The 72,089-nt window shown below is 43.8% G+C and overlaps 1 protein-coding gene across 2 annotated transcripts; it reads right to left on the reverse strand.

Annotated features, from left to right (window-relative positions):
* Positions 1-3,308: 3,308 nt before the first annotated feature.
* On the reverse strand, positions 3,309-27,486 carry RUBCNL (rubicon like autophagy enhancer). Of its 2 annotated transcripts, XM_021697907.1 has the most exons (13): positions 26,959-27,486; positions 23,377-23,459; positions 22,685-22,895; positions 19,315-19,416; positions 18,778-18,838; positions 18,195-18,327; positions 16,888-17,033; positions 15,263-15,327; positions 8,998-9,236; positions 7,975-8,036; positions 5,294-5,447; positions 4,667-4,757; positions 3,352-3,464 (listed from the first exon to the last, which is right to left on the reverse strand). In XM_021697907.1, exons 1-13 carry the CDS (start codon positions 27,461-27,463, stop codon positions 3,352-3,354), a joined length of 1,965 nt encoding a protein of 654 aa, XP_021553582.1. In that variant the 5' UTR covers positions 27,464-27,486. The 2 variants fall into 2 exon arrangements, with proteins under 2 accessions (XP_021553583.1, XP_021553582.1); XM_021697908.1 differs by lacking the exon at positions 5,294-5,447 and having other exon boundaries at positions 3,309-3,464.
* Positions 27,487-72,089: the final 44,603 nt, after the last annotated feature.

Here is a 72,089-nt window from a genome sequence, read left to right on the forward strand (position 1 = left end):
GCTTGCCTGCAGTACCCCGTGTTCCTTGGCTTTTGGACACATGGCCCCAGGGTCTGTCTCCTTCACATGGCATTCTCCCTGTGATTTCTGTGTCTGTGTCTCTGTCCGAATTTCCCTTTCCTTATAAGAACACCAGTCATTATATCAGGATCCATCCCAACCCAGTATGACCTCATCGTAATTACATCGTCAAAGACCTATTTCCAAATAAGGTCACATTCACAGGTACCTAGAGTGAGAACTTCAACATTTTTTTTTTTTTTGGCAGAGGGATACAATTCAACCCACAATAGTAGGTATTGTTCTAATCTGCATACTAAACAGAGACACAGAGTAACTTACTCAGAGATACACAGAAAATAGGTGGTACGACTCAGTTTTTAATTTGTCTAGACCTAAGTATTACCACTTGATAATTGCTTGTACCAGGCCCTCTGCTGGGTGCTTCATTTTCATGTCTAATCTTCATTTCAACTGCATATATTTATTATCCCCCATTTTATAAAGAGAGGCATGGAGCGTTTAAGTAGCTTGCCCAGAGTCACACGAATACGAAGTGGCAGATCTGGGAATGCATCCAATAATTCTCTCCCAGGTCAACCCACCAGCACATCTCCGAGAGGCCTCACCCGTCCTCGCTCCACGTCCCCCGGTATAACTCCCTACTGCAGCTGAGAATCGTGACTGCAAGGGACATGTTGCTGGAATGTCCCAAGTGAACAGTGTAAAGGCAAAACTGATCATTGGGACCACAGCACTGCAGCTTGATACCTCACAGCAGGTACGAGTCTGATGGGAAAGACCAAGTCCTCATCTTCCTTCTGGCAGCCAGGGATGAGCTGCCCGGAAAAACCAGGAGAGTGAGTGAGTCCCGTTAAAGAGCAATCTATGTCATAACCAATCACTTCCCCACAGGGCGCTGCACATATGCTGGGGCCACTTCTGGGTTCTAAGGGGCGCCTCACTGGGAAGAAGCATCCACGACCACAGCGCGGAGGGACCACGTCTCGGCCAAACCCATTGAGTGGCTGTTTATATTGCCTCATTCTTCCTCAAAATAAAAAATCAAAAGCATCACCTTCTTCACCTCCTCCCGGCGGTGGTGCTCTCTTCCCTCCTCAACACCAGCGAGGAGGCTCACACGTGCACGTGCCAGTGCCTCGCAAACACGGCAGCCTGCACATGGCAGAAGCCGCAGGAACTTCTTCAAAGCAGCACGGGAGAATGAGTGAGAAAGCCCTCAGCCCAATGCCGCTAGCTAAGGTCTGACCAGCACTTACAAGCCAGGATTGGTTTTGCTTGTATTATCTCAAAAAGATAGCACATGGGTAGGGGCGAGGAACGTGGGCTTTGGAGGCAGGCGGACTCAGATGCCCACGCCAGCTCTCCTGGGCACGACCTGTGGGAACTTAGGTAATTTCTCTTCTCTTAGCCTGTTGTCTTACTTGTGAAATGAAGATGTTGACATAAATTCATAGAGATGTTATAAGGAATATTAACATACCACTCTGACTCTTGATTCCTAAGAAGGACTATAAGCTACGGGTAAGAATAAAACACTCCTTTAAATTTGATCTTATTTATCTTATCCCATGTACCTAAATTTCTATTTAAAAGAGACCTGGCGGGCGCCTGGGTGGCTCAGTTGGTTAAGCGACTGCCTTTGGCTCAGATCATGATCCTGGAGTCCCGGGATCGAGTCCCGCATCGGGCTCCCGGCTCGGCAGGGAGTCTGCTTCTCCCTCTCCCACTCCCCGTTTGTGTTCCCTCTCTCGCTGTGTCTTTCTCTGTCAAATAAATATAAATAAATAAATAAATAAATAAATAAATAAATAAATAAATAAAAGAGACCTGGCTTAGGGGCACCTGGGTGGCTCAGTTGGTGAAGCATCTGCCTTCGGCTCAGGTCATGATCCCGGGGTCCTGGGACCGAGCCCCGTATCGGGCTCCCTGCTCGGCGGAGAGCCTGCTTCTCCCTCTCCCTCTGCCGCTCCCCCTGCTTGTGGTCTCTCTTTCACTCTCAAATAAATAAAATCTTAAAAAAGAGAGAGAGACCTGGCTTAAACAGTGAATGGGAGCACAGCTCTGGATGCATCCAGGATGTGAAAACAAGTAACAGGATGAGAAGATACCAGATTGGTAGGAGACACTCATTTCTTTCATGTGCTCAATATTATCCCACTGAATAACACAGACACACACACACACACACACACACGACTGGATGGGGTTAGGGGAGAACGAGTACCACTCTATTGCCTACCCCTACTGTTTGAGAAGTTCATTTGGAATAGGATTAGTTAGGGCATGTGAGTCCCGGGGGATATGACCCCCAAGCTCCAGACTGAAGATGTGCCCGGAAGGGACCCAGGCCCAGGACCCTTCTCAAGTAGAAGACACTATATAGGAGGTAGGAGAAAATAAACCAGACTCACATGTCTCAAGAAAGCATATAAATAAAAGAAATCTTAGGATAAATAAATTCATAACGGTTTAGTGATTTACCTTACCTTTTTAATCGATGTCTATGATTTTATTGTTATTACTAAAATCACATTGTTCATTAACAGTAGTTTCTCACAATTTAAGTCTGTAAATACCTTATATTCAGTTTTATATCAATGAGACGAAATCCTAAAGGGCAGGGATGACGTTCTACTCAGCGGTGCCTCCCTTGACTTAGTGTGCGGAAGAGAGATGGCAAATGCAGGGTGGATTTGTGTACCTCTAAGAGAGCTACAGAGAGTCAACAGCTTCAACCAGCAGCTCCAGGCACCGCTAAGCAACTCAAGCTCCTCTTGAAATCGATGCACCTGCAGAAGTAATGTGTACTCTCTATACCAACCCTGGAATAAGGAAAATCCGTAATACGGACACAATTACGAAATGGCATTTAAGTCGGAAAAAAAAACCGGGAGGAAACGGATCGATGGTTGCATTTTTGTTCATTGAAAGTACCAATCCGTTTCACAAAAACAAGCTTTATAGAAAGACGAACGGAGTAATTTGTCTTGTCAGTTACAATTCATACAAAAATAGGTTCCAATATTAGCTACATACAACTGCTCAAATACGATTTAAGAAGTATCAAAAAAAAAAAAACTCTTTAAAAAAATACAGTAGCAGCAAAAACACTGAACATTTGTAAACAAAACCACCAGTAACAAACCTATGCTTAATAACAAAAAAACGTGCATTCTTTTTAAAACATTAAATATTTATAATAAAAAACAATATTGGCCATTTTTTCTTAACATACAATACTCAACATCTGAAACAATATGATCAATAATAGACACGAATCGGTGTTATAAGGCATGTTGAACAGTCTTTTCCACGACACTCAGGGCATCATGTTGCTGCAGAAGGTAAACTCTGCAAAAGTCTTCTCCTAGCTGTGATCCGCACACACCGGGGGCACTCGGAGGACTGGAAGCACTGCTTGTGAAAGCAAGCTCTGCACCCTATGAGTAGGAGGACAGCCATCAGCGAGCGGCCTATCTCGTCTTCTCACATATGTACAGATGCTCATCCCCACCCTGGGGATAGAGGTGGTCTGAATCCAGAAACCAGTTGTACAACAGGAAATGAGGAAGGTTGTGGAAACCGCGGGATTCTGAAGTCCCCGGTATGTCATGAACACGAGGCTGAGAGAGTCTGATGCAGTGGATGCTGCCGTATACCCCCCCCCCCCACATCCCACTCTCAGGAGGCGGCCCTAACTGGAAATGGCCCTAACTGGAGAGACCTGCCTCCCACCCTCCCTCCCTCAAGGTCATCTCCCCTTGCTGGCACTGGCCTACATCCGGTGACTGATCAACATGGGGTTTAAAGGTCTGGCTGGCCCCTATCCCCAGTATGTGACAACGCGAAAGGCCATCCTGCTTCGGAGTGCCCTGTGGGATGTGCTGAGCCTTTGTTGCTACCACACCACGGTTCACCTTCTCCCTCTGCCAAGTCCTGCTGACTTCACACCCCCCACAGGTGTGGAGCCTGCGAACACGCCCCAGGAGTTTTCTGCATGCACATCCGTGCCCCGGAGCCTCTCCTGCGATCCTGCCTAAGGGGCTCAGGGAGACAGTGCTGGTGTGGTCTAAGGGGAAGAATGGCTCTTATCAAGGGTAAAGGCAGAAATGCACGGTCAGATCTCTCCCACGAAACAGTTTAGAGATCATGGGATTTCCTCAATCATGAATACATACAGTCAAACAAGGTCTGAAAATCTCTGCTGTGAAGAGCCACATAGTAAATGCGTTAGGTCTTTCGGGGTACATGGTTTCCGTGACAACGACTCAAACTGCCCTTGGAGTGCGACAGGTGCCAGAGACAGCACCTCGGCCTTAGGCTTGACCATGGTCCTATTCTAAAACTGGGGCAGTGGCTGTGGCCTGTCCTGGTGGGAAAGAACGGGGGCACAGGCAAAAGGCGGACCACTCTTGCCTCCAAACACTATATGGGGAGACGTCGCCCTTCATCCGCGCCCCACCCAAATACTCCTCCCCATGCACCCAAAACTCCACGAGCTCCTATCCAACATGCAAGCACGCACCAGCATCATTATACTTTAAACAACGTTGCGCTTAAATGATTAAGTTGCCAGTAAGCTAATTTTGTGCTTCAGTTATTAAGCTATTATCAAGCTGATGTTACGAAGTTCTTAAGATACCTGCACATCTTCTACATGTCTCGGTCTGAAAGGGGAAGATGACGGCTGTACTCTGGCAGAATTCACAAATGAAGCCCTTCCCTTGACACAGCTGCAAGAGAAGGGCCCAAAAAGTTAAAATCCTCCTTGGCAACGTTACTTTGGATGGAGAAGCCAAGTCACTACTTTTACAGAACTTTATAAACTTCTGTTTTTAAGTGTCCGGAACCCCAGCCTCTAGAAGGAATGGGATGCTATATCACACTATAGTAGGGTAAACGAATGCGAACGATGTGTGTGCATCTGCTTTGCCTGGAGAGATTTCACAGCCCTGGATCCCAAGTCCACACGGCTGTCCTTGGCACGTCAGGGCAGATGGGAGTCAGGCAAGGCCCCGAGCAGGGCTTGGCACTGACACTAAGAAGTCACTTGGCCCAGGCTTGCTTCCCGGCCCTGCCACTTGACAGCCCGACGATCTTGGCGGTTACCGAATAGCTCTGAACCTCATTTCTCTCATCTGGAAATAGTGTTCCCCGCACCTCCCTCCCGGTTGGTGGGGGTTAAATGAGGTCAAGTGCAGAACACTCATCCCAGGTCCTGATGGGTAAGGGACAGCTCAGGGACACACCGATCCCGGGTGCACCTTACCTCACAGCTGGCCACATGTGCGAGGGAAGCTTTTAGAATGTCCTTGAGCAAGGGCACCAGCAGCCTTTTCTTGACCCTGACCAGATCCTCCAGGGAGAACAGGTGGAGCTCATCAGTCAAGTGCCTCGGCACCTGCTCAAACTCCTTTAGCTCGCTGCCAGGGAGGAAACAAAGAGCAATTCAGACAGCCACCCACGCAGAGGCCACGACACAAGAAGGCTGAGCAGCCAGTGGTTTTCTCTGGTGCTCACACTTAATTTTTTTTGAACTCAATTAAAAAAAAAAAAAACCCCAAGAGCAAGTTGACCTGACTCACCGTCTGACATTTTGCAAGTCTGTTTGGAAGCCAGGAACTTAAAATTCCATAAAAGCGGATTTCAAAAAGCTGAACCAGCAGAAAAACCTATCTCTTGCAGTCTGCCCATGTAGATACTGAGCAAAAGACAACTGCACATTGATTTTTCAAGTCTTGGAAACATGTACTGAGATTAAAAAAAAAAAAAAAAGACTATCTTATTCATTCCAGCTCAATTTCAAGTCCATTCGCATGCTGACTATTGTCCAGCCAACAAGAGAAGCACTGCTCGTAGGCAGGTGCGTGACTCCCCCATCCAGGAGACCAGCACTGAGCACAAGACCCAGGCATCCAACTGTGAGGTGATCGTAGCCACCTGTGTGTCCCAAGGACATTCACATACTGATTGTAACTGTCTCCAACCCCTACTGATCTCCCCCCGAATTCCCTAAATCAGTTAGTGGCATCACCATGCACGCATGCCCAAGCCAGCTACTGCCTACACTGGACTTGACATTCCAGTCATGCCAAACTGGCCTGAGATGCTTGCTCACACTGCATCTTCTGCTGGGGGATCCCTGACACTTCTTCTTCAGTCCGACTAACTCTTCAAGCTCAGCCTTTTTCTCCAAGAAGCTCTGTGACCCACAGAGGGGCCCCGCCCAGCCCTTAGGACCTAAATGTTGCCTCTTCTGTGTCCTCAGGGCCCCGGGCATCTGTGTCTAACACACAGTCCGGCAGTGATGGGTGTGTGCTTTCCCCCCGGATGTAACATGAGTCCTGTGGATTGTTTATCTGAAGCACAGAATGGATACTCAAGAAATTTTTGTAGACAGTAATTGTGGGGAATGTTATATGCTACAGACAAGAAAACTGACAGCCTGAGAAGTAATTAACCTGTCACACCACCGCCATGAGGTAGAGCTTAAGGCCAGATAACTACAGGAGACATGCTCCTCCCCAAGAAATTTAATTCAAAAGCAGTATATTATCATTAAATAAAGATCAGAAACTGAAAGAAGCTTTAAAACAAAACAATTTTTTAAAAAACTATGATCCTATTGTAACAGATAATCTTAAGCCCTTGAGTAACCTCTTTTTTCACTTAAAAAATTCTATTTCTGTCATTGAATTCATGCCTATATCTTTAGGCCATGGTTTCCCGAAATTCCACCTCTAGAAGTTTACCCAAAGGACATATTATGGATGTGCCCAGAGACTCACCTAAAGCCTAGTTTTTTAAATAACAAATGGTATTAAAAAGCTAAGTATCTATTAGATATTAAAATCTATTAGGTTTAATATCTATAGAGATATTAAAATCTATTTTAATATAAAGACATTAAAAATCTACCAGTAAGAGAACAATACTGACATTAACACCACATCATACTGTAGAATACTATACAGCCATGACAGCTGGACACACCTCTCTATCAGGGATTTTGATACACTGATACACTCGTGCTCATAGCAGCACTATTCACAACAGCTAAAAGGTGAAAGCAACCCAAGATGGCTGAATGGGTAGACGAAATGTGGTAGATACATACAATGGAATATTTTTCAGTCCCGAAAAAGGAAGGAAATTCTGACACATGCCACAACATGGGTGAACTTCCAGGACATTATGTTGAGTGCAATGAGCCAGTCACAAAAGGACAGACACTATATGACTGCGCTTATATGAGGTACCTAGAGGAGTCAGTTCGTAGAGACAGTAAGGAGAATGGTGGTTGCGGGGGAAGAGGGAGTTACTGCTAAATGGATATAGAATTCCAGTTTTGCAAGATAAAGAAGTTCTGTGGATGGATGGTGGTGACAGTTTGCACACGAATTTGAATGTACTTAATGTGACTGAATTGTGCACTTCAAATGGTTGAGATGGTATATATTTTTTTTTTTTTAAAGATTTTATTTTTATTTATTTGAGAGAGAGAGAATGAGAGACAGAGAGCATAAGAGGGAGGAGGGTCAGAGGGAGAAGCAGACTCCCTGCTGAGCAGGGAGCCCGATGCAGGACTCGATCCCGGGACTCCAGGATCATGACCTGAGCCGAAGGCAGTCGCTTAACCAACTGAGCCACCCAGGCGCCCCAAGATGGTATATTTTGTTATGTGTATTTTATCACAATTTAAAATAACAACAACAATAATAATAATGGCCACTGGCTAGAGTTATTTCATCCTTGTTTTGGCCGATTCTTCTAACACGTTAAGTTCTCTGCTTGTGAGCCAGGAGGTTTAGTAACCTTAACGACAGGGTCTGCATCACCAAGGAGAGGCCCGAGGGAGTTGCTGTGCTAAGGGGCCCTGTGGACTGGAGGAGGTGGGACCAGGTGGCACCCTGCCCCTCAGGCCGGGCCTGGCCCAGCCAACCCCAGTACCTTTCAGCAAACCTGCAGGTCTTCAACATCTTCTTGATATGAAAAAGCTGCTCCCGGGTTTCCTAATGTGAGAAACCAAACGGGGGAAAAGTTAATGTGATCAACGGCACAGAAAACGTATAAATCAAATTTAAATGTTATTTCTAACTTTGAAATGCTACAACTCTGTAAGACAAGCCTTTGAAGTAAACAGTCTATATAGCAGGGGTTCCTGACTGAGTCCAGGAGGGACCCAAGTTGAGTGGAGCCTGAAGCTTACACAACCACTGGAGGCCTTCTTTGAGGAAAACACAAAACTATGTATAAAAGATGGAGATCCTGCCCTTTGTGGCAACATGGATGAAACTGGAGGGCATTGTGCCGAGCGAAATAAGACAGACACAGAAAGAAAAAAGCTGCCTGGTCTCCCTTACACGTGGAATCCTAAAAAAGTCAAATACACAGAAGCAAAGAGTTGAACAGAGCTCTCCAGGGATGGGGAAGTGGGGCAAATGGGGAGATGCTGGTCAAAGGGAACAAAGGTGCAGTTATGTAGGATGAGTAAGTCTAGAGATCTAATATATGGTATGATGACTAGAGTTAATAATACTGTATTGAGGACTGGAAATTTGCTAAGAGAGTACATTTCAGGTGCTCCCACCACACACACACACACACACACACACGCACCCGTAACTGCGAGGAGCTGGATATGTTAATTATCTTGACCAGTAATTATTTCACTTGTATTTGAATATCAAATTACCATGCTCTACACCTTAAACATAAACGAGTTTATTTTAAAACTACTAATAAATAAATTTCAAAAGCTAGGTATAAATGCAAAACTATGCGTAAATAGGAAATTTGGTACGGGGTCTTGGAAGGGGGGCCGTGAAGCTAAAGCTCCAGCGGCTGGCGGTAAATCCGCCCCGTGGAGGGTCCGCCTGGGTGCCCCCGGAGACCCAGAATGTGCGAGGCGCATTGGCGGCCAGGGCCCTTGGCGCCACCGGCCCCGCCTCCCCCGCGGAGGCAGCTGCTCACCCTCGCTCTGTCCAGTTCCTTGGCCTTGGCGTACAGGCCGGGGCCAACGCTCAGCAAATTGAAAACGGGCTGGTGCCACAGGCTGTCCAGCAGCCGTCTGGAGAAATGGCTGACGTAGTATTTCCTGAAGTCCCACGTGGTCAGGATCCGGGCAGGGATGCAGGTCTCCTCGTACGTGTGGCAGCAATCACAGAAATACTTCCCCAGGTAGGCGCAGTACCGCAGGCGCTTCACAAACTCTGCAAGAGCACAAGGGCTGGGGGGGGGGGGGGGGGGGGGGGGGGAGGGGTCGGGAGGGGAGCAAGGCTGGGGCAGGGACTGGAGGCCGTCTATTATGGCCACTCCCGAGTGTTGCTGTCCAAAAACAGGTGTCAGAAAAAAGAGAAACCGCCGCCCTCCCCCCACCCCCGCCCGGCACCAGTACTCCTGAATTTGGAAGACGGGCATTGTAAACTGCGGTGTAGCCAAAAGAACATGAGATTTAGAGTCTAGCAATCGGGTAGGCGCCACCCTCTGCCTCTGGTTGGCAGGCAGCCTGAGCGCTGGTGGGAATCTCCTCAGGCTAACTAGCCTGAGGCCATAAAAAGCAGCTCAGAACTAGATTCTGGTATATCACATGGACCGAAAGTGCTTGGTAAATTGTCAAGCACGCCAGGTACGCTCTTAGGGAGTAGCACCCCAAAGACTTCCTGGATAAATCCATGGGAAACACATTACAGAAATGCACCAAGGATGGGAATAGGCGAGACGTGGAAACATGGAATGCCGATGACCAGGAATGATGTGAAAAACCATCTCGACAACAAAGACGTGCGTGTTGAAAGAGTGAACTCCTTGGTTTTGCATCAAACTCTCACAAAGGTAGAGGACCCAGAGCAGGCGAGGTGCAGAGGGGCGGACACTCACTCTCAGGGCTGACAGGAGGGGACTTTCTCGGAGGACATTTCCATGATATACTTTAACTCTTCAGTGTGTAGTGGGAATCCTACTTCTGTGACACCAGACAGAAATGCTAACATGCACACACGGAGATACAGAGAGGTGTTCATACAGCACATTTATAGTGGGAGCGGGGGACAGCAATCTAAAGATACATTAAGAAGCAACTGGCTAGACAAGTATGGTGTACTCAACAATGAAATGACAGAGAACCGATGAATTTCATGGATGAGTGTGGGCAGTGGACATCCAGTTCCAGATAGGTATACTGCGATCTTGATTTTGCTTTTAAAAATACACATACACAGTCCAAGAGATCCTCACTAAAAAGCCAGTAGTGAATACTTCTAAAGCGCGGGAGAAAGGATTTTCGTTCTTTTGCATTTTTTAATTTGCTAAAATGAGCATGCATTGCTTTCAGAAATATATCTAACAAAATATATTGACAAGCAAAAGGTATAGGGACAAAGGCAACAAATCCCTGGGTACCCACCACCAAGTTTAAGAAAAAGACAGCAATTCAGTTAAGTGTCCCCTGTGTCCCTCCCTCAACATCTGAGTCTAAGACGAGCGAGGATGATATTTATCATTCACCCTTTGACTCACGGGTTTCTTTGTAATGAAAATACCATAAGGTATAATACAAATATTAGACGATACATGCTGCAAAGATGAAATGAATTGCTGGGTGGGAAAGCAGCTACCAAAGTACCTGGGACACTGCAGATTCTAAATCTAGTTTCCTCATACCAGCTTCCAGAACAAACAAGGCCACTTATATCTTAATGAAAGGAGATGTTACTTGAATAACGTGAGCTTTCAGTGAGTTAAGTACATTGCTAGTCCTATATGCTTCTGCGCATATGTTTACCAAAAAAATAAAATAAAATAAAACCAATCAATCAATCAATCAATCAATCAACAGGGCCTGAGTGACTGCAAGAGCAATCCTTTACTGAGCACTTACTTTGTGTCATGCTCTGGTTAAAAGTCTCTCACCTACGCTGTGTCATTCTCTGGGGCTATTACTTCCCTGATTTCACTGATGAGAGCAGAGACAGGGAATAATAATCGGCTTATGCCAGAGACACACAGGGAGCAGGCCAGTAGGATTCCCACCCACGTCTGGCCTGAAGCTCCAGCTTGTGGCCATCATAGCCCCCTCATCCTCTGCCGCATTCGACGGAGGGCAAGGGCGAGGAGCTAATGCCTTTGCGCTTGCCCAAATTATCCCTCAGACCCCGGTAGCACCCATTGATTCTTATTATTTACAATAGTTTATGTTTTATAAAGTTGTCATGAACACCAAATTCGTGAAGACTGAAGTATGCTCCTGAGGGAAATACAGGTTTAGGCTTCTGTGAGCCTGTGGTAACAACATTTTCACCAACTGGTCAGTATATAACCTTGTTTCATGTGTGTTTTCTGCTTAAAGACACTGTATTTAATATATTTTGTTATAATTTATTTTTAACAACCTTATATATATTACCAATAATATACCAACAATAATAATCTTATATATACATTACCAACAATATATTATTTTGTTATATTTAGTTATATCATTGAATTCAGGGCCGACAGAACTATCTATAACTCATGCCTGAATGAAGCTTATCTCATGCATGTATATTTTCCATAAAGCAAATCATAACCTTCTCGTGCTTAGGAGCACTTCAGTACTACATGTGGGGGATATTTTAAACAGCTAAATCGCCAACAAAAAATGCAAAACTGTAAAAAAAAAAAAAAGGCATTCAATAAACCATGAGAAGGCCTTATTTAAAGTGTGAGAAATAAAACAAGGCAGAGCATTGCCTTCTGCAGGAAACGTGTGCATCAGGCAACTCAAATTTCAGGCAACTCAAATTTTTGGTGCTTTGTGCATAATTGGGCATGACTATGAAAACACCATGAGTAATGATTTTGTGGTCACCAATAAATTTTATCGAATAGATGAATCTGCAAATATGGAATCATAAATAACCAGGTTCAACTATAAGTACACACAACTAGGGTTGACGAATTATTGTTAAGAACTTGTTAAGTGCTTAATGTCTGAGTTCTTAAATTTCAGATCTTGAGAAGTCAGTTGTATGTGTCTATTTCCCACCCTGGATTAAGATTTCTGATTTGGCAGATAATGAGTATTTTTTTGCTTGTGACAGGGCCTTGATACATTTTTATAAAATGGGCAGAAAGGAAGGTATGCTCTGGCCCTTGCACTCTACATTTCTGATCAAACTTAGCAAGATGGGAAGACAGACGGGGCCAATAAATTTTCCTGATGTAATTCATCTTTCCCTAAAATCTACAATCTTAACATTTCAATATCCAGTCACTCATTCATCAAATTTCATTGACTATCTACTAAATACTACACTATCAATACAGAATAAATTATGTCTCTCTCTTTCGGTTTCTTGAGTCCTTTAATTAAAACAGAGCCAAACGACGCATCCTAAACCAGCTGTTCTAGACCAGGGGTGATTTTTTTTTCTCCCTAAGAATATTTGGAAATATCTGGAGATATTTCCAGTTGTCATAATTGGGGAGCCACCAGGGGCATCTGATGATGCTACTGAATGTCCTAGAATGTACAGGACAGCCGTACAACAAAGTCAAGTAGTACTGAAATTGAGAAGCCCTGCTCTAAAACCACAGCTATTTCTCACTGGAGGAGAAGTCAATGTCACAGAAAAAAAAAAAAATAGGAAGGACAAATTCTAGAACAGTGCTGTCCAACAGAACTTTCTGGGAGGATGGAAATGTTCTAAGCCCGTACCATCCAATGTGGTAGCTACGAGCTCCATGTGGCTACTGAGCACTTGAAATGTCGCTAGTGTGCCTGAGGAACTGGATTTTTAACTTTAATTAATTTAAATTAAATCTTAAATAGCCACATGAGCTAGTGGCTACCATGTTGGATTGTGCAGGTATAGAATAAAGATGGCTAAAGAGAAATAATAACTAAATGCAGTGTATGAAACTTGGTTAGAACCTGGGTGGAAAAATTAGCTATAAACGACATCATGAGAAAAACAAACGAATATGGACTAGTATGAGAGAATATTTAGAGAATTGTTATTAATTTCCTTTGGTGTGCTAACTGTTCATCATCCTTATTTTTAGAACACGCTGAAGTATTAAAGGGTAAACTGTCATGTTGTCTGCTTACTTTTCAAATGGTTCAACATGCGTGAGACTGGAGGGAACAAAGGAGACCTGACAACTACGTGCCATGTGCAATTCTGGATTGGACCTGGGAGCAGATCAAGGTCATGCGTGAAATCTGAATAAGTCTGTGGCTGAGTGAATAGGATTGTACCAATGCAAAGTTCTCGGTTGTAGTAATTATACTCTGATGATTATAAGATGTTAACAGGAGGGAAAGCTGGATGAAGGGAATACAGAATATCTCTGTACCATTTTTGCAACTCCTCTGTAAGTCCAAAAATACCTTAAAATAAAAAGTCAAGGGGCACCTGGGTGGCTCAGTCGGGTAAGCGTCTGCCTTCAGCTCATGTCATGATCTCAGGGTTCTGAGATCGAGCCCCAAGTCAGGCTCCCTGCTCGGCAGGGAGTCTGCTTCTCCCTCTCCCTCTCCTTCTCTCTCTACCCCTCACCCTGCTTGTGCTTGCTCTCTCTCTCTCAAATAAAATCTTTTTTTAAAAATGAAAGAAATAAAAAGTCAAAATATATCCTAAGAACTATATAGGAAGTTCATAGGAAAAGTCCAAAATTATCTCCGCGGCTGATAACGCATCTACCATCTGTGCCCTGGGCAACTGTGAGCATGCTTTCTTCTCTCCTTATTACTCTCTGGTCACACAGGACTTCTCTGCAATCACTGCAGGCCCTTTGCTCAGGGCCCTACCTCCGCAACACACACGCACATGCTTCTGGGGATAATCACTTCCCTACAGAACTTCTCCCTCCCAGCCCCCCAAGCCCCGATTCAGTTCCCATGCGGTAAATCCCACAGCACTCTTGACTTTCTCTTTCATTGCAAGTATCATCCTTGCTGTTCACTTGGCTGATGACTCTGCCTTCCTGTAAGCAAGCTCCATGAGGGAAGGATCATGTTTATGCCACCAGGGAAGGCATACATCTCCGTAGTTGAACAAACTTAGGGAGATCATTTCAAAGTTGGTGGAATCACAGTCACGTGTTCATAGTTTCTGACTCATGCACTCAATCATGCACTCGATACTGAGGAACCAGGATACAGTGGTTAACCAAACAGACATGGTCCCCACCGGACTAGCTGGGAGGATGAGTCCTGTAACTGAAACCAGTTACAACTATGATGAATGGCGGGCACTGTCATTCAATATGATAGAAGGAATCCCAGACAGATTGCTGTTTTCTGTATTTCCTTCCTGAGGTGGAGGTCCTCAAAGTCTTTTTCCTTCCAAGACTTCCTATCAAAGGCCAAGAGAACCCTTTCCAGCAAAGCTCCTCTTCCCAGCCTTCTATAGGTCAGACCTGTGGATGCCCTCATAAGCAGAACAAGTGATTCAGAGTCTTCAGTGGGCAATTTGCATTTCTGACTGGAAGAAGCCTGATTTTCTAGTCCCCAGCTGGCCTAGGAATGATTCCTCTAGGCCACCTCCTCAAACCCTCTCAGAGGAGTTTGGCTAGCTCCTTGATAAGCCATTCAAGCATGGAACAAGTCTCTTTTGAGGAAACTGTGCACCAGGTGCTCTTGAAAGAGCAGGGGATAGAGCAATGAATAAAACAGACAACATGTCTGTCCTCATGGAACTTTGAATCTAGACAGGGACACAGACCAATGATAAGAAAAATTAGGAGAATCTAAAACAGTATTTTAGAAAGATAAGTGCTAGAATGAAAAATAAGGAAGGGTAAAGTGTACACGTGTATGTTTGTGGCCAGGAGTGTGGCAAGGTGGACATTTTCAATAGGGCAGCCAGGCAAAACCTTGTAAATTCTGAGTGAAGATGTGCAGGAAGTAAGGGAACCAGCCATAGGGATGTCATTCTAGGGAGAGAAAAGCAGAAATGCAAATCCCTAAGTCAGGAGTGAGCCTGCCTCCTTCAAGGACCAGAAGGGAGGCCATGTGGCTGGAGCTGAGTGCCCAATGGGGAGAGAACTAGGAGATGGTCCAAGAGGTAACAGACCAGCCATGTAGCCTTATACATAGGTCACGATGGCCTCTTCCTGAAAGAGAGGGCAGTATTGTGAAGTTCTTGTAACAACTTCATCAAAGGCATCGTTCACAAAAACAGTGCACTCTCCAACTTTGCTATTCTTCCCCCGTCACAGCATACTCAACAGGTAATCAACTGCTCATACTTACTAGGTTCTACTGGAGTTCCACAACCAGCACACAAAAAATTCTGGGCTGCTACCACGAGTTCCCTCCTGAGTACAGAAAATGATCACAGTTACAGTTCAGAAGTAGCCAATGGAGCATTTTTCACTGACTGGAAAAGAAACTGACATCATGGTGCTTTTCTTGGCTCGGGGCCTTAATTTTGTCATTTTTCATTTGGGAAAAAAACAGCATTCTTCAATAGAGTTTTCTAGTTGAGATTTCTGGATCTTTTATTTTATTATTTATTTTTATTTATTTATTTGTTTGTTTGTTTATTTTGAGATCTCTGGGCCTTTTAAAAACCCCTGCTATCACCAAAACCGAAGTCAGTATCATGAATAACTATTCCACCATGGGATCTTTAGAGACTGCTCACTGTGCATGCACAGGACCCCCACCAGAGAAAACTGGAAACACACAACGCATGGGAGAAAGTTCAGGGAAATGAAACACCAAGAGGTGATGTGCCCGGGAAGTTCACAAATGGATCCAAAGAAACTAGGATGAGTAAGAGATCATGTAAGACCTAAGTATCAAACATATTTGGTGAGCGATAGTCTACTGAAGTGTCTTCTATTGAACTGTTGACACCACAATTTCATATGTGATTTGGAAATACGAAGGAAATTGCAAAATTTTATTACAACTTAGGGTCAGCAAAAATGACCAACGTAAAACTGTGTGGACCCCTATCTGTCTCCCTTAGAGAGGATATAGGGAAATTCTCGAGAAAAGATAGCCTTGGCTAAGGAGAGTGACCCCACCCCAAGTCTGGAAAAGGAGCTCTTCTGCCCAAGCACCGCAGAGACCTTCTTGTCATTCTCTCAAAAGAAAAACACAAGACAGAGCCTATAGGGCACTTACATGGGGCAAAGGCAAGAACCTTTGCCAGTCCCTTCTTTATGCTGCAGTTTGGGAACACACTAAATATAAGCCAAGAGGAATGTAGAAATTGTAGTTGGTTAAAATGTCCCCTTGTAATGTCATATACTCTCAGAAACAAATTAAACTTCTACCTTAAATTATTATATATTTTATTTATACATATACATTTATAAAAATGAGTTTCTTTCTTTTTTTCTTTTGCATCCTCTTTTGTCGTTTTGTCTTTCAGGATTTTGTTACTTCTGAGAGAACAAAGGTATTTTTATTTGCATCCTGTTGCATTTTTTAACTATTAGGAGCCCTCCTCAGGATTAGAGTTTCCCTTTTAAAAAAAATTATCCATTGATTTTTCTTTCACATTGTACTGGTGAATAGAGTGGTCTTTTAAAATTATTGTATATGATTTTTAAGGTTCAATATTAGCCACTTAAAAAAAATCCCCTTTAAACCTACTTAATTTTCAATTGCTATGTAATGTACATAATTAAGGAAATAGTTAAATTCTCAACTTGTCAAACTTACAGAGCCCCCCAAAACCCATGATAAACAGGGAGCTAAGAAGCTAACTCAGAAAAATATGCCCAACTTTCCTTATTCCTAAAACAAATTTTCCTTCATCCCTCGGTGTGTAATTTTCTTCCCTTCACCTACTTCCACAAAGAGGTGGGACCCAACACACCTTATTACCTGGACTGGAGGCCCACACAACAACCCAGACTTACTTGAGTGGTGGATGAACATTAAATATGATTTGAAATCTGGGGGGCTCCCAGTCTTCAGCCCCTCTGATCTTCGACTTAAGGGTAATTTCCTGAACGACATCCACACTGGATTCAAAGTCTTTTTGGACCCGCTCTTCATTCACTACCTGCATAACACAGAAGAGGATTGCAGAGCAACCTAAACAAGCATATTTCAGGAACTGAAAGAAAAAGAACATTCAAATGTGTTTCCAGCATTAAAATTTGCCATGAAAAATTAAAACTGCTTTCAACTGAACGAAAGGAGCCCTCCCTGTATCTAAAGCCATCTGCAGAAGACTTGCTTGAAACACCATCCAGCTGAAATCACTTTTCTTAGTATTTTGGGGAGTTCATTTGTTTCTAGACTTCAGATTACTGTAAGTAGTAGGTCATTGTGACCGGAATGCTTTTATTCACAGCAGAAGCCTTACTGTTCTTAGTCCATAGGTTGCCAGATGCTGCCCACCAGAACCCCCAGCTGTTGTCAGACTTCCCCCAAAACTGCTCTTTTAAGATCATTCCCCTGCTTAAAAATGTCCAGTGGCTTCCCTCTGACCCATTCAACTTTCCTGTTTGCATTTAACATGCAAACTCCTCAAAGTAGCATTCTATGTCCTCCACAATGTGACCACATCCTTCAAACCTAATTTCCCAGGAAGCTCAACACGGATACACAAAAACACACGTTATCAACCACACCAAGCCACCCTGCTCAATAAACATACCACACACCACCACCACCGCCCCGCCCCCATCACTTTTACTCCTGCTGCCCTTTGCCAAGCTCCCCTTCCATGTGTTTCTACCTGCTACCGTTTTCAAGTTCTGAGATCTCCAATTGGCCTTCCCAAGTCCCCTGATAAAATTAAACACCCCTTCTCTGCACTTGCAGAGTGCTTTATTCCTACCCCTAGGTTAGCTTTGCCGCGAAGTTCTCTCCCCGCAGTGGGATGTGCGCTGTCAGAGGGCGGTGTGTCTACAAGGGACCAGGATGGGCATGACTCCTGCTCTTCCACTGACCAGCCCTGCCGAGAGGCTGGAACTAACACTTTAAAGTAAACATAACGACAGCATCTACTTAAGAGGATACTGATGATGAAAATGTGAAATGCTGGATTCCCTGGCGCATAATCAACACTCAATAAATGTCAGATTCATCCTTCATTTCATGTCTCCCCCAACACCCAGTGACCATACAAAGAAATGCATAAATGTCTGAAGTGAACAGCAGGAAAGATGAGAGTTTAGGAACTTTCAATTCAAGGCCAACTCATTTTGATACTTACTATCGAGCCAGCAGCATTTAGAGAATCTGCCAGTTGATGATTAACATCTGACAACATCCAGCGCTTCTGGAATACTCGGTACAACTCTTTGGCTATTAGCTCGGCAGAACTGAAGTCTGGCTCATAAATGACACTGAAAGGTAAGAGATGCAAAAAATGGAAAACTACATTCGTGAGGAGTATGTTATGAGTCTTCATGTTTTCAATCATCCTTCCCACTCCAAAAATTCAGAAGAGGTGTCACATGAGGGAGCATGCACCACCCACCCACTGGCTGTCTTACTCAACACAGCCCCTTTTATTTATGGAGGGTACCAAGACTGGGAAATGTGGTAAAAAGAGCACTGGATTTGGAGCCCGAAGACCTGAGTTCAAGTCCTATCTCTGCTCATTTAACAGCATTATGTCCTGAGGCACATTTAGTCTGAGCCTCAGTTTCCACATTTATAAAAATGGGGTTAAAAACCACCCAGACTGATTAAATTAGAATGTATACAAAGGCCTTTAAACAATATATATATATATATATATTGGAGGTGATGGCCCAGGGGTCTAGGGGCAGGTGGACACGGAGGAGAGATACCTCTTAGAGGAGCTGCAGGAACATCCACAGGTTTCTGTGATACTGCTAAACTCACCAAGTTCTGCAAGTAAATCAAAGAAAAGATATTAAAGTATTTCAGTCTGTTTTACTAACTCACACTCAATTCTATAAGAACACAAAAATAAATCCCTGCATCTCAGAAAGGACTAGTTCTTCAGCATCTCCATACTTCAGGTTCTTTGGGTTTCTATTACAAGACTACAGCTAATGACCAAAGATGGGATTTCAAAATACACTCACCTGAAATTCCACCAAAATTTAATTGAGAGGCCAAACAGATCTCAGACTATAATGAGTATCTGCTTTTGCATTCAATTCTACAAGTGAGATGAGAGATTGATTATGAAGACATTTGGAATAAGAATATCTTTTTTTTTTTTTTTAATCTGACATAATCTGATCTTGGGAGAAGTTTCTTTGAAAGCCATTATAACGTGGTACCGCATGGGATGCATGTCAATATGTGTGTGGGGGAGGGGAAATACGAGCCATCGCTGGTGAGTTTCCAAATCTTACCTATGATAACAAAGTCATCGAAGTCACATTTACAGGCTTCTTTCAGCACATCACAGTAAGTGGGTGTCCCAGCCACGGGGCTGCCCTGTAGCACTGCACAACCTAGAAAAGGAAATGAAGGGGGTTTCACCAACAAGAAGAAAAAGAAAACCTGTCACAGCCAACTAATTAGAAACCGGGAAATAAAATGGGCCAAGAGTTTACATTCAAAGAGTTTAAAAATCCAGCTTTAACAATTAAAAAATGCAGGGAGCTATTTTTGTGTTGTTCTTCCATTCACTGTGATTAAGTGAAACAGACGGATGAGGATCTGTGATGATGAGGGGGTTCATAAGAGTAAGCTGCCTACTTTTATGTGTGTTCGAAATTTTCCGTAATACAAAGTTTTAAAAAAATGAAAGAGGGTGAAAATCAGCTTCACAGTGAGTCAAAGAGTAGAGGTGACATAAACATTGTACTGGGTTAAAGGTGTCCCCCCAAAATTCATATCCACCCAGAACCTGTGAATGTGACCTTATTTGGAATTAGGGTCTTGAGGAATTAGATATGATTGTTAAGCTTAGGTTATACAGGTTCAGGGTGAGCCCTAATCCAATATGACTGGTTATATTATAAAGAGGGAAATTTGGACACAGACACTGACATCCAGAGAAGGCCACGTGAAGACAGAGGCAGAGACAGGAGTGATGCGTCTACAAGCCAAGAAACACCAGGGACCGGCGGTAACCACCAGAAGCCATGGAACAGGTTCTCCCGCAGAGCCTCCAGAAAGAACCAACCCTTCCAACAACTTCATTGTTGACTTCTGGCCTCCACAACTGAGAGAAAATACATTTTCTGTTGTTTTCAGCCACCCAGTTTGTGGTGTTTTGTTACAGCAACCTAAGGAAACTACTACAAATATATCCATGTTTTTCTATCCTGAAAGCTAGCCTGGGGAATTATCCTAAGAATGTCATTAAAAAGAAAAAAAAAAAAAAGGTGAAAAAGGCAGGCTTTGATCAGAAGGAGCTAGTTGCAGTCCATTTAAAATATTAAAATACTGAAAGCTACCTACATGCCAAATAATAGTAAATTGATATTGCAAATCATGTTATTAACTCCAGAAATACCATCACGGAAAAATGTGAAAACTGTAGCAACTTGGCAAACTGGATATGAAATACTGTTAATATAATGTAATCATATTATTAATTAATACGAGTATGTAATCACAATAAAACTGTACTCAAGGTCATGCAGAGGTTACATGAAATCGCTTCACAGGGAACTGGCCAGGATTTAAAACTGCACTGCCTGGGTGGTGCAGTCAGTTAAGCATCTGACTCGACCCTTGGTTTCAGCTCAGGTCATGATCTCAGGTCCTGGGATCAAGCCCTGCATCCAGCTCCGGGTGCTCAGTGCGGGGTCTGCTTGGGATTCTCTCTCCCTCTCCTTCTGCCCCTCCTGCTCATCCACAAGTGCTCTCTCTCTCTAAGATAAATAAATAAATCTTAAAAAAAAAATGTAAAAAACCCCAACAACACTGCCCCATCCTAGCTGGGTGACTGTGGACAATCAACTTCTCAGCTTTGGTTTCCTCCTGGGTATGATAGGGCAACCTCACCCACCTCTGTATTTCCCCGCCCTCTTTTGACCACGATCCACAATAACATACATTCGCATTGCAACTCAGTACAAACACAAAAATATATTTCACTGATTCAAAAAAAAAAGTTCCAGGAAGCACGGCTCCCTCTAAGTGAGTTGAATGCTGATACTTTCTATTCTTTTTGTTTGTTTGTTTTTAAAAGCTCTCAAGACCAACCTGTAACTTAAAGTATGCTGACCTACCTCAAAGGAGTAATATCCACCACGAGAAATGTCACAAGAGAGATATGTGATTAAAAAATGCGTATTTTTATTGGGGTGGTAGAAATATTTTAAAATTTCATTTAACATATTTATATTCATATTAAAAATATTCAGGGGCACCTGGGTGGCTCAGTCAGTTAAGCGTCTGCCTTCAGCTCAGGTCATGATCCTGGGGTCCTGGGATGGAGTCCTGCATGTCACCAGGCTCCCTGCTCAGCGGGGAGTCTGCTTCTCCTTCTGCCATGCTCCCCCTGCTCATGCTCACTCTTTCTCTCTCAAATAAAATCTTTAAAAAAAATTTCCGCTAGACATGAGCTTCCACTCAGCCATTCAACAAATATCTCTAAAATACTATTTCTGGCAAGGCTTATGCTGAAGGCAAATTCAAATGAGACAAATGCTTATCCATCAAAGAGTTTAAAACCTCGTAAGGGAGCTGAGACACAGACACACATAGCCATGAGAAGACACAACTGCATGCCATGGGCCTTAAGAAGGCAAGCCCCCATGCTGCACAACTCCAGGAGGGAGTGACGCATGCACGCAGACAATCATAGAGCATTCTGGAGCACAACTTAGGCTTCATTCCACATGAATGGTGCCCTGGCCCTGTGATGCAACCTGGGAGCATGTCACAGTGCTGGTGGAGGGGGACTGCTTGCAAAGAATGAGAAGAATCAAGGAACTGATGTGAAGTTCCTGGGGACCCAGCATTCCAGGGAGCCTAGCCAAAGCAAAGGGTGGGAGGCAGAGGCTTGGGAGAAATGTCTGTGGGCAAGTTTACCAGGCTCGTGTAACTAAAGCCCACGGTACAACATAGATCAGGAGATGCCTGTTGGGAAGCTGTATCCCACAAGGCTAAAAATCCCAGAATCAAATATGGAGCAATCTCAGCAGGCCATTTTAGAGGAGTAGAAGTTGTTCTAGGAAGACAGATGCGTGTGGGATCGATGAGGGGAAGAGGCTGCAAGTAAAGAGAAAATTAAAGCAGCACATGTATCTTGAGGACCTAAAGGCACTTCTTACAGAATGACTGGCCGGAGGCTAGTGTGATGGTCCAGGTCAAAGGTGGATAGGGAATGGATGGAGGGGATGTGTCATTATTACTCAGAAGTCAGGGATGACTTGTTCACTAGGAATGGGGCCAAAAAACAGACACAAAAAAAAGAAAGACTCAAAGATAAAGCACAGAAATGGGATACTGAAATAGGAATCATTTCTTTTCTCCCCACTGGTGGCCTCAGGGGGATGATGATCCAATCACATTCCCTCGCTCCCCTGGCCATGGCTGGCTGACCAGTTGGGGACACCCAATCAAAGCAGGGCCCCTCATGCGCTCTTCCCTGGGAAAGTGGACCCAGGGTCCTGCAAGACGGGGTTGAGCTGTGCAGCAGGTTATTCAGGAAGTTTTAGAAAGTTTTAGACAAAGGATTTGAAGATCTACTTTGGGATGTGATAGGAAAAGAGATGTAAGTGGAGAACACAGCATAAAGTTTCTCTGATTTGCCCCACTTGCCTTCATAGCCACTGTCAGAAGAATTGGAAGACCCAGATTCTTGCTTTACATTGGTATAAAAGGTGACTTCAGAGTCAGCGTGGTCATTCCCGAGTGCCCCACTGGCTTCTTCCACACCCCAGTGCTCTGTGTGCTGTTGACTCAGGATGGTGCACTTAATTTTCTCCATTGCTGCTATAATCATATCTGCAACATAGAAGTGGGCGTTTTCCTGCAGGAAAAAAAAAGTACCTGTTAAAATACTCACAAGCATAGTCGACTGTTTTTCATTGAGGGTGTACTGGATTGAAAAATCAAGAAGCTGTATTTAAGTGGAGTTAATCCATAGAAATATAAATGTTTACTTAAACTGAGTGCTCACAGGTCATTATATGAAGTATAGCCCATATCTCCCAGACACATAAAATTTACTCCACTGCGACCAACAGACACCCCAAGTTGAATTTCTCGTGATATGGACCCCGGGTTGGTGGTGGCCCAGGGGTAGACATCAGGCATCAGTCATGGAAAACTTCCCAGCCGCGCACAGGCACTGACTCAGAGCCCTCAGTGCTCCTGCCAGAGGCTGAAATGCAACCACCTATCCGCCAGGCTTCATCAAGTGAAGTTTCCAGATTTAAATCACAACAGCACCATCCAAGGAATCAACATTCTCTGTGGTTTTAAAAAAAGAAAAAAGAAGCTGTGTTCACCTTTTCGACATCGACTGGGAGTAGAAATACCTCTGGAGAGAAGGAATTCAAAAAAGTGGTTCTTCCACTGACTTGAACAGCACCTGCCAATGCAGCAAGTTATTAAAAACGGAGAAAAAAAAGTTCAAAGATTCCCTAAGAAAACAAAACAATGCTAGGAAGTGGCTTTTAAATATTGTAGGGTGTTTGTTTGTTTTTGAATCAGCACAATTCTAGAATAAATTAGGATGCCAGAAGAAGACAGATCCTTCTGGTGTTAGGCTTTGCAGACATTGCGTTAATGGGGGTCATTTCTACAAAAACCTATTGGAGCAACTTGGGAGGAATCCTCAGAGAAGGGATGGGAGAGCCAATGGAATGGAGGAGACCGATGAGGTGAAGAGGGTAGAAGGAGAAGAGGATCATGGAAACTACCTAAAGGAGATGGAGAAGCATGAGAAAGAATAGTCTAGAAGCAGGGCCATAAGAATTATGGGATCTCTTCTCCCATGCACTGCAACCGACCCAAAATTTCTTCTTTTTTTAAAAAATTTTTTAGGGGCGCCTGGGTGGCTCAGTTGGTTAAGCGACTGCCTTCGGCTCAGGTCATGATCCTGGAGTCTCGGGATCGAGTCCCGCATCGGACTCCCTGCTCAGCGGGGGGTCTGCTTCTCCCTCTGACCCTCCTCCCTCTCATGCTCTCTGTCTCCCATTCTCTCTCTCAAATAAATAAATAAAATCTTTAAAAAAAATAAAAAAAAAAAATAAAAAATAAAAAAAAAAAATTTTTTAAAAAGATTTTTTTTTTTATTTGAGAGAAAGAATGAGAGAGAGAGAGAGAGAGAGAGAGAGAGCATGGGGGGGAGGGTCAGAGGGAGAAGCAGACTCCCCGCTGAGCAAGGAGCCCGATGAGGGACTCTATCCCAGGACCCCAGGATCATGACCTGAGCCGAAGGCAGACGCTTAACCGACTGAGCCACCCAGGCACCCCCCAAAACTTCTTGTTTACAGAACTAAACCTGTCTGAAAAAGGCCAGCATTGCTTCTCTAAAATGGTCTTCCTGCCGACAAAAACTAGAAGAAACTGCAGAGGGTAGATTCAGCTGACTCATCCATGCTGCCCCCCGCCCCGCCCCGCCCAAAACCACTCCATTACTGGCAGCGAACACCATCAAAACAAAAGGACTCTGGTCATGTGATTTCTTCTTGCAGCATTTAAGGCAAAACATTTCCGTGAGAGCCCCAAGAGCTGAGTTGTTCAAATTAGACCAAAATGCTACAGATGGTTTCAGGATCATACAGCTCTCAGGGTGACGAAGAGCGATGCAAGCAGGATCGCCCAATCCCTTGCCTCTTCTTCAAGGAAGTGACTGTTCCATGAAGAACCTTGAATCTCTGAGCTTCAGAAGCCATCAGGCGCGGGCAAACTTTTTCTGAACAGGACTGGGAAGTAAATACTGTAGGATCTGAGGGCCGTCTGTTGCAACTACGCAGTTCTGCCACTGGGGTGAGGGAGGTGCTGTGAGCAACATGCACAGCGCTGTATTTGTAACATCAGGAGGCCAGCCGGAGTTGGCCCACAGGTCATAGTTTTTGGACCCCGAGTATAGACGAAAAGGGACAGAGAAGAGTCAAACTGTGGATTCCAGTTCTAGCTCTCTCTACACCAGCTGGCTGGGCCTCTGCATTGAAATGTCCTCATCCTTCACACTGGGATAGGGAGCTATTAGGAGATTGAAGGAGACCAGGAATGTGAGTGTGCTCTATAAATGAGTAAGTCCTCTGCAAGCAAAAGGGATCTGTGGATTTGTTTCTTGGGGCCTCAGGAAATGTTTCTAGGCTGGGGGAGTGGGTGGGTGGCTCTTCCTCTACCATATTATCTAGAAAAGGAATACCATGCTGCTGTCATTGGGACGAAGCAGTCACAGGAAAAATCCCTTGTCTTAGAGGCAAATGCCTATTCTCTGCAATGCTGTCCCTCAGCAAAGAAAGACCAGATCGCTGGGGACTTCTTTTTTTAATCCCATGGGCTGCATCCTCCTACCAAGTTTAAGATGGAGTAGTTTTTAAAGGAGGAACTTAGAGAAATTGCTGGGGGTTATTGGCTTAGGACAAAAGGGCCTGGGGTACCTGTTTTCTTTCTGGGAGAAAGACAAAGCTACAGGATAATTTTAAATTGCAGAACCACTTGCTGTAGAGTGTGTCATTTTGCTCAAATTTGGTTCTTATTTCAAAACTAGCCCATTTTAAGATTGTCCAAAATCTGCTATTCTTTTTTTTTTTTTTTAAGATTTTTACTTATTTATTTGACACAGAGAGATACACAGCGAGAGAGGGAACACAAGCAGGGGGAGTGGGAGAGGGAGAAGCAGGCTTCCCGCAGAGCAGGGAGCCCGATGTGGGGCTCGATCCCAGGACCCTGGGATCATGACCTGAGCTGAAGGCAGACGCTTAACAACTGAGCCACCCAGCCGCCCCTGGTGAACTGTTTTTTTTTAAGATTTTATTTCTTCGTTAGAGAGAGAGAGCACAAGCAGGGCGAGAGGGAGAGGGAGCTGAGCTGGGAGCCCGATGTGGGGCTCGATTCCAGGACCCTGGGATCATGACCTGAGCCAAAGGCAGACACTTAACCACTGAGCCACCCAGGAGCCCCCAAAATCTGCTATTCTTAAGCTATGAATAATATGTTAAAGATTGTCATCATCTTCGACTTTTCAAAAGTTTTTCCCATAGAACAAATAAACCCCATAATTTAGGGAAGAGGGAGGACTGGTTGTTGCTAGTAAGAAATAAATAAATACCTACATACAGACACACACACAGACAGGCAGGCAGCTTTCAAACTGTTTTGAAAGAAAAGAACTTCATTGATTATCTGAACTAGGGTTCTAAGAGAAATATAAATTAACACAGTGAATATAACATAATGAATATTTTTTAAAAAATTAGAATGTCACAAATTGTAACAGTAACAGATAACTTACTGACTCTTGAGCGGCATTTTGCATGCATTATCTTATTTTAGGAATTCCAGGTTTTTAAGAATATGTGCATTACTTCATAGCAATGGGAGCCCTGGCTTTAATAAAAAAAAAAAAAAAAAGGTTTTGTATAGTCTTTGGGGGAATTGTGATTACTATTTTTAAATCTTACTATTTTCTAGTCACACGCCGTTCAGGGAGAGGTGAGGTGAGTTTATCTCCTAGGAAAGTACTTGTGTAAAATGGAGCCCACTCTGTCTGGAAACACTTTCTCCCACCACACTGAATTGAGAGCGCCCCCAATCCTCTCTCTTGCAGGCAACTTCATGAGCTGGAAGCTCCTGAAGGCACACACCAGCTCAAAGATGGCATTGATTATCAGCTGAGCTGAGCAAAGATGGCACCTCCTTGCAATCGAAGAACGGAAATACCTGATTTTACCCAGTGTGACCATCCGGGTAGCTGGGCCGGGGACAATAATAGTAAATGAGCTAATGCACCGGCCTCTGATCAAAGTGGAAAGCCATGACTTTTTTCTCATGAGGAAGCCAGTAAGACAGGCTGTAGACCAAGGCCAGCATGGGAACAGACGGGAATGAGGTAAATTCCCGACGGGAGTTACCTTCATTGGTGGAAGCTGTCAGCTGGGAAGGCTGCAGCAAAGCATGGTCAGCTTCAGGATCAGGAAAGGAGCTTGTGAACAGAGACATCTGAGGAGAGTGTCCTAGGAGCACTGCCTGCTCTTCTGTGGAGGTAAAAGAGAGGTCGCCGCTCTTGTCACCTGAGCCCTGGGCAGAGTCTGCAGGATCCTTCGACAGTGATGTCTCCACCGTGGAGTCCCCAAGAGACAATGGTGAGGGGCCGAGGGGAGAGGCGGTGTTCCCTCCAAAGTGGCTCCCACTGTACCCCCTTGTCGGCCCCCGAGGGGGCAAATCCTGCAGTTGTTGCTGCTCACACTGGGGGTTAATCCAGGAAGCTTTGTGCCTCATGAACCTGACGTCTGAGTGGCAAGGGGACTGGTCAGTGTCCAGGAGGCTGGGAGAACCATCAATGTCGCCAGGGTCATTGCCGTCCCTTTCCCAAGAGTCCACGGGAGAATCCTGCCGGCCTGTAGACTGTGACACCATCTTCCCAGGCTCAGGGTGGTGTGAGTTCCACTGTGCTACTGGATTAGGGCCTTGAACTCACCAGGAGGCCAGCCGGGGGCCAGCCAGCTTATCTGCAATGAGCAAAAATCATTCAAGATAAATAAGAACGCAGTCATATTTTTAACTCCAAAGTCTTTTGAGGAGAAGAAACAAAAAATAAGTAAGTTTGTACTTCACCCTGTACAATACAGTAAATTCCACTTGGATTTACAAGAAATAACTAAACAAACAGATCAATCAATCGATCAATCAATCAGCAATACAACTAGCAGCAGACACAGGAGGCATGACTTTGGGACAGGAAAGGGTTTTCAAGGCATAAAGATAACTGAAGATTGCTTTTTTTAAGGATAAAGTCATATATGCATACTGTTGATAAAACAAATTAAAGTGTAAGGCAGCGGTGCATTATTCCAGTAAAATTAAATGTCAAACCCCAAATGGGAATACCATTGGGAAGTAAAGACACATTTTCGCAGTTTCTTAGTTTCTTGTTCCTATTTAGTCCGTGTTTGTATTTCAACAAAGTAGACAAGTGGTATGTGAAATTGAGGACAACCACTAGCACTAAAAACTTTGTTTCATGTAATTTAGATTATAATACTGAATTATAATAGGTATAGAAATCTGTGATTAGCTTATAATATCTAAAAAACACACGGTGAATCTAGGGTTTATCTTTTCTTTTTTCTTTTTTTTTTTTAGACAGAAAGAGAGAAGGAGAGGGGACACAGGGAGAGAGAGAATCTTAAACAGACTCCATTCCCAGTGTGGAGCCCGATACAGGGCTTGATCTCACAACCCTGGGATCATGACCTGAGCCGAAATCAAGAGTCGGCTGCCTAATCGACTGAGCCACCCAGGCATCTGTTCCAGTTTGCTCACATTTAAGCTCAGTGTTTGGCTCTAGTAAATAAGTCACGATTAAAATGTCGAGAGCTACTCCAAAGAGAAGCACTCTGGTCACCATAATCACAGGCCCAGCGTGTGTCCGACTGCTCCCACTGTCCTTCACCCTGTGAGGCTCAAGGCAACCTTCAACAGCAAAAGTGAGGTCAGCAAGGGGAAGGCCTAGAGATGGAAGCAGTCGGCTTAGGTGAGCTTAGCTTAAAGAAATGGTGAAGAACAGAGGTACAAGGTGGTGAGCTGAGACTCTGGAGTCAGTTTCAGTGTTTTAAATACTAGTGTTATGTATACAGATGGCTCCCACCTGGATCCCTGCTCCTGACCTCCCCTGGGACCACAGACTAGCATATCTTACTGCCTTTCTGACCTTCATCCAAGGGACATCGCAAACTAACACATCCAAACAGACCCTAATTTCCCTCAAATCTGCTCCTCCCTGGTTTTCCCATCCCAGGAAACATACCTCCCAGTTGCTGAAACCCAAAATCTAGAAGTGATCTCTGATCCTATCTTTCTGTAGCTCTCCATCTTTAATCCATTAGCAAGTTCATATCCATAGCTACCGCCCTCATCTAAGTTGCCATCTTCTCCCATCCATCTTCTCCTTCCATCTGCCCAGTGGGTCTCCCTGCTTCTACTCTTGACAACTTATAATCCAGAGGTACGCAAAGATCTTTTATAAGCCTACATCAGATGTCAGTCCCCTAATCACCCACCCACCCCCAACCCATCGAATCTGGAATAAAATCCAAAATCCTTACCTTGTCCTTAAGGCATGACATGAGAGTGCAGACCACGGTCACTTATCTCTGTCCACCCCCGATAAGTCCCGATCACACAGCAAACTCTTACGTCCCACGGGCTCTTGCCCACCCTAATGGTGCTCCGCCTGGACCGCTCTTCCCCCAACTGATTGTACGTCTGGCTCCTTTCTGCCTTGTTGCATGCTTTGGTTTATAAATTACTTCCTCAAAGAAGTCTTTCCTAACTACCTCTCTTAAAGTAGTTCCCCAGTTACTCACTAACACATCACCTTGCTTAATTTTCATTATAGTCGCCTCACTTCCTGATATATTTTTACCTCTTCACTATCATTCCCCTCCACCCCCTCCCTATAAGTCCATGAGAGCAGGGACCTTGTCTGTTCTCAGCCAGATGCAGAGCCGCCTATGGGGGCTCAACAAACTTATGGACTGAATGAGCAAATCCAACAAAATGGAAATAGTGTCATGAGCTAGAGAGAAGATTTCTGTGATAGATACACCTGTTCTGTTACTCTGGCAGAATTATTCATACAGGGATAGAAGTGAATCCATGTTTCCTAAAGATAGGACATTTTTCTCACCCAACACTTACAAATAGACCAAAGGAAGGTACATGGGAAAACTGTACCACAATTCCTTGGGTTTTCTTGATTTGGGGGCCTTTCTTTCTAGGTCAAACCTTTTGAAGTGACACATACACATAGATAAGATACACATAATACTGCACAGTACTGCATAAGCTCCAAATCGCTGCCCACCAAGTATCACGGGCTATGGTGGCGACTGCCAGAATTCATCTGAAGTGCTTTGTCTTCCTTCTCCAAACCTCACATCCACCTGGTGCCCCGATTTCTCGTCGCCCATCTTCTCCTCTCCAATAATTTTGGGTGTCATCATTACAAATGGGAACCACGACTGTGTTTTTATGGAATGCCCAAAACACAGAAGCCTAGAGTGAGTGAAGCACACACATGGGCCCAAACCCGCCAATCCCACCTCATGCCCAGAAATGACACTGGTAACCACTTTATCCCTTCTAACCTCTTCCTATGAGTTAACATACATATGTCAGATCAGAAGAGGGGACCCATACACATGGGCTCATACTGGACAGAATCTATAATGAACCTTCTTTTTCTCTCAACAAGGTCTTGAGGGTGCTTATCACTCTTCACTATCTTACCGTTTTCTATAGTATAAATGTATCAAAATTTACTTAGCCAGACTCCTATTGACGGAAATTTATTTTCAGTTTTTCACTATTATAAAACATACAGCAATGAACATCTTTGTGTTGCTTTTTGTTGATTTTCTCCCACTAGATCTCTTCTCTTACAAGTTCCAATTTTAGTTCTGAGTCCGTAGTTCCTGATAACGTCAGTATTTCTAAGAGAATGAAGCTTTGAGTCATGTTTTATGTTCAATTCCCTACACGTCATAGCTGTTCTTGTGTGGGGGAGGTAAGTATAGATGTGAAATCACATAAAAATGCACAGCCTCTAACCAATGGTAAGTAGCAGCGATCCCTGTGTTTTTTAGTTCAAAAAGAATGATGTTGTTTATAAGCCTTCCAGATATGGAATTGACTTAACTGCACTGAACAAAACAGACTTTCTTCTCAAAAGTAATTTCAGAAGCAGGTGCTTGCTCCATTTCCTTCTAGAAAGATGTTCTTGTTTCACACAAATAAACAGCAGGCGTTGGCTTTTCTGGGTTATACAATGAGAACATGTTAGAGCTGGAATAGGCCCGTAGAGATTCAAAGCCATGTCTAAGGACCCAGCTGAGTAGTGGCAGAGAGAGGATGATGAGGAGGGTTGGACAGTCATTAAGGAGCATGAGTTTCTCTGAGAGGGAGGCTCTCAGGGGAGAGTAATGATTCAAAACAAAGTCCAGGCCCTGGTCCCCAAGGTCAACATCTCCATTGCTTGATCTTTGGGGCAACAGATAATTCATGAGATACCATCATATCATTGCATTGCTCATTGTCACCTTGCTTGTAGTTTGTTAATTATTCGACTAAACAAATATTTACTGAGCATCTACTACTTGACTGGTATGGCTTTTGTTCTGGAAGCACCGGAGTAAAATAAGCTCCATGATTCCTCCAGTAGTTTATGTTCTGGTAGAGGGGACATGGTGACTAACCTTACACATTCATACATTTCAGTGCTGATAAGCAGGAGGTAATATGGGCCTAAGTGATGGCTGGCGTCTTCCCAAAATGTTCCCGACTATCATAAATGGGGAATCAAAGAGGCTTAGATACAAAGATAAAATCAATTTCCAAAAACATTTTAAAGGAAGAGAAATCAAATTGCAAAGCTTACCATCATTTCTATTGAGATTTTCCTATTGAGGGTGAGCACGGGCCAGATTACTGGTTAACATATACGCAGGAGCAACGGTCCTAGACAAAAGAGAGACTCCTGGACCACCCCCCCCAACCAAGTCATTCTGGATGGGTCTCTGGCCCTCAAAGTCAGTGGTTCTGTCGAGAAGGACTGCATCACGAGGGCAACCTCAGAGCCAGAGTATTGTGGACAACTCAGTTGGGCATGAGCCACCATGACCTCTATAGTGACCTCACAAAAGTCTTTCAGACCATAACCGGCCAGCACTTTGATGGCAGAAGAGCAGCTTTTAGCTGCTAAGACCCCTAACAATCTTATGAATAGGCACAAGCAGGTCAGATTTAGGGTTTTAGATTTTCTCTGCCCCAGCACGAACTACTGACAGAATACATTACTGGGAGCATTAAAGACTCATCTTAAATGTTACCTTCTCAGCAATGGCTCCATGGTCCCCCCATATAAGTCATGGCAACTGCCTCAGCCAGGAATTCCTCTCCCCCACCCACCTCTAGTTTTCTTCTTACTCCTTAGCACGAATCCCCATCTTATTTAATCTCAAAGATTAACATCCTCTAGAATGTAAAATCTCTGAGGGTAACTTCTTAAAAAAATTCTACCTGGACATGATTTTGTTCCCAGAACGTAGAACAGGGGCACATAATAGGTGCTCAGCAAATACATCCTTCAAGTGTGAATAAAATGAATGAAAGAATGAACGAACAAACAGTACCTAAGTATGGCTCTGTTGGTTATTTCTGTTTCCCAAGAAAGAAAGTCTAGAATAGATGTCACCCTTTAGAAGAAACTGGAGATCACGACCTAAAATTTCTGTCAACCACTTCCTTAGAATAAAGGAAGTTAGAGAATAGAAATCACAAATAAGAGTTGAAGTGAAAGATAAAATTCATTTATGCCGATTTTCGGGTGGCTTCCTGAGCGTGCTCAATAATAAACAAATGCAAGTGAACAGACAGAGTGTCAGCTATTTGGGGTTAACGCAGTTCCCCAGTCCTCTTCCCATCTTTCCGTATCTACTTCCCTTCAAGCTTTGACTTTAAACAGACTCACATCCCCAAAGGATGGCGACAGACTCACACGATCATTTGTCAAAGAGAAACCATTAAGACGCCCAATCAAGTGACTCCACAGCTTCTGCAAAGCGTCCAGGAATCAGAGTAAACCGCCATTTTCATACAGCTGCAATTTCACCACAACACATGCTGAACTCTGTGTTCTGGCACGAGAAGCACCAGGAAGGAAACAATGCATTGCGCGGACTCCTCTCCAACCAACTTGACCTTTGAAATGACCCTTAATTTTGAAGGTCTGCTGTCAAAAGAACCCAGAGGAAGGACAGAAAGCAATTATGACAAATGGGTGTGGTGAGAAGGGGAAGACCCAACAAAGGCAAAGACCAAGGAACATAGATATTTTGCCTAAGAAAATTGCAAGGTTGCCCAAGATACACAGATGACTAACTTCCTGTGGTCACTGCGTATATCACACTTACCACTCTCATTCTACATGATGATAACATGAAATATTTCAGGTTTTAGTATGCTGATCTGGGAACTGAAATAAAGAATGTTACGGGACTTGTCCAAAGCCTCAGCATGAATAACTATCGGAAGTAGAACAAAAAACAAGTCTGACACCTGATCCAAAGCTCCTTCCACTGATATTTATGTGTGCCATAAATATTAGGATAATTGCAATTTCATTGGCAAAGTAATTTTAAGAATTTTCCCATGAGAGCTGTCACAAAACAAAGGATTAAAAACCACACTACTATATTTGATTCCATGTTTTTAGAACACCATGCTCGGAATTTTATGATTATACCTATTTATAAAAAAACAAACAAAATCATTGTACATACATCTCCAGTATGGGACTATTTATTTATAAACCTTATATGTGCACAGCTATTCTAATATATTGTGTAACTTAAAAATTCATGAAAATAGCACTCTGTTCTTCCTTTCCAATAAATCATCTTGTATCCTAAAGGTACATACCACCACTCAAATAAGTAAAACCTTCTCTATATAAAAACAATAATGAATAAAAAATTACATATCCATGAATATTAGACAACTGAATAAGACTTACAAAAATATTAATACAAACATTTACGCAAGGTAAGGGTAGGTACCTACCCTTGAATGATGGCGAGGTTCCCATGTTTGAGTAAAATAAAATGGGGATCCATGTCAGAAAACAGTCTGGCAGTTCCTCAAATGGTTCAACATACAGTTATCATTTGACCTGGCAATTCCACTCCTGGGTATATACCTGAGAGAATGAAAGCAGATGTTCACACAAGCACATGTGCACAAATGTGAATGGCAGCATTATTCACAATAGCCTAAAAGTGGAAACCACCCAAATGTCCATCAACTGATGGATGGGTAAGCAAAGTGTGTGACCACCAGAGAATGCAGTATTATTTGGCCACAATTAGAAGTGATGTATTAAGACATGCTGCAGTGTGGGTGAGCCCTGAAAACGTTATACTAAGTGAAACAACCAGTCACAAAAGATATTTCATATTGATAGATGTTTTTTTATGAAATGTCCAGAATAGGGAAATCCATAGAGACAGAACATAGATTAGTGGTATTTCAGGGGAAGGAGAGAGAATGAGAACACAAAGAGTGATAACTAAAGGGTACAGGGTACCTTTTTGAGGATCTAAATGTTCTAAAATCAACTGTGGAAAGGATGACACGTATCTGTGAATATACTAAAACCACTGAACTGTACACTTTAAAAGTGCATTTTTAAAAAATATTTATTTATTTGAGCGGGAGGAGGGAGGGGCAGAGGCAGAGGGACAGAGAATCCCAAGCAGACCCCAAGCTGAGCGTGGAGCCTGAGGTGGGGCTTGATCCCACGACCCTGAGATCACAACCTGAGCTGAAACCAAGAGTCGGAGTCTTCACCAACTTAGCCATCCAGTGCCACTGAACTGTATGCTTTAAATGGCTGGATTGTATGTTATGTGAATTCTATCTCTATCTCAATAATGCTGTCCAAAAAAATGAAATGGCAAGAAGTTCCCATCTCCCTTCAAAAAGGCGTAGGAAGCCTAGAGAGTGCTTGAATCGCATGGGCTCCGGGGTCGGGGGTTCAGAAGAGCTCCGGCTGTAAGTCAGGCTGCAAACACAGGTGCTGAAAGCTAAGGGGGAAATGGAGCGTAGATAAAGAGAATACAGAATATAGGTGCCTAAAGTCGGTACGGAGAAGAGAGGGGAAGTGGAAGTGAAATTGCCACAACTGAATTATCTGGAAAAAGAAAAGAGAAAAAAACAAAAACCAAGGGCTGGTTGTCTGTTGACAACAACAAAGATGTTGTCTTTACAACATCATGAGCATGATGGCAACCAGCACCTGGGCACCAGTTGCCGGACCCTACAGGGCAGTCCAGACATCCACCCTCATCTTCAGGCCAGGGCTGTAAGGGAGGTTCTGCTGGTCCCAATTTATAGATGGGAAACAAAGTCAACACACTTAAGTATTGTGCTTCTGTGTGATTAAGAGCCTATCTTTGAGAAATATATACAGACGTATGTAGAAATCATTGATGGAATTTCTGACATCTGCTTTAAAATAATCCAGTAGGAAGTGCCAGCCGGGGATATGGATGAAAGCCAATTGGTCATGTTGATAATTTGATAATTGTTGAAAATGGGAGGAGGGTACATGTACTATTCCCTCTACTTTTTTTTTTTAAGATTTTTTATTTATTTTTTAATGGCGAGAGAGACAGCGAGAGAGGGAACACAAGCAGGGAGAGTGGGAGATAGTCCCTCTACTTTTAAGTTTGAAATTTTCCATAAGCAAACTCCCTAGGTAAAAGTAAAAAAACAAAAAACAAAAAATAAAAACAAAAGTAGGGGCGCCTGGGTGCTCAGTCAGTTAAGCATCTAACTTTTGATTTTGGCTGAGGTCGTGATCTCAGGGTTGTGAGATGGAGCCCAGGGTCGTGAGATCGAGCCCCAGGCCAGGCTCCACACTGGGCCTGGAGTCTGTTTGAAATTCTCTCTCTCCCTCTGCCCGTCCCCCAACCCCTACCTTGCATACGTGTGTGCCCTCTCTCTCTCTCTCTCAAAAAAAAAGTTAAAAAAAAAACAAATTAAAAAAAAAGAAAAATTCCATTCATAGATAAATGGATAAAGATGCGATACCCACACACACACACACACACACACACAGGAATATTATGCAGCCATCAAAAAAAATGAAATCTTGCCATTTGCAACAATGTGGATGGAACTAGAGGGTATTATGCTAAGCGAAATAAGTCAATCAGAGAAAGACAATTATCATATGATCTCACTGACATGTGGAATTTAAGAAACAAAACAGAGGATCATAGGGGAAGAGAGGAAAAAATAAAACAAGATTAAACCACAGAGGGAGACAAACCATAAGAGACTCTTAATCATAGGAAACAAACTGAGAGTTGCTGGAGGGGATGGGAGTGGGGGGATGAGGTAACTGGGTGACGGACATTAAGGAGGGCATGGGATCTAATGAGCACTGGGTATTATATAAGACTGATGAATCACTGAACTCTACCTCTGGAACAAATAATACATTATATGTTAATTAACTGAATTTAAATTAAAAAAAATGAAATAAAAATTTTTTAAATTAAAAAAAAGAAAAAATGTCGACACTGCTATATCTGTCCATGTATCCCTGAGTTACCTCTCTGACCTTCTCTACTACCTCTCCATCCCTACACCTCTATACCCTTCTGCACCCCTACACCCCTCTATACTCTTCTACTTGCACTCCCTTCTTTATTCAAATTTCCCTTTGGAATGAGACTTTCCTCATCACCCTTTTTAAAACTGCATCCCTAAGGTGTACGCTATCCTCGTTTACTGCCCTATTTTTTTTTCCCAGAGCACTCTTCTTCTATTATCTTAGCCATCGTTATCAGTTCATAACTAACACATGGCATTTACTATGTGTCTGACACTGTTCTAGATTTTCTACACTCACACGCACTTGATCCTTCTAACAATCTATGAAGTAGATATAACAACACTAGAACCCGAGGCACCGCTTGTAACTGGAGTGTTTCACATCCAGGCAGTCTTGCTCCCAAGTTCACATTCTTACCTGTGACAGCACAGGGATAAAGGAAAGACCTTTAAATCTCACAGATCCAAACATCTCTCCAGAATATCAAAACTGATCAAGCACGAAGGGGCTGCCGGCAATGTCAGTGACATGCTTATGCTTACCTCCCTGGGCCCAAATCTCCACAGGGACCAAGAGTTTAAACTAAGAATGAGACCAAAACCAACAAACAAAAAACACATTTTATATATGTCATAGGACAGTTCAAATGATTCGACGACAGCCATATTGCTTAAAATACCCTTAAAATGTGCATAAACAAAAGTTCAACTCTCCTGACCTACCATATTTAAAATAGCCATCCCTCGAGCTGGCTTCTAAGAAAAATCTCCAAATAAAGAAGGAGAGAATAGGGAAGTATGTTACATGTATTTCCTGGACAGTTGTTTTCTGACCCACTACAGATTGCTGAAATAAAAGAATGTGGAAGAGTTTAAGGCCACCCCGCCCTCCAGTCTTCAGCTCCTGAAATCAAGAAGACAAAAGCATCTGCTGGTCCTGAGTGCTTTTCAACCTCACCTGCCCCCCCAAAACTTTGAAGTCTAATTTACATTTATCTCTTTTAATAAGTGTAAAACTAAGGATCCAAGAACAGAACTAAAGTATTTTCTTAAAGTAATTTCCAAACATTAGTTGTTGGGCAGATCACATTTAAGTGTGTAGATTATTTTGGCTTTTTCTCCTTTGTCATTTTCCAGCCTACGTTGAGGATGACAAAAACACTTGCCTCTGAAACTTCCTTTTACATAATGGAAGTGTTTCTCTTTCACAGTTCACGCTTCATGTTCCAGTGAGAAATAAAACATTCATTCAATATAGGATTATTATGACTATTTTATGGATGAGAAAACTGAGGCCCAGGAAAAGGAAGTAAAGTGAAGACCACACAGCAACTCAACAGCAAGCTCAGCACTGGGACATGGAACCTTGCTCCAGAACCCCAATCTCACCATCATGCTGCCTGTATGTATGGGATAAAACACAGTGCAGAAGTTAAGAAAAAAACACCAGGGTCCCAATCAAATATAATTTTTATGTCAATCTGAGAAATACCTCACTTACTAGCTGTGTGACCTTGGGTAAGGCACTTAACCTCTCTGTGCTTCAGTTTCTTTACAGATTGTTGTGAGAACTAAATGAATTCTCAGTCTGGCACACAATATTCAATAAAAGTTAGCTTTATCATCACCATCAGTGTTATTTAATAAAAACTTACAGTTCAGTATACAACAGCACAACTAAGGAGAGCTAGTTTTATTTCCCAACTTCATAAATGAGTCACCTCTCAACTCCTTTTAATTAAAATGAAAAACCAATCAGAGAGTTTGGTGACATTGACATGCTTACCTTATTTATCTTTTTAGAAAAGATATATACAATATAACATACAGGCATTAGGATTGCTCATGTTTATAATGGCTGGAAGGTTGGACATGCTTATTTAAAAAGAACTGCTTAAATTGTAACAGTAACACCACCCAACCTTGTGACTCTTTCCTTTCCATATTAGAAACATGAATCTAAATTTAGTAACAAGGGAAACTATTTAAATTTGGCAATGCTATTATTTGTGTGCCCTCAGACAGGTGGGGAAAACCTGTTAGCAAGCAATGGTACTCTTTCTTTAGCTCTTTACTATCTTCCTCTAAAGATCATTCGAATGAAAAATGCTTATTCTTGCATATTTATCCTTGGCTCTGACAGAGTCTTCCCCAATCAGAAAACAAGAACTCCAACTTCAGAAAGCCAACAATGTTTTCAGAGTTAAATGGTCTCATGAAGAGCATGTCAAATAATGAAACCCGCCCCCCCCCCGGCCCCCCGCCACTGGCCACTACCAATTTTCCTCAACTTTCTTAGCATCTCCCTCAGGCCCTAAAGAAGATGGGGAAGGCAAAGTTCCTGTCCCCTGACCCCTGATGGCACACTGTGATGCGCCGTGTCAGGTACTAGCGCTGGGAAGAGGAATTGCAGCAACACACGGAGAAACAGACACATTGCGACATTTTGGACAGGGAAGCAGGAAAATGCCCACACTACACGGATGGTGCTGCCTTAATTCTGCTCCAAAGGAGGTTCTGCTGGTGGCCAGGAGGGAGGTGTGAGCAGCAGTGTGATGATAATCTTAATTTATAGAAACCACACTTCATACTTTTCAAAACACCCTCCCTCCTTCCAAACCATCCAGTGGGAGGTGGGCCAGGGATTATCCCCCCACTTCTCACACAGGCATACTGAGGTTCAACGAGGTTTCTTGACTTGCCAAAACCTCACTGCTATTCGGCCTTAGGACAGAGTCTACGAAACCCAAATTTGCCGACCCTCAGCCCTTCGAGCTTTCCCACCACATCTTCAATTCAAAGATCCTTCCAAGTTCCACTGCAATCATACCGTAAGCACAGTTATGGAATATACCCCTTCTTGTTAGTCTTAATTCCCATTTAGGGCTGAATAACCCCTCTTCCGAAGGTTTTCCACATTCTCCAAGCTGACAGCATCAGTAGTCGCAGGAGGGGGGATGGCAAACCTCACCGCGCGGCGACAGGCAGGCTGGAGGGGGTGGGGGTGAAATGCAGCGATTCCGCTTTCCCCGCTGCAATCTCAGCAGGTGGACTTCACAACGGGCGCTCGACCACCCGATATGCCGCGCTCTCACGCTCTAACCTAGCTCGGTGAAGTACCAAAAAGTTTGGCTTTTGTCACCAGATATCCAAGGTTCGGTGTTGGGGAGGAGATCCTCCGCGGGCCTTCGCCATCTGTGGGCGCGCTTTTGGGGAACCGAGAAAAGCCATCGCGTCCGGAACACAGCGCCTGGGTCCACGCAGGGCGCAGGCTCTGTGCTCCCTGAGAGTCGCCAAGCGATAAAGTGCCCGGAGGTCCCGCTCCTAAGCCTTCCGCATCCAAGCGGAGCACAGGGGCCCTCCCTCTTGCAAGTTCCATAAAAATCCTCCACCCCCGCAGAGGAGCCCCTTCCTACGTTCACCCAGGGGCCTCGGCACTGCCCAGCCCCCGCACGGCCCCGGGCTCGCGCAAGCCTCCCCGGCGCCCCTCGCACCACCTCACCTCTCCAGCAGCCTCGCCCCGCCGGCGAGCCCCTACCTCGGGCACCCCTCGCACCCCCACCGCTCCGACAGCCTCCCCCTGCCGGCGTGCCCCCACCTCGGGCTCCCGTCGCGGCCCCAGCCCGGGCCGCCTCACCTCGGCTCGCCAGGTGAGCGCACCGCGTCGGCTCCCGGCTCGCGTGGGTCCGCGCGCCTAGCGGCGGCGGTGCCAGGTCAGCGCGCGCCACCGCGGCGGAAAGGGGGAGCGCGGAGGGGGAAGCGGCGCCCTGACGCTGCCACGCCACCACCACCACCCCCCCCTCCCCGCCCCGTCGGAATCCCGGGCTACCGCCGCAATCCGAGAAGGCCCCCGGGGAAGCGAAGCGCAGCCCCCGAGCCGGCTGCCTGCTGGGAGATGCGGAGGACGCGAGCCGGCACGAGCTTGGGCGCCCGCGCTCCTCCACCCTAGGCGGCCGTGCCCCAGGCCCCCACCTCCGAGCCCTGGGTGACGTGGGCTGGGACAGCCGGGAGCAGCCGTGCTCAGCTCTCCCCGGGTTCCTTCCCGAAATCACCCCCTGCCCTCGCTGGGGGCCCAAGACGCAAGCGCGCTGTCAGGGGTTGAAACCCGGAGAAAAACGCAGACCTGGAGGACAACGAATTCCCGGCCCCAGACGCCCCAAGCGGCGGTATTTGCATCCATGCAACTGCCTGAGATGGGGAACGGTCCTCCTGAGTAATTGGGATTAGTCTGCATAGAAATCTGCACGCCCAGCGGGGACCTAAAACTTATCCGGAGCGTGACCTCAGCTGGCTGCTCCACGCGGAGCCCGGCTCCGAGGACTTCCCTGGATTCCGTCCCACGTAATCGTCACCTTGCACTCTAGAAGCGAGGGTTTGCAGTTCAGTCACAGCTATGCTACAGGTGGCATCCAGATCTAGGTGGATGCTGGGGAGAAGCTGCCAACCAAAACAGAACGTTTTCATAACTAGAAACCTAAGCCCTGACTTAGTTTACTAGGGCAGAGTGCACGATGTCCCTTCGCCCCTAGGGAGCTTCAACGCACTCCAGCAGCGGAGTGGGGAAAGAATCTCAGAGTTACCTGTCCCCATAACAACAGGCAGGTGAGCCTGTCTGGGATTACTTAAAAGAATCCCTTCTGCAGGGTAAAACCAACCTCATCGCACCCCCCCCCCCCCCGTGGTTCCTTGGCTTTGTCTTGTGTCACTTCCAGGTTGTGGAACCAGGTCACAGGTATGTTGGCCTTTATGTGCTGGATGTCTCTCTGGAACACCCCCTCCGAACACCCTCTCCCTGGCACAGCCTAGAGTGGAGTGGCTAAGGGGCGGCTCCAGATAGTCGCTGCTCCCTCAGAAGACAGTGGGATCCAGTATCAAAGCCAGTTGTTATACTAGCTGTCAATCACCCCACTTTTGTTGAGCACAGTCTGTGTGGAGCCTAGAGCCGCTTAGACCTGAAAGGACTCTGGACTTTTGGGGTTCTGTCTCAGGAATTCAGATAGGCTGAAGGCAGACTGGGAAGGGCTTACCTTAAACAGAAAGGAAGGAAGGGAGGGAGGGAGGGAGGGGAAGGTTGTAAATGTGTGCTGCTCTCCTATGTACCAGGTACTTTCCCACATTATTTTGAGCTATCCATCAACATTCCTGAGAATAACAAATCATCTGCTTCCATTTCACAAAGGAGAAATCTGTGTCTTAAAGAGGTTAAGTTACGGGCGCCTGGGTGGCTCAGTCATTAAGCGTCTGCCTTCGGCTCAGGTCATGATCCCAGGGTCTTGGGATCGAGTCCCACATCGGGCTCCCTGCTCGGCGGAAGCCTGCTCTCCCTCTCCCTCTCCCACTCCTGCTGCTTGTGTTCCTGCTCTCGCTATCTCTGTCTCTGTCAAATAAATAAATAAAATCTTAAAAAAAAAAAAAAAAAAAAGAGGTTAAGTTACTTGCCCAAGGTCACAGAGCTAGTAAAGTACAGTCAGGCTTTAAAGACCAGTGTCTCTAACACCAAACCTTATGTCCATTTTCCAACATGCTACTAGCAAGACACAGAAAAATAATGAACTTGAGGGGCAAGGCAAGAGCCTTTCCCAGGAATATTTAAAAGAGAAGAATCAAGAGGAAGTAGAGAGAAAGAATATCATGCAAAGTAAATCAGTCAGTCTGCTAGTTAAAAAAACTCTCAAAATACAAAAACAAACTGTACTAGGTGGTAGCCTGGACAAGTCCAAGATAAGAAAAGCCTTCTTGTAAAGGCACTAGGAGGTTTTAGACCAAGATGATAAGATTTGGTCAGTTCCCTTTGAAGTCACTTTGAAATCATCTTTACCAATAGGTAAATAGGCCGGCCTATGCCCTGTTATGTGGACATCCTATAAACTTGAACATACACATTCACCAATCACAGATAAAGGAGGCCCACATTCTGGAAGAGTATCTCTACAACTCAGAAAGAAAGTTCAAGGACAGATTTTTTTCAAATAAGAAATATTCACTGGAAACCTACTGTCCCCTCTGGGATTAGAATTCTGGAAATAGAATTTCCCAAGTACTCAATGCTGAGGATGGGTTTTCTAAGACTGCCTAAGCAATTGTTCAATTCTGAGAAAGTCACTAATAATTACCAGCCAAAAACCACTTGGGGAAAAGCAGAGGCTGCTTTTCTTTTTCACAGGGAAGGTCATCTTCCAGGTCACAGTACCCTCCATGCCCCAGGGCCCAAGGGCAGTGAGAGCATCAGGAACTTACCACTTCAGCTGGTCAGGCTCGTGCCCAGCACCCACTGGTCACACACAGGCTCCACTGTGGCCAAGACAGCCTCATAGGAGACTAGAGGCCTGGCAGCTGCCTGCCCCAACCCAGCCAGACTTCACAAGAAGTGATTTGTGCCATAAGCAGGGATCCGACCCTGTTTTTGAGCTCAGCAAATGAAGTCAGCAAAGGAGAACTCAGTCTCTGTGCAAAACAGGAAGGAAATGAGATGAACGGCATAATCAGCTACGAAAAGGAGCCTATTGACATCATGACGGACATTCAGGGAAGGAGGGATGATCCTGATCCTGCAATGGCAGAGAAGTCAACACATGCGACAGGGAGTGAAAGAACCCAGGGAACCTGCATTTGGCTTGTTTCTCGTTCTTTTCCTCTTTTCTGTCTGCTGGAAACATCCGTTATCCACAAGACGACAAATTTGTATGTTCCTCACTTACATGAGGAACCTAAATAGGCAAATTCATTGAGACCAAAAATAGAATAGAGGTTACTAGGGCCTAGAGGAGGAGAAATGGGGAATTTGTGTTTTATGGGTAGAGTGTCTGTTTGGGATGAGAAGAAAGTTCTGGAGATGGATAGTTGTGATGGTTGCACATTATTGTAAATGTACTTAATGGCACTGAATTGTATACCTACAAATAGTTGAAATAATAAATTTTATGCTATGTATATTTTACCATAATGAAGTATATATGTATGTGCATCTGTATATACGTGCATGTAAATATATATTGAAAATATATGTATTACAATGTTACATATGTAATATATTATATAAGTTAAATATAATATGTGCTATATTATAAATACATATTATTAATAAGTATATATATTACATATATGTATTTAAGATCTGTTATCATGATGTAATACTTCTTTGGAGTAAAAGCCCAAGTGAAAGCAATATGCTTAGAGATGGCTTCTGCCCCTGGAAACTCTTCTCTTGAATTTTGTCTTGCCTCATTTTGCTTTCCTTTAGGGGTGACAGGGCCTAGCTTTGGGGTTGTTGCACTCGTCATTCAGAAGGAAGAGTAATCCTGCCGTTTTACTACTTGCTTCTGCCGGTGAAAGGTAGCTTGGGGGCATATTCAGAAATGCCATGTCCTGCACGAGGCTCTTTACCTTTCAGAGAGAAAGGAAGCTAAAACAGATGAAAAAAACAAATAAAATTTAACTGAGTACATTTAAAGATCAAATTGACTTGATTCAATGATTCATCGATCAGGCAGCAGCCCCTCCTGCTAACAGAAGGGAGCTCTGAGGTTTTTAAAGGCAGAACAGGGGTGGGACAAGGAAGTCAAAAACAAAGGAAAGATTATTTCCAGCAAGATCACTTTCCTCTGGGAGGAAGGCGGGGACTTAACTTCTCATGCAGACTAACCTCACTAGCACTGATCAGTTCCATCCAGATTGACTGGTTGAAGGACACATTCGGGGGGGGGGGGGGGGCCGGAGTAGAGGGGCACTGCGTAATGAAGTCTTGGCTTCCTCTTGTGGGGGCAAGCAACTCCCTTTCAGGCCCATTGTTCCTTTTGTAACAAGCAAAAGGCCTGTGGACTCTGGTGACAATGTTGTTTGCTTCCAGTCAACCAGGAGTACCAGACACACAACCTCGCCGCCTCAGGCACACCCTGACCCCCAGGGTCAGCCTGTTCCAGTGGAGATGACAAGATGAAGGGCATGTGCCCTCAGTCTGACAGATAATCAGTAAACCTTGTCCCTAGTCTCCCTCCTCCTCTCCTCAGTACACAGTTCCCACTTTTCCTCTTTGAAGATGCCCTTAGCTGGGCAAGTAGAACCTCTCTCTTCTTGATTCATTTCACCAGCCATTAGGCCATTCAGCTTGACTTGATGCTCTAAGTTCATGCTCTCCATGCTGGCTTCTATGTAAAAGTAGATTTTCTGTATCAATTCGCCTCCAGGGAAGGAAGGTGCTGACCAGCCACCACAGGTATTCCCACCTACTCTACTCCCCCAAAGTTATATTTTTCATAGTAAATAGTAATAAATGATCATTCCTCCTAACGTATTAATCTCCAGTGAGTTTAGTCAGAAGGTGCACCTGTCCTGTGGTCTATTTTCACAAAAAATGTAGTATACATAAAAATTTGGGTTCTCGCATGAGTGCAATGGTACACAGAGAACTGCCGTTAGAGCTAAAAATATTAAGTTGTTTGCATTCTGTCTTGCACTCTAGTTTGTGGACCCAGGAGGACCTTACTTAATTCTGAATTTCCTCCCCCACAACCTCCTTCCTGAGGGCCTGGTCCCGTACTTTCATGTTTCTGGTGCTCCATGTATTTGTTAACTGCTTGTGTGGCTTATGGGGTATGATTTGAATGCCATCCCACAGAAGAGAAAGACATTAGGCTAAGATTATCTCATGTGTGGGAAAACTTGAAGTGTCCAACAGTTTCTTAGTCGACATTTAAAATGTTCTTTACCGTGATCCCAACCCAATTTCCAGTCTCATCTCTCACTCGTGCGTCAATTACCCTAAGACCCTCAATAGCCCACCAATTGCTCTGGGAACATTCTTCACATCTTCCTACCTTTATACCTCAAGCCATTGACCACATCATATATTTTTCATGTTGGCTTCCCGGAGCTGACCCGGTACTTCTGTGTTTCTTGCCTGACATTTCTTAGCCTTTCTGGTAGCCTTCTAGCCCAATTTAGACAATTCCTTACATCATTTCCACATGGACTATTTGATAAGGAAAGGCCAAAACACCTAGATTAACTCCTTGTGGCTGGTAGGAATCTTTCTCTACAACTTAGGTACCAAAAAAAAGTTACTTTATTTTTCTAAATTTTTTTCTAAATCATATTAAGTTGACTCAGTATCCCTACTTGAAAAAGTAGCAAGAAAAATCTGCCATGTGCTGGAGAGCCTCACCCTTTCCTTAGAGTTTCTCAAGAGTTCAGGTACCTATATAACACCTGAGGAAAGATTTCTGGTCTCTTCCATCAAGGTCACTGCAGAGATTCTCATTTTTGAAAACTATTAATTTGAACATTTCCATCACTCTATGCCAAGTGTGGGAATAAAGATCCTTCACCAGGCTCTTAGGGATTCAGTCAGTCAACATTCAAATGCTGCCCCTTCAGAGAGTCTGTCCCTCTCTCACAGACCTTCTTTGCCCTTCCCATTAAAAAAATATATATTCTTCTCTTTGAAGAAGCCACTTCCCACTCAGACAACTCCTGCTTTTCTGCTTGCCATACCGCACGATCACAATTAAGTTAAATACAAAATCTCTTAACTCCGCCCTGGGGTACTTAAAGGCCTTCTGACCCTCTTCAGGGAGATGGGAGAACAGTGGTCTCATTCATTCGGATTTTTCTGCAAAGCATGAAGACTGCAACAAGTGCATTTCTCAATAAATTATCACGAACAATAAAATACAAAGTCCTCAATAAATTATTTTGCCACATTAAGTTACAATCTTTTAATGTGCCAGTAAAGTGAATACCAACAGAGCCTGGTCTCCAGTCTGAAGAGAAGTTAGCAGAGATGGATCCAACCAACAGTGTCTCTCTCTCTCCTTGATTCATTTCACCAGCCATTAGGCCATTCAGCTTGACTTGATGCTCTAAGTTCATGCTCTCCATGCTGGCTTCTATGTAAAAGTAGATTTTCTGTATCAATTCGCCTCCAGGGAAGGAAGGTGCTGACCAGCCACCATGGGTATTCCCACCTACTCTATTCCCCCAAAGTTATATTTTTCATAGTAAATAGTAATAAATTATCATTCCTCCTTACATAGTAATCTCCAGTGAGTTTGGTCAAATTAAATTAAATCAACTCCAGGGAGTTGTAAAAGGGAGAGTAATGGTCCTCCAAAGACATCCATATCCTAATCCCCAGAACCTGTAATTATGTCATGTTACATGGCAAAGGGGAATGTAGGTTGCAGATAGAATTAAGGTTGCTGATCAACTGACTTTGAGATGAGATTATCCTGGACCATTCACATGTTCCAATGTAACCACGAGGGTACTTACAAGTAAACGAGGGAGGCAGGAGAGTCAGAGTGATGCAGTGGGACAAAGATCCAGCCCATTGCTGGCTTTGAAGTTGAAAACAGGCCAGGAGCCAAAGAATGAAGGCAATCTCTAGAAGCTGGAACAGACAAGGAAATAGATTCTTCCGTGGAAACTCCAGAAGAAACACAGCCCTGCTGACACCTTGATTTTAACTCTGTGAGACCCAGTTCAGACTTCTGACCTCCAGAACTGCATGATAATAAATTTGTGTTGTTTTAAGTTACAGACCCCAAGAGACTGAGTAATTTTGGTTGCACTGATGAAATGCAGTTTTTGGAGTGGCAAGGTAGTATCCTTGCCAAGTGGTTTCCTGGATTCCATTGGAAATATCTCCGTTTTTTCTGTCTAATCATCAAAGTGCTTTGAACATAATAGAGACTCTTAAAAATATCTGCTGAATAAATAAATTTTGGCAAAATATAGAGTCTATGAGCCATGATTGGTGTATTTTTGATAGCCTGGAACTTTAAGGATAACCATCTCTCTCTAGCTAGTTGTGAACAAATGCCTCTGCTATCAAGAAATTGGTAGTTAAATTATATGAACTTGAAGTAAGAGAGAAATTTGTGATAATAATACCCCGTTCTCTCTTCTGCTTACAGAGGAAAATGTGGATTCAATTTAAAAATCAATGCCAGGGGCGCCTGGGTGGCTCAGTCGTTGGGCGTCTGCCTTTGGCTCAGGGTCCTGGGATTGAGCCCCGCATCGGGCTCCCTGCTCAGCGGGAAGCCTGCTTCTCCTCCTCGCACTCCCCCACTTGTGTTCCCTCTCTCACTGTGTCTCTCTCTGTCAAATAAATAAAATCTTAAAAAAAAAAAATCAATGCCAGTCTTAGCAGATAGCAGTTGACTTCCCTCACAAGAGGAAGCTTCATTTCTCCTCTGTGGCATGAGGAAGCTCTTCAAGCTGGCTGCTGAGAGAGCATGTGACATTCTTGTCAACACAGCTGACACCCATATCACGTACAACAAGCAACACTAGGCCTATTTGAAGAAGGAAAGACAAGTAGAGCATGTCAATGAAGCATTACAACAGTTGGCCAACTAAGAAAGGCTCCCAAGAGTCCTGTTGTCATTCTCTGGGGTTGGAGCTTCTGTCAGAGAGTCAAACCCAGTGTAAACACAAAGGTCCCTTGAAAAATGCCATTAGTTGAAAGTTGCTGACTCAAGAACCCCCCTGGGGAGAGCTCTGCTTCTTGAATTCAGCTGTGTACGGGGCTGACGCACTGACTGAGCCACATGCACGTTCGCTGGGCTCCTCTGGGCCATGGGACCTCTTTTCTTATGTCCATCATGGAGCTTGGGTGGAACTCAGGAGGGAAGAGTGAGGGGAGGAGGCTGGAGCTGAGAGTCTAAGGCCACATTAAGGTGTTGGAGCCTTAGCCTGAGGTCTGGGGAGCTATTACAGGATTCTGAACTGTGGGACATGATCAGGTTGGGAGCCTGGTGATGTTGGCATTTTCCCTCCTTGGTGATATTAATATCAAGTTCTCCAAATTGCATGTGCATGGGAATTCCCTTGAGTCTTGAAAAAATGCAAATTTTAACCCAGCAGTTCTCAGGCTGAGCCCGAGATGTTACAACAAGCTCTTAGGTGATGATGCCGGGGCTGCTGAGCTGCAGACCACGCTTTGAGTAGCAAAGGCCTAAACAGAATCACTTTAGAGCATCCACCATTGATTTTTTTCAGAGCCTGGAAGAAGGCAAGGGAGCAGCTGGGGGGCACACACAAAGCTCTTTTCCATCTTCAAATAGCTCTGTGTTTTCCTGGGGTGACCTAATAGCCTGGGCAGAGAACATCATGACAACGTCCTTAGTCATTCTTTCTGAGCCCTTCGCTTGTTCTGGACCATTAGTCAGACACTCTGCACTTTCAGCTCAGAACTCCCTGCTTCGTCCTGCTCTTTGTGTGCTTCTTTACAAATAGGCTTTGGAATTCCTTTTTCCTAACGTCTTAAGCAGGATTGACTTCACCATTTCTTGAGGTCGACATCAAGCCAAGAACATCCGATTCTTCAAAAAGGATCATCGTGCCTTGGTTTGGATGATTGAGAAATGTGAAGGAAGGTTGCAGAAAAATAAATTAGGTCCGTTTCAACTGATATTGCAGAGAGAAACACAGGACTTGTCAAGCCTTTGTTTCATCAATATAGCATATCCATACACCATTGTATAGTATAAATGACATGATAAATGTAAAGTACCGAGCATAATGTCTGGTACTCAGGAAGCACCCAGTGTATGGCTTTATGATTTACTATATTAAACCGCATTAAATTTAGGTCTTCTCTTCCTTCCAACTTCAGAAAGACAGGCTAATTCACTAGTTAATGCTCAAGGCTTTCATTGACTGATAGATTGATAGAACAAAGGAGAGTTTGAACAGACTCAGATACACGGCCACTTGATTGGCAACAAAGGGGCCACTGCAGCTCAGTGGGAGAAAGATGATCCTTTCATGTAATTGGTGCTTGGGCAATTTGGTACCATGTGGGATGTAACTGAACCTTGATCTTTACTTCACAAGATACACAAAAATTAACTTGAGAGGTATCACAGACCTTAATGTGAGAGGTGGAACGGTAAAAACCCTTCTTTAAAACACACATAGGAGAATACCTTTGTGATTTAGAGGTGAGTAAAGATGACTTAATCAGGACACAGGAAGCACTAACTATAAAAGATAAAATTGGTATTTGAAATAATATATTCAATAATACCTACAATCTAGCCGTATCTTTTATATTAGCTACGATTTGTATTTATTCGAGATTTACAATGTATTGTGAATGACGACTCAGCCGGATCCAAATACTCACACACAAAACCTTAAATTTCACATTCATTTCGTAGATGCATTACAATCGCAAAATACCAGTTCCTTTCCCAGCTAATGATTTGTAAAAGAGAACAAAAGAGAGGTCTCAGTGGTGCTTTTAAAATCCCCCTAAAAAGATGGCAGCACAGAAAGAAAACTGGCTGTCGGTGCAGTGAGCTCCTGATGAAGATGTGGGCATTATTTTGGGTCATGTGACCCTCCCAGCCACAGGAGCAATGATCTCCTCTTTCTCAACGCTTTCTTTTAGATTATTTATTTATTTATTTATTTGAGAGAGAAATGTAAGAGACAGAGTGTGCATGAGTGGGGGTGGGGGTGGGGTGGGCAGAGGGAGAGGGAGAAGCAGACTCCCCACTGAGCAGGGAGCCCAACTCAGGGCTGGATCCCCCAGACCCCAGGGTCATGATCTGAGCCTGAGCCAAAGGCAGATGCTTAACGGACTGAGCCACCCAGGCACCCTTCAAACCTTTTTAAGCAAGCAATTCAAAGTCAGACTTAAGAATGAGCTTACTGACATTAAAGGTTGGTAGTTCCAGGAACGTCTTTGAATAAAATGCAAGACCTTCATTTGTGCGATTATACATTGGATTATTCTGTCAGAAAAGAGGATGATCAGGTAGATAATTTCTGGAAGCCTTGCGACACCAGGATTCTTAGCTTACATATTACTTTAACTGCTTTTTTCCAAGCTACAATTTATGTAACACATTTGATTCATCGACTTTTCTTCTTTGTAGCGTGTAATCCATTTTGATTTCTTCCCCTTGTGCTCTTTTGTGCAGCAGAGCTACGTTCTGGTTTTGCCCTACACTCATATTCCTTAAGGACCCTCCCCCAAGCACTTCATGTTCAATCAGACTCTTCCTCACTCCCAGCATCTAACTTCCAAGGGTCCCAAATTAGTTTCCATCACATTATGGAAACTAAGGAAAAAGAGGCACCCTCCTAATAGGCTGAGATGCAGGAGTGAAGACATGGGATCTTCTTTATGCCAGCCTTTTACTGATGATTATAAATGAAAAAGTACCTTGCTGAAATGTGTCTCTTTGGTATTGGTATGTATTTCTCAGAGATATGCTAGAACTAATGGGGACTAATGTTTATACTTTGCCAAGGAAACAAAGCAACAGATAGTATCAATGATGAGTGTTTATATGACATTGCATAAGATATTTAAGCTCTCTAAGCCTCGCTTTGCTTAATTGTAAAGTGTGCTGCATGATAAGAGTATCTACTTCAATATAGTGATTATGAAGATTAAAATAGGCAATATATTTAGTACAACTTATATAATAAATGCTTAGAACATTATTTATTACTAATGCTGATAATTTCATTGTAACTTATTTTTCCTATCTGTAAAAAAGGATAATAACACCTATTACATGGGTTTTTATGAAGATTAAATGGGATAATCTTTTAGAGTTCCTAAGCCCGATTTCAACATGGGGGCAGACTTCCCCACATACAACACCAAGAAATTCTGGGACACCAGCAGGGCATCCAAGAATTTCCTCAATTCTGACTCTATCCACCCGAAGATAGCATCACATTCCACAGGTTAAGGGCTCAGTCCCACAAGACTGCCCACAACCCCACCCCTACTTTAAATGCCAATCTCAAAGTCCCAGGCTGCTCCCTGTGCTTCTGATCAGCTGCCTACAGACTGGAGGTTCCAGTGACTTATTCCTTAGGTTGGATTAATTTGCTAGAGCGGCTCGCAGAACTCAGGGAAACACTTACTTATGTTTCTCAGTTTGTTAAAGAATATAGTAAGGATACAGATGAATAGCCATGAACAGATGGACACGGTGGCTGTCCTGGACAAAGGAACTTGGTCCTCATGGAGCCTGGGGGCTGGCTTGGTAGCACGAGGAAGCATTCTGGTTTCCCAAGTGTAGAAAATCACTGAAGAAGACCAAAAAACTCCAGTTTGGGTTTTTAATGGAGGCTTCATTACATAATCATGATTGACTAAGTCATTGGCCATTGGCAGATTTAACCTCCCGTCCCTCTTCCATCTCTGACTCTGAGGTCCAGGGGTGGGTCTAAAAGTTCCAAACCTTTAAATCCCATGGTTGGTCCTCCTGGCAACCAGCCCCTACCCCTGGGTGGGTCCAAAAGTCACTTTCATTGATAATAAGACACCCATTTCACCTTTATGCCTCTGAAGTGTTTTCAGGAACTGTGGATGAAGACCAAATACATCTGAGAAATCTATTTGGCCATCTGAATGACCAAAATTTCTATTTCTTAGAAACCACTATATTGCAGATAATATGTACATATTTAAGAATATGTGTGGTACATTTCTGATACACTGTAGAACTTAATAAATGTTAGTTTTTTGAAACAAACTTCTGTCAGTTGCTTCACCAGGGCTACACAACACACACACACACATACACACACATGCATGATTTTCACTGGTCCGCATTGATACTATTGAAGCAGACAGAAATCTATACATTGGTTCATGAACCTGTGCACTGCTTGAAAAGCTCAGGTCCGGTCATAGAGATTTGTACCATCAAACTTACTGATAGATTTAAAATGAATATTCTTTTTAATGTATTCTTTTCCTTGAATAGCCTTCTACTTGGTGGAGGAGGGGGGACAGAAGCTATTTTTCCTGTATCCATTTTTTTTTCTAATCCAAATGGAAATTATAAACAACACAATCTGTTTGAAATACAAAGATTCCTTTATAGTGTTGTTCCCTCCCCTCCAGTTATTGCCATCAAAAGCGGGTTGCTTGTCATGTAAATTCTCATAAAACCCATCTAGTCCTTATCATAATCCATTGGATCTGAGGGCATTTCTCTTTCTGTGAATCAGACATGATTTTTTTTATCGACTTTCATATTTAGATTTATGAGTAACATGGTAATGTGTCCCAATAAATGTCTTTTTTTTTAAACAAAGAGGCATTTGTTCAAGCGACTAAATATAGCAATTACTCAATTCATCTGCCACTTCCTTTTAGCAATGGAACTGTGTACTGTCTCAGTGACATAAAGCAAGAGTCTAGGGAATGTGTTTATTTGACCTCAGCCTTAGTCTGCTCGTCTGTAAAGTGTACATGATAAGAGTATCTACTTCAAATAGAGCGATTATGAAAATTAAAGAGACAATATGAATATTTAGTGCAGTCCTAGCTTTGCTTTAAACAATTGACTATCTTTTATTTATTTATTTTAGAGAAGGGGGCGGGGCAGAGGGAGAGGGAAAGGGAGAATCCTGAAGCAGACTCCCCAGTGAGCACGGAGCAGGACCCAGGGCTCCATTCACGGCTGGATGCCAGGACCCTGAGATCGTGACCTGAGCCAAAGTCAAGAGTCAGCAGCTTAACGGACTGAGCCACCCAGGTGACCGCAAACTGATTATCTTTTAAAGATATTTAAATCATAAGAAAGAAAGTCTTCCTATTGGCCCGCTTAGTGCCATGTATTTCCCCATGTAATCCCCATTTCCAGTGCTCATCATTCCTTTGTGTGGGTCCGGGTTGAGCCGAAGTTGAGCTTAGGGTCATCAGGTCTGTGCGGTTCCTTGTCTGAACCCACCCTGTGTGTGCGAGTCAGAGCCAGGGCCAGAACAGAGGCCTCTAGACTTCCTAGGAAGAACTCCCACAACTCCAGCCCATGGCCTTTCACCGTTAGAGAGGGTGTTGAATGGAGTTGTAAGCAAGCGAGCACCTTCAGATTACTCTGGAGCATCAGTTCCCTCTTGGCAATGATGGCACCATTGACCCACTAAAGGAAAAGGACTTCGAGCTGTCTTTCTGGCAGTCATCAGTTACTGGTATTTACAGACAGCGCTGCTGACTTGGGGTAGAATGTGGCCAAGCAACTGAAGTAAACAGTCAGTTTGCAAAATGATCAAATCTATCTTCTTCGACTCACCTATATTTATTTTAATCATATTTGCGAATGTTCCCGGAAACATATTGGACGCTTTGGAAGTTACAATTCTTAAAAATGTTCAAAATGTAGGGCTTTTTTTTCTGATTTTCAATAAAATATATTTATTGTAGGATAGTTGGAATGAAAAAATACTCTAAATTTATAAATCATACATAATCCTGTAACTTATAGACAATCACTTTTAATATTTTGCTGTATTTCCTTTGTCTTTTTGCATATATATGTACGTATATGTTATATATGTATATGTACACACATATATTACAAAATAGAAAATCACCTCATATATACAGCATGACCCAGATTTAAAAAATAATATTATAGCATCAGCATTTCTACAATTCATGAAATATCTTCCAAAAAACCTGATTTTGAGTGTCTGTGTAATAGCGCACCACATAACTGATCCATGACTTATTTAACCAAAGCTCACTGCTTCAGATGAAAAAATTATCATCCCACTGCTGGACTCCCTTTTATGAAAGGGAAAGAAAGGCATCTTGGGGAATGCCTAGCATATATTATCTTCCTGGGGAAACAATTCACTTGTTTGATATAAAGGGTGGGACAAGCTCTATTTATATTGCTAGACATCAAAGAATTCCTTGGAGATTTAAGTACCTCACGTGGCAGATATACAAGAAATGACAGCAAATAAGAATTTCGAATCTTCTGTTTTCTCACCACCTGTACACTTTGCCTGACGGAGGTCATGTGGTCACTGATGTGTTTGTCTATGAAGATAAACACTTGGTGCATTACCTCGATTCCTATATTTAGCTGTTCACTCACGTATTTCCAGAGGATCCTAAAGAAGTAAAAGCTCTGTTTATAAATGAATTATTTTTCCCTCGATAAACTCAAATCCTACCATATGTTGCTATTCCCCTTGGCCATGCCGGGCTGGAGACAAATGAATTCTAATTTGAGAAGAGATCTGTATTTACAACTGTATGAGAGGGATATTCAAACTAATTTAAATGTAAACTCCTTCCATAAATTTTTTTATTAGTTTCAGAGGTAGAATTTAGTGATTCATCATTGGCATATAACACCTAGTGCTCATCGTATCACGTGCCCTCCTTAATGCCCATCAGCCAGTTACCCCATCCCCCTCCTACCCTCCCCCCCTCCCGCCGCAACCTTAAGTTTGTTCCCTATAGTTAAGAGTCTCTTATGGTTTGCCTCCCTCTCTGTTTTCCTCTTATTTTATTTTTCCTTCCCTTCCCCTATGTTCTCCCATGAATTTGAAACATATCTAGCTCTTTCTTGTATTTCCAAAGGTGAGATGTCATTTGACTTTCTTCCATCAAAAATGTTTTTCTGGCATTGCACAGGTTTGCCCTGAGCCAGCCACACTCCCTGGCCTATGGCACCCCCTCATTCCCTGCTACCCCAGCTGTGAGTTCCGCCTGGCTCTCTGAGGATGGGTTTATGAAAGATCTTCTGCTCACTGTTGGTCTCAGCGTTGCCGGATCACTGAGTATGACGGTCGAGAAAGAATTCTTGAGATGTTTTATGGTGCATCTTAATAAATTTACTCTAGTAGAACGGGGACAGGACCCGTGCGCAGAAAGAGCTACACTGTGGCTGTATGAAGCTGGTGGTTATATGCTTAGTGCTCAAGGGGGAGGGGACATGCAGGGAGTATGAGATCATAAATGTCTTCAAATTCCTACTCGTAAAAAGACTTTTTCAAGATTTCTCTGGTGCTTATCATTCAGTTTGATATTAACCATCGATGAGACGTACAGGCAGTCATGAGACCCTTTTAGAATGTGCAACCAGAATGTATTTGATCCTTATCAAAACTATGCAGGCTATAGGTCAGCCTTCTGGGCTAAAGGTGAATATTTTTCTGCTTCTTTCCCCCATGTCATCAGGATCCATGTTACTAATGAAACAGTTGAGGGCAAGAATAATGGACTATAAACCACCACCGACGGCATCCTGATCCAAAGCACTTGGAAGAAACCATGTCCCAAGCCACACTACATGCTGGAGTGAGGGGTGGGGTAGAGGGATGTATATGGACTGGGTTTTGAGGAGGGCAATTGGAAATGAAGTGGAATTCTGTTTGGGGGAGGGACAGGACGGAGTGAGGAGAGGCCGAGGAAGGACATCTATTCACTTAGTTGCAGGATTGCAGGGGCCTTGTCTCACAGAGTCAAAGAATGACTCTCTAGGACATGAAAGGGTGAAGTGAAGTGAAAGTTTATTAAGTGAAGGTGAGAGAGAAAGGAAAGAAAAAAGCTCTCTAGAGTGAGAGGGGTCCAAACACGTTGCCACTGAGGGCTTGGAGTGGCAGGCTTTTCTTGAGAACTGGCTGGGAAACTTGTGGCCTTGAGATTCTTGTGTCTTGGTTTGTTCCCTTATCTCTTGTTCTGCTCTGTCTCAGCATCTCCACCTTCCAGGAATAGTTTTGGAGCCCAGTCAGGGGAGTCAGGGGCCTCCTATCTCTCCTGCCTAGACCTTAACCCCTTCCCTACTCACGGGACAAGATCTGTGGGCAGAAGGGCTATACTGGGATTGTGAGGAGTTGACTATACCTTTTAATTAGTGGGGCCTAGGGATAGTGAAAGTCTCCCAGGAATCTGGAAGCAAGACTCTCAGGACCTTGAGGGGCCAGCAGATGCCAAGATAAGGTTCCTTTTAAACATGAAGGCACCAAGGCAGCCATGAGTTCCTCGAAGAAGGTCACGCTCTGCATGTTCAGGTATCTGTGGGCTGCAAGCTGTAAGGAGATTTTCATTTAAGCTACATTTCTTTTGCCTTTGTTTCCCACCTCAACTTTGTGCTAGGATTTTTCTTTCTCTCTACGATGGCAGTCAAGGAGAGGACAAAAAAGAACTACCTCACAGCCCCTTGCGTGGTATGTGGCTGGGTTGCACAAGTAAAATTCGTTCCAAAATTGCACACCCTGTACTTACTCAGTGAAGGGTACTTTTACCCTAATTTCTTCTGTGTGTGACACTCCAGCTCCAGAAGCCATGAGACCCTGTCACGTGACAGTGTCCACAAGAGAGTTTTCAACGGCTTTTTGCCATCACCCGGTCTTTCCAGCCCAGGCCACCTGGATGGACTTCTCTTGGGGAAAGAAATGTCTTGCCATGAGGTCTGGTCTGAGCACCAAGAGGTTGTCATCAACTTTGCATTTTATTTTCTCCTTTTTCCTGTATTTGAAAGCCCTCAAATGGTTATGTGAACATAACCTCAGCTTTTCTCTCTTCCTCTCTCTTATTGGGAAAAGAGTATTTTGCTGTACAAGGGGTAGAAACACAGAGGTAACTGGGGTGTTTTGGTGTGCCTGAGCATTCAGGGCCTTGAGTACTTAACTCCTGAAAGTAATTTGCTAAGATCCACCTCCCCTCCAAAGGTCCCAGCAAGATTCCTTTTTGTTAACACACACACACACACACGCACACACACACACACACACACACACGCACTCGTCTTCAGCCCTCAGCAGCTGGGAGCAAGGGTAAGAAATAGAACCTGCTGATGCAGCCCTTTGTAACTTAGCTACATGGAGGCCAAACCACCCTAGCGTGGACTATGAATGAGCTCAGAACAATGGGTAGATTTATGCAATATCTCAGAACCACAGTGGAAGCTTCTGACCAGATTGCCAAAATGGGAGGTGTTTGTTTTTTCTCCTCTTCTTTCGTTCTTTGCCTCAGAATGACCACTCCCAACATATAAATCAGTTCTGGGTGATACTACTGATTCAGAGAGCCAACTTTGGAACAATGCCAACAAGGCACACGACTTCCATGACTCATTTCAAAGCAGAGAATACATTCAGGCCTGATTTACAAAACTGTTGCACAGATTGGCTTTCCAAAAGATTTAGCTTGAATCAAAAGACTCATTCATATCACTATGTTTTAAAAATCGCTATATTCTAGAATTAGACTACTCAATATTCTTTAAGTAATATGAATGTGCTTTAGAATTGGGGTACTTCAAAATGTGTTAGTTTGTTCCCTTTTGGAAGCTCTAGATAAAACTTCTCTTTACAAAGGATTAGTGGCTCGCTGTTCCACGTGGATTGTTTTTATCCAGGACTGGCCAAATCTTCCACGTTCTCTTCCTACTACAGGACAATGGCCTCAGTAGTTCTCCTATTCTTCTATAGAATAAGAGCTTATATATTTACATACCACATTCCAACTCAAGTCATTAAGAATTTTCATCTCTACTATAAATGTGCAAATGTAGAGATAAGAAAGCATCTTACGTTCTTTGTTTGGTTGAAGGGATAGGCGGTAGGCAGCTCGGAGGGAGTTAGGGTTTGGACTCCAGAATTGGGTTTACTACCAAGCAATTTGGAAAACATAGCAATAAACCCTGTCTGGAAACTGCAAGTCACATTCCAAAGAAGGCTGGAATGACACAAGAGTAAACTTACCAATAATGATTCTTGCTAGATCCTGTTAGTACAGGCAGAATGACAAAAAAAAGGAGCATGCATTTTAAGAACAATTTTCTCATACAAAAGAGTCACCATCAAAGGAGGAGACACAAAAAGATAAATATGTTTTGCTTCCATTCATAGAAAGTTCAAAGTTGACAAAACTGAACTCTGTTTTTTAGGGATATATACATAAGTAGTATAGTTAGAAAGAAAAATGAAGAAATAACACAGAAGTCAGTGTAGTGGTTCCCAATAGGAAATGGGGCAGGATGGTTATGCCCGGGTAGTTCGTGATTACGGGTCACGTTCTATTTCTTCATCCAGGTGGTGCCCTTGCTAGATTAATTAAATGACACACACGTGTTTCATACATTTATTTTCTGAGTACATGTTTTATTTCACGTTTTTAAAAAATAATATGGAAAAAAAAAGGCAATGTTAATCATCCCTAGGAAGATAAACATGAGATTTGGGAGCTACTGACTGTTTAGTAACTGGTATACTCCGGATTATCCTAGTATGAAAATCTCACCTAGAGATCCCTGAAAGCCCTTCGTATTTAAGATTAGAGGCTGAAAGGGCTACTGACCTTGATACTGACTTCTCTATGGCAGTCTGGGGACCACACGCAGGAAGGGCAGGAACTAGAATGAGGAGGGCCCAGCAAAAGATGGGGAAGCAAGATGAAGGAGAAGGCATAGTATAGGCCAGGGAGATCAGAGGTCACAGTGGAAACCGAAGGTCAGGAAGGCAGAGCTCTTGGTGGTAAGAACAAGGCTATGTATCTGGGCACCTGGCTGGCTCAGTTGGAAGAGCATGCGATTCTTGATCTCAGGATCGAGAGTTTGAGTCCCATGTTGGGTGTAGAGATTACTTAAATAAATAAAAGTTAAAATAAAAAAAACAAGGCTATGCATCAAAACTAGGCACTCAAACAGAGGGTTTTGATCTACTAATACTGGCAAGTTTTCAGAAGGAAAACTTAGAGCTCAGGAGATGTGATGCTTAGTCTCCTTCCATGAGCACAACAGAGCTGGGGAGGGAGAGACTGGTGGGAACTCGAATTTACACATACCTACTATGATGGCAGTAGCTCTTGGGGTCCCAGAGGAAGGCAATGTAAGAAATGACTGAGTAAGTGAAAGGCAGGTTAACCTAAGGATTCAGTCATTCAAATACTTATTGAGAGCCTACTATGGGACAGATTCTATCCTAGGAACTGGAAATTCAGTGTAAGCAAAACAGTCTCTGCCCTCCTAGAACTTATGAGCTAAGAGGTAGTGAAGGAGCAAGAGGGGCAGATAATAAATAAGTAATTATACAACTAAAAGGTAATTCTACACAGGACTATCGAGAAAATAAGACAGGATAGTGGGGAATGGTCAGGGAGGGGCTGGTACTCAAGAATGTTGAGAAAGCCTCTTCTGGAGGAAGGACAAGTAGAAAGACCATGAGATGAGATGTTACCAACAGCCTGGAAAAGTTGTCAAGTGCAGAAATACAGAAAAGAAGCAGAGATGAGATCTGTGATTAAGGTCCAGCTGTTGAACACGGCTCAGGGCCAGGATAACTGGCTACCTGGGAAAACTGGAAAGATTAAGAAGAGCCCAGTCCTGAAGGGGCTGAGGTCCTTGACCCATTATCAAAGTTGGGGGCCCAAGCTTGGCAGAGCCCAACAGAGAACATGACTCCAAGTGGGGCTGCTGACCTGGAGCTCGATTCTAGAGAACATGTCAGGTCAAAGCCAGGCCTCAGAGCCAGAAAATTCTTAATTCAAGACACACAGTTCCATTTCCTGAGCCAACTGTCTTTTCCCCAAGGAAGCCTCAGATCTCTGGTTTGGAGTTCTCACTGTGATCTATAACGTACCACTTGAAGCACATCACAGCCCATCAAAGCTGGAGAATACTACTGGATTCTCTCTTGTTGGCTGAGGATGGCTGCCATATTCCAGTTGTCCTGGGCTTATAATACACAGAGATGGACAGTGCAGAGAAAAGTCCCTTGGCCTCCACAGATGTCTGGAACACATCTTATTTGTCAGTAGCCTACTTGTAGAGGTTCCTGGCAAGATAGGGTCTCCTAGAATACTGATCATTGAAAGCCATGAAATCAAGCAGGATAAGGTTAGTGAACTCATATCTCGTCTACCTCATGACTTGCCTTATGCACACCCTGGAGATAGGAGGGTTCAGTTCCAGACCATCATGATAAAGTGAGCATTGTAATAAAGCAAGGCAAATGAATTTTTTAGTTTCCCAGTGTATATAAAAGTACTGTATTCTATTAAGTGTGCAATAACATTATGTTTAAAAAAAAACAATGTATATACCTGAATTAAAAATACTTTATTGCTAAAAAAAAATGCTAACCCTCATCTGAGCTTTCAGCAAGTCATCATCACTAATCCCAGATCACCATAACAAGTATGATGAAAAAGTTTGAAATATTGTGAGAATTACCAAAATATAACACAGAGACACGAAGTGAGCAAAAGCTGTTGGAAAAATGACATCTATAGATTTGCTTGACACTGGGTTGCCACAAACCTTCAGTTTGTAAAAAACACAGTATCTGTGAAGTGCAATAAAATGAAGTATGTCTGTATTTACAATTAGCCCTTAGCTGTTCAAGTATGCATTCTGGAAGGGTCATTGGCCCAACACAGCAGCCAGTTCTGGTCCTTAGATGTCAAAACAGTTGAGAAAAGGGGCAAAGAGAATGATTCTATGAGACTGCTCTATGAGAGGCTGGGAGAAATTCCTTCCTGTTCCTCCTACTACAGTGAGGGTTCACCGAGCTTGTCCCTTCCCCGATGAGATTGCTAAGAGATGGCTCAATAATCTTCCTGGCCCACCTCCTAGCTTTGTTGAGAGGTCAAATGGGGGAAAACTATAGGATAGCTGTAGAGTATTATGGAAATTTATGGGGTCATCATTATTATTATTTTATAGTAGAACCACGTTAAAATCTATTGCAGGCCCACAACTTCAATGGTTCAACAGAAAAATGATCTGTTTAAGTCTAAGTGGCCAGGGAATGGTGTGGTGGTAGGTATTTAACAAACCACCCTCAGGGTGGGCAAGCCCCAATTTGTAGCACTTACCAATTTCTGTGGTGTAAATATTGTCATGGCTGGTATTGAGCTGCCCCTGGGATGCCACCAAACACAGAACTGGGAAGATAGGAGCACAACGGTGCGAGCTGGCCCCAGCACAATTTTGGCTGCACTGAGGACTCGGGGTACAGAGGTAAATCAAATACAGTTCGTGCCCTCAGAGACTAATGCATGGATGGGTTGAGGAGATGGACCATCCAGTAAGGCATCTTGAAGTAGCATAATAAATAACAAAATCACATACTTAAAGCAGATACATGCATTTATTCCCCCAGCAAGATCTGTGTCCTAACAGGAAAAAAACCTTAAACTAATAAGATGAAACATTGATAGTGGAATTCAGGCATCAGCTACAAGTCAAGGGAGGTCACAGGAAATTCTACCTCTAATAGATAGCTACCTACTATTTTATGAAGACTGGCTCTAAATATAATGACACTATAACAGATTATGTTCAATGATCTCAGCTAGGTTACTGATAAGTATCAAAGGCACTAAGTCAGGGGCACCTGGGTGGCTAGGTCGGTTAAGCCTCCGACTCTGGATTTTGGCTCAGGTCATCATTTCAGGGCCCTATGATCAAGCCCTGGGTGGGCTCTGCATTCTGCAGGGAGTCTGCTTGAGACTCTCTGCCCGCCCCCTCCCCCCTGTGTGTGCACTCCCGCACACCAGCTCTCTTTCTCTCTCTCAAATCAATAAATCTTCAAAGGTGCTGAGTCAGAGAAAGTGTAATTGAAGCTCAGGCATCTATGAACTAGAAGACCTGCAACCTATCCTCTTAACATCTGCTACCTCCTGTGGTTACCTGTCCCTACATTGGCTGGGGAAGGGGCAATAGAGTTGGGGAGGGGTGGGGGAGGCATGGAAGAAGCTTAAGAACCAAGGAGAAGAAGATGTGGACCCCATTAATGTTTCCTTGTCCTGCTCTTTTGAAGTCCATAACATGTACTCATACCACACGCTCCTGGGCAACCCTGTCGTCTGTCGGGGTTCAAAACTCAGCCCCACCTTCTTCAGGTATTTGAGCATCACACAGTCCTCCTCTCTCAGCTGTTCCTTCTAGGCTCTTCTAGCTCTCTGATGGCACTTTCCTCTCTCCTCTTTTGGCTCTTCACATGTAGGGGCTCAGTTCAAGTTTCCATCTTTCTTTCTTTTTTCTATCTATATTTTCTCTTTTAATATTGACATCAACTCCCCTAATCTTCCTCCATGCAGATCACATCATATTTGCTGATCAAGACCTTCCCTCTCCCCCTGAGCACCAGCCTCCTGTTCAGTCATCAGGTGCACAACTGGTCCCCCATAGACCTCTGGAACATCAGTTTAAACTGCAAGTCTGGGGTCAGACTTCCTGCTTTCCCCTCTGGCCAGTTCCTCCCCTCGAAGTCTCCATTTCTCCTAATGGCACTAGAGTATTTTCAGTCAGCAAAACTTGAAGTCATTTTTCAAGGCTCCTCTTTCTCTAGTAGCTCTCGCCATGTTGATAGCTGAGTTTGTTTTCGTACTTCTTGGCACCAGCGTCATTCAGGCTTTCATGATCTCTCACGGGACCACCTCTCTTTCAGTAGCTGTTTCTCTCTGCTCCATCGTGTACCTGGGGAGGGGATCATCAGTCGTGGTACCCCATCTAGCCTTTACCATAGTCATGTGACCTGAGCTTGGCCAATCAGAGTCCTTCCTTGGAGGTTTCCCAAATTGGAGCTCAAAGAAAGTTTTATGTTCTCTTTGGTTTTATATTCTCTTTAGTTTACAGGTGGAGCTATAAGCATGTGTCCAAATCCACTGGTAGCCATGAACCCTAATGTCTGGAGAAGCCTAAGAGAAAACAGTTGATTCACAAATAAGAAACAACTATGAGAGTCATGCCTTTGTTCTCAACCTGATTTCACTTAACTTTAAGGGTGGCTCTAGTCCCATCCCCATTCAAAAAACATTCCCTTATCTCACAATTATATAAGGTGGTTCTTTGTTTGTTTGCTTTTTATCACAAAGCTATTTGCTGGTATAAGGGAATGGAACCATACACACATTTTTAAAAATGTAAATTAAAATATATGTTCTTGCCCAAAAGGGAGGGCATACAACTTAAATGGTGAGGAAATCCCTATTCGAGTTTTGGAGAAAGCAAAGCTGGAATTAATCAATCAGTTCTCCCCTCAGTGGACCTGCAGCGCTATATGCCTTTCTTAGAGTGTGTGTCTTCTCAAATTGAGTGTGATTCTAGTGTTCAAAGAGTTGGAGCTTATAATCACGCAATTCCTAAATGCAATCTCATTATTTCATTTGGTTCAACTGCAGAAACGGCCATCATTTCTATGATCTTGGGAAAGCGTTGGATTATAAAGGCACCCTCCCAAAGGCTTTTCAAGAGTAATTGCTGACTTTCCTTACTTTTCTCTTACCCATCAGCCAACCCCCCCGCCCCCCTCCCCCTGGCAAAAGATGCAACTCTCTGGTACCTGTTCTACTTTGTAGAGTAGTACAACTTTGTAAGTAGTAACGTGTTTGTTTTAGGCTCCTTTCTAGGTCATAAACTCATTTTCTGGTAGAGTTAACTTACTTAAGAAACATCTACTGGTGGGGCGCCTGGGTGGCTCAGTTGGTTAAGCGACTGCCTTCGGCTCAGGTCATGATCCCGGGGTTCTGGGATCGAGCCCCGCATCGGGCTCCCTGCTTGGCAAGGAGCCTGCTTCTCCCTCTGACCCTATCCCCTCTCATGCTGTTTTTCTCTCTCTCTCTCTCTCAAATAAAAAAAAAAAAAAAAACATCTACTGGTGTGTTTGCAGTGACATAAAGCACCAGGGCTCTGTTAGCAAGGGAGTTACCAAAACCGGTAAAGCTTGACTCCTGCTCCAACGGAGTTTATGATCTCATACGGTAGTTTTCAGACTTGGCTGCAAATTGCAGACAGCTGGAGAGTTTCTCTTTCAAGTGATCTGGGATTGGTCAGGCACACAAGGACTTTTAACTCCTTTGGTGATGTGATTGTGCAGCCAAAATTGAGAAATGTTCTTCCAGATGAAAAGAAGCATATTATTTCAATACAATACTAAGGGTGCTGTGCCCTAAGTACTCACAGGGTGCTGTGAGACTCCCCCGGGAGGGGGGGGGCGGGGAGCACCTTGAGAGAGAATCTCAACCCTGCAAGTGAGAATCTTACAAAATGCCCTTGCTCCACCCCAAACTCATGAATTCAGACTCTCAGATCACAGGGTATTAGTATGTTTTAAAAGCTCCCTGGGTGATTCGGATACCCAGAGATGGTTGAGAACCATTGGAACCCACCTAGGGAGATACAGTGAGGGGAAGGCTTTCTAGAAGGGGTAACAGCTACACATGGAGACTTGGAAAGTACACATGGGTAGTTAGGCAAAGGAGGAGGCCAGGCCTTGGCGTTTATTTTGCTTTTCCCATAATGCCCACACAGGCTCTGGAACATTGTAGTTACTCAATGAACCTCTGTGAAATAACTGTTCATGATCACTGGGGTTACATACGTGGAAACATCTGTATTCATTTTCCAGGGCTGCTGTAACAAAGTACAACCATCTGGATGGCTTAGCACAACAGGAATTTATTCTCTCAAGTTCTGGAAGCTAGATATCTGAAGTTCAGGTGTCAGCAGGGTTGGTTCCTTTTTGGAAGCTCTGGGGGAGAATCTACTCCATGCCTTTCTCGATTCTGGGGGTGGCCAGCAATCCTTGACCTTCCTTAGCTTTTAAGTGCATCACTCTAATCTCTGTTTCCATTGTGTGTGTTTCTGTGTCCAGAGTTCCCTCTTATTCTAAGGATGGCAGTCATTGGGTCATCCAGGCCCAGCCTAATCTAGTATGAACTCAACTTGATCACATCAGTAAAGACCCTATCTCTAAATAAGGTCATACTCATAGGTAACTGGGGTTAGGACTTAAACAGATTTGGAGGGGGGCACAATTCAACCCACACGGAATCCCAAAGGGTAGGAGAAGCTGGTTGCCACAGAACAGAGAGTGGTGGGCTAAGGGAGGAGCCTGAACTTGTCCTAACCTTGTCCCTGCTCTCACTGGATCTATTCACTTGAGTGAGTGGCTCCGAAACATTTTCCAGTTATGAACCCGTAGTTTCTGTATGACTCTTCCACACATGATACATCATTAATTTGTGAAGTTACACTTCACATTTTTAGGGAGAAACAAGAAATAATCTGTAAACCAATTTGAGACTGTGACATCTACCATCTTCCATCTGAGGCACCTAGCTTTATCGATTTGATTCCTCTTCTAGCTCAGACTAGAGTGCAATGCACACTCACAGACTCAGACGTGTGGTGCTAAACTGGGACAGCCCCCGGCAAACTGGGACAGATGTCACCCTATCTGTTTCTCACTCTGCCTGTCTCTCTTTTCCAGGCTCCCTCTTTGTCCTCTGTTTGGGTGTGCCCTGTTGGAAAGGATAAAGACACATGTGACATATTTAAAGTTTGATGAAAGGATTGAAGAATTCCAGATGATTTTTATCCAGCCTTAACACTTAGTTTTCAAGCAGCAACGTGGCTTTATGAATTGGTAAGATTAAAAAGAAATATTTTATCCTATATCCTTATCCTTAGAAGGCCCCATCTCACTGCCCACACTGTGAACTGGGCAAATAATAAACTGTAAAAAAAATTTTTTTAGAGAGGGTCGGGAGGGCAAAGGGAGAGGGAGAAAGAGAACCTTACCTAGTCTCCACGCCCAGTGCAGAGCCCAACACAGGGCTCCATCCCAGGACCCTGAGATCATGACCTTAGCCAAAATCAGGAGTCAGTCGCTTAACTGACTGAGCCGCCCAGGCGCCCCTAAACTGTAAAATGTTTTAATTCAGATATAAGTTGAGTATTTTGAGTATATGACCATGACTTGTACATAAACTTGGAGCCTTCCCGGATAGCTTAAAGTCTCTGAAAACCGCCTACGCTCAGTCTCCGCTGCTTACCTTCTGCCTTCTCCGCCCATTGCAGTCTGGCTTGTGTACCCACAACTGCAATGAAAATGCTTTCTGAAGATTATCAGAACCTTCCGATTGTCAGATTTCATGGCTTCAGACTTAGAAAATGGCTAAAGTTTAAAAGACTGCTATAGCGGGCACTTGGGTGGCTTGGTTGGTTAAGTGTCCGACACTTGACTTTGGCTCGGGTTATGATCTCAGGGTCGTGAGATCGAGCCCCGTGTGGGTTCCATGCTGGGCTTGGAGCCTGCTTAAGATTCTCATTCTCTCCCTTCCCCCCCACCCCGTGCTCTCTCCAAAAAAAAAAAAAAAGGACTGTCATAGGGAGCACTGGCAGGATGTAGAAGGCCTAGAACTCTCAGACACTGCTCATGGGTATGTAACATGTAAAATGTAAAATTTGAAATACAGTTCAACGGTTTCTTAAAAAGTTAAACATGCACATATCATATAAGCCAGCCTAAGGATTCACCCAAGAGAAAAGAAAGCACACATTCATACAAGGGCATGAACGTGAATAGTCACAGCAGCTTTATTTGCTTTAGCTGAGAATTGGCAAGGACTCAAATGTCCATCAACAGGACAATAGATAAACAAACTGTGATACATCCCTTCTATATCCACAATGGAATACTACTCAGCAAAAAGAAAGAAGGAGGGAGGGGAGGACGGAAAGCTATTTATATATGCTCCAAAATGGATGAGTCTCAATCTCAAAATAATTAGTCCCATTCCCAAAATAAAGAAGCCAGATTTAAAAAGGAGTACATGCTGTATGATTTCATTTATATAAAATTTGAGAAAATGCAAACTAATCCATACTGATGGATCAGTGGTTGCCTGGGAAGAAGAGATAGGGAAAGTGGAGAGGAGGGGCTACAAAGGACCAGAAGGAAGGTTTTGGGGTGATGGATGTGTTCATCAGCTTCACTGCGGTGATGGTGGGTACATCCATATAGGAAACGTATGAAACTATGCGCTTTAAATGTGTGTGGCTTACTGTATGTCAATTATACCTCAAGAGAGCTGTTTTTAAAAGCCTCATGCATGCATTTTAGTCCTATATTTACTGATCTATGGACAGCATTTGGGAAATCTGTCAATTTCCTCCTCTTTGCAATGCTCCTCTCCCCAGGGTTTCAGGATATTGCTTCCAGGTCTCTTCCTGCCTTTCCACACAGGCAATCAGAGGCGAATGCCTCAGCTTGACGAATGAGATGAGAGTTCTGGCCCGTTGACTTTAAGCATAGAGACCTATTTGTCTACCATCATTTTGAGCAGCCGCAATAATCACAAAGAAGCAGGGCAACGTCTAATGAACCTGCAAATCCAAATATCCCTTAAATACGTTTGTATTTCCTGGCTGCCGTGACACCAGAAAGGGGTATAGGTTGGTGTGTTTGGTGGGTATTTGGTATTTTTCATCATATGGAAATGACTGCCCCTATAAAATAAGGAATTGCGGAAAGACAAAAGATTCTAAGAACCAGCCCCCAAGGAACCTGACAGCCCTCTAACGTGGCCCTCAAGGCTGCAGAGAAGTAAGGAGGTGACGCCCGGGAACCAAAGATTTCTCACAAATCTGGGGCAGACAGAGGGTGGACTCAGCCGGGCTTCGTTCTCCCTCCATGCAGAGCAGACATGCATCTCTGGCTTGACCCCCAGGCCTCTCTCTTCACCCTGTTTGTGAAAGAAGAGCCACTTTTCCAATCCTCATCAGTCTCGCAGCTGCTCACACCAAGGGCTTCAAGAAATGGCAGGTGGCCATGCTTTCAGAAGCTGCCTTGCCTTACTAGACAATTGAGGAACTTTTCTGAGATCTGTTGCCAACGTTTTAGTTTGCCCAATAGTTGCCCAAATATGTTATGACATGTGCTTATTTAATAAGTCCCGACACATGGTTTGAATTTAAGTGATGAAATCTACCAGACTGTGGATCTGTAGTTTGACCAGGATGCTGAAATGCAAAGTCAGGGAACTGCAGCCCAAGGGTCTGCATACACGCCATGAGTCACAGTTGTTCGTCCTTATAGGAATCACATGCTTCGGTATTGACAGGCGCCTGTTTTGAGAGTCCTCTGTTTACTAAACTCACGGCTGTCATGGCAATAATAGTCAAATGTGGTTGTTAACCAAACTTACTTTTTGTCTTGTTCCAGAAAGCTTTCAGTGGAGTTTCTCTTTCAAATGGTGTCAGAAGGGTAGGTGCCCTTAAGACCCTTAATTCAAAGATCTCACTACAAATTTGTCTGTTGACTTCTTCTAGATAAGGATGTGGTCACTTGCTCTGGGAGAGAGGAATTCTTTTTACTTCCTGGGAAGAAAACAAACAGGGTCTGATGGAACCATTGCCTAAGGGCCAGGCAAATCCCACTTGACTAGGAGAATGCGTGTGTTAAGATAAAGGAGAAATACCACAGTCTGCCACAGTGAAAAGTAGAGGGCGGGGGCTCAGGGAGCTATGATCACTGTTGGCTCTTTTTTTTTTTTTTTTAAAGATTTTATTTATTTATTTGTCGAGAGAGAGAGAGAGAGCACGAGCACGAACAGGGGGTATGGGGAGCAGCAGGCAGAGGGAGAAGCAGGCTCCCTGCAGAGCAAGGAGCCTGATGTGAGACTCGTGACCTGAGCCGAAGGCAGACGCTTAACCGACTGAGCCACCCAGGTGCCCCTGTTGGCTCTTTTTAGATACAGGAGCCAGTTGGCCAGGAGGCCCTATTAGTCTTCTATTACATCAAAGGGTGTTTGCATCATGAAGTCACTGAAGGAGACGAGAGGTCAGAGAGATGGAGCCATTTGCAGGGACATAAAAATAATCAAACCCAATCAAAGACCCAGCTTCCCTTTGGGGTGAGTGTGTTCAGAGAACAGTTGCCTCTGAGAAGCTAACAAGCAGGGCTTCCTCTTTCTGTATTGACATGAGTCTTGTCAGTTTATTTAAAGACTTTCTTCCTTTGGGCCCCTGAGCCTCAGAAATGAGACATGCTAAAGAGTACGGAAGGGCCTACCGTTACACCAAGTGCTAGTATTGAAACTGTTATTTTAACTTTGAAACCAAGAGACAGACCCAGAGAGAGGCTAGATGGATCTACTGCTACATATAGAACAGTAGGTGAGAAAAACCCTATTTTAAAGCAATCACCCATCAAAGACTTTAGCTAATATAAAGGAAAATAGGGGTGCCTGGGTGGCTCAGTCAGTTAAGCGTCTGACTCTTGATTTCAGCTCAGGTCATGATCTCGGGGTCATGAGATCGAGCCCCACATCGGACTCCATGCTCAGCGGGGAGTCTGTTTGGGATTCTCTCTCTCCCTCTCCCTCTGCCCCTCCCCCCCAACTCTCTCTCTCTCTTTCTCTCTAAAAGTAAACAAACCTTTAAAAAAAAGAAAATATTGTGAATTCCACCAATGTAGACATTTCAATCTGGATAACTGAAAGAATTCTTCAAATAATAATAATAGCTAATATTAATTGAATATTGACTATATGCCAGACTCTGAGTGCACTGAACTCATTGAATTCTCTCAAGACACACAACTGTCTAAACTATTTTATAGACGAGGAGGTTTCAATTGCCTAGTGCCATAAACAGGTAAATGGAAGAGCATGGATTGGGACACAGCCCCAGTGACTGTGGATTCCCCCACAATATTCCTGATACTCTGCTGGTTCTGAGGGAGTGTTGTTAATGGTTTTGTCCATTTGTTTTCATCAGTGGGTTTGTTTTTGTTTAGTTTATCTTAGTTGGAGACTGGGCGTGGGGATGCCGAGTCAGTGGGGATTGCTTGTAATATCTAAATAATATTTTATTTTTAATTCAATTTTATTTATTTATAACTCATTTATATTCATTCATTCATATAATTTGCTATATTCATATAATTCATACCTATTCATTTATGATTTATTTATAATTCAATTTTAATTACTGAAATGTCATGTGTATGTGATGCTAAAATGTCCAGTTCAGGAGTCGAGCTCCCTGCCATGAGGAAGCACTGCACCGTGGAATGGTGGAGTATGGAATTGGGAGTCCGGAGCCCAGGTACCCGTCCCGGCTCCATCACTCCTCGGTCGTGTGACTTAGAGCAAGCAGACCCTTTGAGCTCACAGCCTTTATGGGTACCTTGAGCCCTACCCGCCCCGTACTCAAAGTAGAGGAATAAGGCAGTGCTTTCAGCTCTCTCGAACTTGTAATTGGACCAAGAGTTTGGTTTGACTCAACGCTTTCCAAAGCACATAGAGAGGCCACGGAATGTGCATCTTTTCATCCCCTATAAATCTACGGGGTCTGCAGGCATCGTGGAGGTGACACGGCCTTTACAGTCTTGTAACAAATAGCAGGTTAGGGAGAGCAAAAGGGAGAAGTGTGTTGGGGCCCCAAGAGACACGTTTGAATGTATTCTTTGCTCCCATTATGACCTCCCGCCTGTGATTTTCAACTTATAATCAACATTTATTGCCCGTCTGTGCTAAGCACTGGGGGAATGGGGATAAGCAGCTGCTCTCCTCAAGATGTAAAGTCTGCACTCAAGGAGCACAACCACTAGGAAGGATTCAGATAAATTCCCGGCTAAGTACAACGGGGGTCGGCCTTTATAGAAGACGGGCCCCAAGAAGAAATGGACAATTTTTTTTTAACCCAGAAAATGTTTTATCAAGAAGATAACACTAAGGAGCCTTGCAAGATGAGCAGCTAGCTGGCCAAGAAGGCATGGGAATGGGGAGTGTGTGAAAGAGGGAAGACTGGAAGCAATTAATTTCTAATCCTATTTATGCTTATCTCAAAGTACCTGCGCTGGCTACCAGCAGAAAAACCGCCTCCAGCCTGACTGCCTCTTTGGTGGGTGGAAGGTCTGATCCGAAGTTGCTGAGAGCCACTGCCTTCATTAGAGGTAATGAGCTGCAAGGAAGCCATCTTCCTCCAAACAGAAACTAGATGCTGTTAAGTGGATATAAATGTCTTGGGAACCCAAACTTTTCATTGCGTTTCTCTTTTAAAAATGAGAGGCCGCAAGAGGGCGCCAGACTTCAGTTTTCTGAATCAGAAAACCAGGGCATGGCAAAGTACAAAGGAAGAGGTCACAGTTGAAGGGAATTAGCTCTTATTGTTTAAAGTGTATTCTTGTTCTCTAATGAGAGTAGACACATAAATATTCATAGTACTTTGAATAAATGTGAATGTTGATTTATCTTTCAAATTCTAAATTTGGGTTTAAAACACAAAATAAAGTAATACATCAAGTATTGCTTCTTGCAATGGGATTCAGACCTGGTATTTAAGGATTGATGAGTCCAATAACGAACCTTCCGGCCCACCTTCTTTTTGATATTTGTCTTCTGGGCTGAGTAGACTATGCCTGCTAATAGGTGCTTTGTTTGTTTATTCATTCATTTAACAGGTATTTGTTCAGATTCTATTATGTGCTAGGCAGGTTGCTAGGTGTTGAAATAGAAAAGTAAAAAAGACATGGTGAATGGATAAATAAATCGTGGTCCACCCATACAGTGGACTGTTATTCAAGGACAAAAAGAAATGAGCTATCAAGCTCTGAAGAGGCTTGGAGAAAACCTACATGCATAATACTGAGTGAAAGAAGCTAATCTGGAAAGGCCATATACTGTGATTCCAACTATATAACATTCGAGAAAAGTCGAAACTATGGAGACAGTAAAAAGATCAGCAGTTGTCAGGGTCTAGGGAGGAGGGCGGGGTGAATAGACAGAGGACTTTTAGCGCCCTGAAACTATCCTGTATGAGACCGCAATGATGGACACGTGTTTTTATATAGAACGTACGCCACCAACAGTGAACCCTAATGGAAACTATGGGCCTTGGCAGATACCATGTATCTGTGTCGGCTCATCAGTTGGGTGATGTTGATGGCAGGGAAGGCTGTGCACGTGTGGGGGCAGGAAGAACAGGGGAAACCTTTGTACTTCCTGCTCAGTTTTGCTGTGAACCTCAAACTGCTCTAAAAAATTAAGTCTCTGCAAAAAACCGAAACAAAACAAAACAAGATACGGGTGTTGCTCTCAAGTTGCTTAGTCTGGGAACAGACAACCCACAAGACAAGAACAATACCACAGGGGCAGTGCTCCAAGGAAGGCTTCAGGGTTGTGGGAGCCCGGGAGTGGGGCCCCACGTCTCTGTGCAGTGTGTGTGTGTGTGTGTGTGTGTGTGCGCGCGTGCACGCGCGGCTCCCCGGAGGCCCTGGGCTGTCACAGCTGCTGTGGGAAGCCCGGGGGCTGGGGAGGCTGGAAGAGCTTCCATTTTCGTGCTGAAGGGAC

This window comes from Neomonachus schauinslandi, chromosome 3 (assembly GCF_002201575.2).
Source record: "Neomonachus schauinslandi chromosome 3, ASM220157v2, whole genome shotgun sequence".
Taxonomy (NCBI): Eukaryota; Metazoa; Chordata; class Mammalia; order Carnivora; family Phocidae; genus Neomonachus; species Neomonachus schauinslandi.

Bases quoted from the DNA above. Each gene is read 5' to 3' on its own strand.
- RUBCNL (XM_021697907.1), bottom strand. From the start codon at position 27,463: ATGGTGTCACAGTCTACAGGCCGGCAGGATTCTCCCGTGGACTCTTGG. The intron at 9,237-15,262 runs GTAAGTATGAGC...GTGCTCTTGCAG, and splicing joins TGGAACTCCAGTAGAACCTA to AGTTTGTGAAGCGCCTGCGG. The intron at 5,448-7,974 runs GTACTGGGGTTG...CCTCCCTGGCAG, and splicing joins ACCTGCAGGTTTGCTGAAAG to CGAGCTAAAGGAGTTTGAGC.